Here is a 72,089-nt window from a genome sequence, read left to right as displayed (position 1 = left end):
AGTGCACCATCGACCAGAATGCCACTGTGTGTCCGAAATGGCTCAACAAGGTGGGGAAAATAATTTTATTTTATTGGATTTCCCATCCCATAAACTCAAATCACGTCACCATGCATTTCTTGTAGCTCTAACAGTCCCTGTGAAACTGTGTATATGCATGAATAAGTGCTATGGGAGTGTAATTTCAAGGTGGTTGCTTATTTTAGTAACTTAATTAGGTAGCCAAGGGTTTCCCCCATTCCCTGTCATATTTAAATCATAAAAAATCTAAAATCTGTAGAAGAGTGTGGCTTTTAGCAGCCTCACTGCTGGCAATATTTCCTGAAATGCTCCTGTAAATCCATGTTCGATGAAGCAACTTCCAGAAAAGTGTTGAAAGATTTGTTTGCAAGAAGAGATGGCCTCCTAACTTGAACCCTTCAATGAAATTTAACCATCCCTCAACATTTCCAACATTTCCTCTCCCAACCCTTTTAGTGAATGAAAAAATATTTTTGGGAAATACTGTCCCAGCTCCAGTTCAAACACACGTTGCAGGGAGATGAACCACTTCACCAGTTAAGTATTTATTTCTGTCAGGGTTGGCTAATATCTGGAACCCCCTCTCACAAATTCTATTTGGCATAGAAGCACCCTTTATTTAAAAAACAAGCATTATTTTCTGACCATGGTTCTACCGGGCTCCTGTATGCAGTAATACTGTAATTCTAAAAGGTTTTGTAATATCTGTACCCCTCTCCCCCAAATTCTATTTTGCACCTAGCACCACTTTTCAAAAAAAGAACAAGCATTATTTTCTGAAAATGATTTTACTGTTCTTCTGTTTGCCTGCTGCAGTTATACTGTGAAGCTTAAAGTTTTTTGTGACACCTCCCTCCTGATCAAACAAGTTTGTGCTGTTAAAGTTTGTGGGTCGTAAATCCTTTGACCCACTGAGCCTGCTGCAACGGCCCTGTAATAAATTTAATTTATTGCCACTCCGACAAACTTCCAGTGGCGCCCATACGCTTCCACTCACATGCTGCCACTCTTCTCAGTTGCCAGATAATAGCATAGTTCACACGTAGTGTAAAATGGCTGTGTCAACGTGGTGTCTTCAATAACGCAGCTCGACACCAGTGCTTCTATTCTAACACTCTTTATTTAGAAACATAACAAAGAGAAAAGAAAAACCTACAGAATCTAGCTGCATGCTTGCAGCTTTCTGTCTCTAACAAAAACGAAACTACCTTGCTCACATTCTCAGACAGACTGCTCTCCAGAGAGAGCTCAGCCCCCACAGAGCACAGATCAAAGGAAAAATGCCCGGTCATGTGGGCAGTGCACCCAGTGAATAAGAACGCTCCTGGAGTGTTAACTCTTGACTGTCCAGAATGACAACATGTGCAAATATGTTTTTTTAAACTGAATCATACAATGAAGAATAAAAATGGTTTAGAGTACTGGAAAATAGCTGATGGGAAAACATATTGGACTGAGGACTTGAGAGCTGTGGTTCTCAATCATGTCCACTTTGAAACTTTGGCCAAACCAACAGAAGGTTCCACTTGAGTCACTATGGCCCTCAAATGAAAAACGGTTAGCTACCTCTGATGTATACAGTGATCATGACGCTATATCAAGTCCAAGAGGGGAGGCCTATGCTTTGAGGATTTATCAAACCAAACTGAAACAGAGCTGAGCAACAGGGGAAGGGAAGTGGAAGAATCTTGGGTTTTGATCAAATAGGGAAACATTCTCATGAGAGGTTTTGCTGCAATCAAGCAGTATATAAATGTGGGCAAAAATAATTAATTAAGTAATACATTGCTCTCATCCTTAACACATCAGTCTTAACACGTTTTCCTTGATGCCCCTTTATGCTCAGCCCCTGCCTACTTCCAGGTGTGTGGAAAGTTGCCAGCCTGGATTCTTCAAGGTAGTTAAGGAAGGAATGCTGCTCTGCTGCTATGACTGCGTTCCCTGTGCGGAAGGAACAATGGCCACTCAGGAAGGTGGGTGACACCAGGAGAAAGACCTGCGCTTGGGGAAGAGGACAAAGGACCTTTCTGGTGTCCAGGGTGTATTAAAGGGGAGTTTTAGAACTGATGCACTGCTACAACACAGCTGGGCATCTTCCCCATTGGGTGTTCATACATGCTGTATTGACACATTGAATGACAATTAGAAGCCTACACAGAGAGGGAGAAAATCCTGAGATGTGGGAAATTGACAGTACTTTGACTGTTAGTCAAACTTGGCACAAGATGCTCTGGGATGATTATCAGGCACAAATGCTTCATACAGTTGATTCCAACATTGGGTGTCATATTAGAAGCTTTTGGTCTCATAACCTTTATCCTAACATTGACATTCTTTTATTCCTATCAGAAATATTATTGAGGGCCTCCTGCATTGCAGTTCCTAGCATATGGAATCCTCTCCCCAGTGTTTTTACCACCAAGTGAAGACATACCAGTTGCCCCAGGTTTTGTTGTCCCGTAATATTATTAATATAGAAAATTGCTCTCCCTGGTTATATGCAATGATTTTTATGTTTTCTTTTAGGGGGGACCACTTTGGTATTACTTTTTGTTAATGAAAAACAGTACAATAAAGTTGATAGTCCTCGTGTTCTTTCCAGATGCAGAGCTTTGCACCAGGTGTCCAGAAGATCAGCATCCAAACAAGGACAGAGATCAATGTTTCTACAAGATCATCACCTTCCTGGCTTATGAAGAACCTATGGGGATCTTCCTAGCTTCCTTTGCCCTATTCTTATCCTTAACTACATGTGTTGTGCTAGGAATATTCATTATATTCCGAGAAACTCCCATAGTCAAGGCCAACAACCGGAACCTCTCCTATATCCTCCTCATCTCCCTCCTGCTTTCTTTTTTGACCTCCTTGCTCTTCATTGGAAGGCCAAGGAAAGTGACCTGTCTTCTCCGACAAATGGCCTTCAGCATCCTCTTCTCGGTTGCCATCTCTTCTTTGTTGGCAAAAACCATCACTGTGGTGCTAGCCTTCCTGGCCACAAAGCCAGGAAATAGGGTGAAGAGATGGCTGGGGAAGAGTCTGGCCAACTCCATTGTCATTTCCTGTTCCAGTGTCCAAGTTGTCATCTGCACCATCTGGCTGGGAATCTCTCCACCCTTCCCAGAGTCTGACATGCATTCCCATTCCAGAGAGGTCATCCTACATTGCAACGAAGGGTCTCTTGCCATGTTTTATGGTGTCCTTGGCTACATGGGCTTCCTGGCCTCCATCTGCTTCATGGTGGCTTTCCTGGCCAGGAACCTGCCTGGGGCCTTCAATGAAGCCAAGCTGATCACCTTCAGCATGCTCGTCTTCTGCAGTGTTTGGGTCTCCTTTGTGCCCACCTACCTGAGCACCAAGGGGAAATACATGGTGGCCGTGCAGATCTTCTCTATCTTGGCCTCCAGTGCTGGGCTTCTGGGCTGCATCTTCATTCCCAAATGCTACATTATTATACTGAGGCCAGATCTGAACATGAGAGAGCACTTGACAAGAAAAAACCTAAACAGGACATTTGATTCTTAGCTGTAAGGATGTCATAGAATCAAGTAAAAAGTTCTACAAGAAAAGTTAGTACATGGAAGGACATTACTGGAAGTTTTGGCTTTGGAAGGACAGTGACATTGATTTTAGGTAGTCAGGAAGGAGATGGGTGGTTTTTGGAGAAGTAAAGTTGTCAGATTCAGACATAAAGAAAGGGGAACAGTTGGATGCATGTGATTGTGGCGTTCGTACGGAGCCCCCGGTTGTCTCATGGACTATTGACCTGTGCACCACTAATCCACTGCCACCAACCAGGTCCTCCCTGGTAAATTCACTTCAGTCTCAGTCAGCTTTTCAATTAATAAAGAAGAGTGTATTTTATTTCAGACACAAACAAAACTTTTACAGCATTCCAAACGTTGTTGCTCTTTACTTTCTTAGTCTTCTTTTCCTCTCTCTATCTCTTCTACCTCCCCACACTCAAGAACCCACTGCCCTAACTGTCTGTCTATTACTAACTGCCTTTCCCAACCAGCCAACCCACGAAATCCAACCAACTACCTACCCACAACTCCCAACAAACTCCTTCCAGAACTCCTCCCAGACCTAGTTTTATAGACCCACTGACTCCACCCCCCTGGGTCCTGTCTGTGCCACCTATTTAACTATTTCCCCTCCAGCACTCTCTCATATACCGTATGTTAACGTCACAGTGATGACCTCATGTAGATAGAGCTTTTTTCAGTTGGAACTCAGAAGAACTCAATTCCGGCACCTCTCAGGTGGGCGCCATTGCCATTCTGAGAGAAAGAAGGGTGAGTTCCAGCACCTCTCTTTCTAGAAAAATAGCACTGTATGTAGGCATGCCCTGGTATTTTTGCTCACCAAAGGGAATGTGAACAATTTGACATCAGAAACCATCCTTGGCAAAAGCAAATGGAAAGTATAGAAGCTGGTGTTTCTGTGCGAAGAGGTTGTCTCCTCCTCAGAAATTGCTACATCTGGGCAGTATCAGCCTCTCTGGAAATGTATTTGCCACTTTGCATGTTTCAGTTTATACTGATCTCTGTTGCTCTTGCCTTCAGATTTGAATCTGGCAAATGTAGAATCCATATGCCTCAGTGAAAGAATACTACTTTTCATGCAGCTAGTGCACACCTGGGTTCAACTTGCAGAAAGCAATTTTTAAGCCTCCTTTTCTGATGGATTCAAAACGTGTCCAAATAATTAAACTTTACTTTTAATGGACTTTCTTGATATTGTATGTGGGCTGGAACTGGTCTGTGACCGTAATAATAAATTCATTCATTCATTTGAGTGTCTTCTTCTTAAAAATCATACTCTTAAATAGTTCCTGTGTTTAAAAATACAAATTTAAATGAAAATGGATTAGGACCTCTTCCAAAACATCTTTGAGCAGAGGTGGCAGCACGGGAAGTGCAGCCTCTCTAGTCTCAAAGCCACTGTCAGCTCCCATCTTGGGCTCCAGTGCTGGGCTTTTAGGCTGCATCTTCATGCCCAAGTGCAACATTATTGTGCTGAGGTCTGATCTGAATACAAAGGCATATTTAACAATAAACAACCAAAAAAACCCCACACCACTTGGAGCTTTAAAGCACACACGTGTGCCCAGATAGCATGGGGCGAGAGGTAAGCATGGCTAAGCCACTGGAGATGTCCAAAGGTTGTTTTTCAAAAAGCTGCTTGCATTGACTTCCAGACTCCCTTTCCAGAGTGCAGACTTGGAGTGTGACCTTCCCCACGTCATGCTTCACTTTCAGCCATGTTTGGAATTCAAAATTAATTCAGCAGTCTCTTCCCACCACACTTGCTTTCACCAGCTACACCTCTTGCTCTTCCTCCCCCTTCTCTTCTGGCCCAAGCCTTGAGGAGCTGCTTTTTGAGCGGAGTTCACACAGAGAAGAGCTGCTCTGGTTAGAGAGAATAAGGGACTGAAGTCATGGAGGCATACTCTTGTCTGCTTAGAAGACATACTGAGTTGGAATGAACTTTCTTCCAACTTGGCTGTGAGAGGGAAACACTCCCTCTAGGAAAATTTCAAATGTAAGGCAGTTGGGGTGGGCCTGGCCTGAGCAAAAATGACTTGGGGTTCAAGCAGCGGCACCAACTTGGGCCCTATACTGTGGGTGTCCAGCACGTGTACAATGCCACAACATCATTGGCCGGGGAGGGCAGGGTATAAATAAAATTAATTATGAATATGATTATGATGACATCGTACAGGCTTTATCGCAGACACAGGTCCTAGCCCAGTTGTTACGGGGGCATCAGAGTGCCAGATGTTAAGTGGCGGTGGACAGCAGTTGACGGCCGTGGACGGTGCGTGGCGACAGCTGTAAGGGATGGAGGTTGAGCATCCACCGGGGGGGGGTGTGGTCGTCTGGGCTCCCAGGGTCTCCTAAAGTTGGTGTCCCTAAATTCAAGTGAGGAGGGTTTGGCATCACAGAATTGGGAGCTAGACCTGGGAGTTTTCACAAACATGTTTTTCTCCCAACTACTACCGCTGCACATGACTATTATTTAACTGTTTAGGATGTTGTAGAGCTGCTGCTTCTTTCCTTTGTAATGATCAAAATCATAGTGATTTTCTTTCATCTTCTCAACTGAGCTCCAGAGACTTCACAGATCGCAGTTGAGTACACTGAAGTAAACATGAGAATCAAGAGCAATATGAGGCAACATCTTGCATTTGGAAAAGACTGGGATATAAATGCCTTTTGTTCCAATGAGAATTTGGGTAGGAATTTAGGTTAGGTGAGTTGGATGATGAAGGTGTGAGGTTGACTTCCATCCTCTTCAAAACTGAATTTGTAGTTGGACTCCATCCACATTAGGAAAGTAAAAAGAGTTTGGCTTCATCAAATAATTCTCTGAGATGAGCAGTCACAAGGAAGGGAGCTGTTCCAGAATGGGATTGCTACTGCTGTTGTTGTTGCTGCTGCTGCTTCTGCCTTATGTGGAATGTGGAGTGAAGGTGAAATGCCCCTTGACTCTGGAGAGAGATGAACTAGACCCATTCAGTTATTCCAGACCAGGAGACCACCTCATGAGCGGGCTCATCTCTGCCACGATAGCTACCTTTTTTCCACACACTTTCAAGGAGTCTCCCTCTACCAGCTTTAGACAGTAAGTCATTTCATGGAATGGGGTTAGAGATGTTCCTTTAGCTACCAAATTCATGAGTCCCAATTCCCAGGCTAAAGGGGTTCATTCTTGGTTTTGCAAGTGGAAAGGGCCAGGGCACCTTCTGCATTGCAGGACCAGGCATCGGGCTCCCCACGCCCCAGCCCATATAAATAAGAGACCAGCAAGACTGGTTTGGGGTCAAAACATGCCACAACTTTATTGAATACAGATGAAAGAGATTTGGCTTGGGCATGGGGCAATCTAAATACTTCCGGCCTGCCTGTCAGAAGTGATGTGTGGTCAATCCAGGTGGGGGTTCCTAAGACTTATATCAAAGAGATGTTCCAAATGAACCTTCCAATCTTATGACACTACAAAGTAAAAATAGGAAACCATGAAAATGGGGAAACTACAGAAAGGTCACCTTCATTTCTCTGGCAGACTTGCCCACCTCTGCTGCTTTTGCTAAGCAGAGATCTGTCCATAGATGGGCTCCTGTGGAAGGGGAAGGAGCTGAGTTTCCTCCTCCACCACCACCAGAATTTTGTGAGGAAGCTGAAGTTGTAGTTCTGGAAACAGTTTGAGGAAAGGGTCAGAAAGCTCTTGGATTTCAAGGGGGATGTTGAAGGACCTCGGTCCCTACCTCCAAAAATGAATGGTGGAGCAGGATCAGTCAGAGGGCTAATGCTGTCAGACTTCTGCTAAAGTTCAGCCTGTATATAAAACTGTATATAGAAATATACAATTTGTCCAAAAAATCTTCCAGGAACTTCCTTTCAGTGAAGAAAACCTGGGTGCATCTTAAACAACAATATGAATGCTAAGAAGACTAGGCAGCTGTGAAAGCACATCACGGCACAAGTGGCTTTTCTCTTTTGCTTTTAAAAACGTTTTTGCTTTTTAAAAACTATTTTTGTTCTATTATTATCCTGGAAATTCTAGGGTGGGGTTAGTTGTGTCTAAAGCTGTGATGAACCCTAGGATTTACCACATAAGCGGTTGTTATCACTGATTTCAAATCAAGTGAAGAGAACCACACACTCAGAAGACCCCCCAGAGAACATCAAGAGCACAAGACACTGTGATTCAAATGAAGTCACTCTAATTCATGAAAGAAGGGGGGGCAGGGAGACAACAGTAAATGTGTCCTGTCATTTAATGAACCTTTAAAATATTGTATCTGCTCTTGTTCTTTAAATGAGGATCAGCTGTTGAGTTTTGGGATTTGGCTTCCATTAAATCTTTCTATCAGCCATTGTTCATTGCAGGGCTGGGCATGACTAATTCCATCACTAGAATGACCATCTGCATCTGTTCTGTTTTCCAAAAGATAAAAACTGTTGGTTGAAAAGATTATCCAGCCACCCACACGTCATAAAACTGAAGTGTTTGGAACCCCTGGGATCTTGCGTGAAACACTGTTATCTTTAAAAACTTGTCAAAAAGTCAGAACTGAATGTGATATATTGGTAGAATGCTGGATAATGATTGTGTGCTATGTACATTTTTGCAGGAAAGCAGGAACAAGTTACTGGCTGTTCCTGTCCTTTTTGTTTGCCATTCGGCAGATCAACCAGAATCCCAGGCTCTTGCCCAACATCACGCTAGGTTACAGCATCCATGATAACTTTTTTCATGGAAGGGTGACGTATGAAGCTTTGGCAGACCTGCTCTCTTCTGGGCAGGTGAATGTCCCAAACTTCAGCTGTGGGGAACAGCATCAGCCGCTCGCTGTTCTTGAAGGGGCTGACTCTGACTCTCAAAACTCCATCCTGATTTCCAGCATGTTGGGCATCTATAAAATCCCACAGGTAAGAATGGAGAGGGGTCTAGCCTGTTTTCATACCACCTTTACTTTCCTTCCGTGTGTGTCAAATAGTGATTCTATGCATTTCACGCCCATTGTGCTGGTAGCCATGCTACTAGAAATTGGAGTAAGTGGAAACATTTTTTTGTGAGCAAAACACTGGTATTTTGTTTATTAATTCAAAACATTTACAACCCACCTTAGAGTTTAAAGATCTTGTTGTGGTGTACAGCAAAAACAGTAACACATCAATGATGCAAGATATGCAAAAGAAAATGAGGAAAACAGTAGTATATTAACAAATTTGAAAAACTGCTTTAAAATATTTCTAGAGGCGGAAACAGATTCCAATGTTATGCGTCAAGGAAAGCCCAGGGGAAAATATTTATCTGAACAATAAAATTATTTGTTATTCGTTTGATCCAAATATTTCAGCTTTGATCCAAAATAAAAACAATCTAACAATCTTCCTCTTCTTGCCAGGTCAGTTATGCTTTTGTTTCCCAAGATCTGAATGACAAGGGGGAGTTTCCCTTTTTCTACAGGATGGTCCCCCAAGAAGATGCCCTGTACCCCGGAATTGTCAAGCTGCTCCTTCACTTCAACTGGACATTCATTGGTCTTCTGACTCAAGACACCGACAATGGAGAGAGATTCGTGAAGACCTTGACGCCTCTGCTTATAAAGAGCGGCATTTGCGTTGCCTTCTCACAAGGCTTCATCCTAAAACTATGCATTAACACATTGACATTCAGTAGTTCTCAATTCATTGAGTGGGGACAAGTCAATGTATTTCTTTACTATGTAGAAAACATTTATTTAGCAGCGGTGCTGACAATTGTGAAAGAGTTGATCCCCGTTTTTAAAAAATCCACTGCAGGAAAAGTCTTGATCACAACAGCGATGTGGGACATCTCCTTGAACTTAATATTCAGTGGTTTAGATTACCAACACATCCCAGGTATTTTTTCTTTTTTTGTGGGGAAAAATAATTGGGCACAACATAATGACTTTAGTCGCTATTTCTTTATCAAGAAGTTTTGGGAGGATAGCTTTCATTGTTCCTATGTAAAGCATGCATTGTCAGTGAAAGGCTGGACAAGATGCAGAGAGAGAGAAGATCTGGAGATGCTTCATCAAGACGATCTGGAAAGAATCCTCTCTTCAGACAGTCACAGGATTTACAACACTGTCCATGCTGTGGCGCATTCCTTAAATGCTGCATATTCCTCCAGATCTAAGTGGAGGTTGAAGGACAGTCTGGAAGTTCAAAGGCTACAGCCATGGCAGGTATTTCCTTTCCGATCACTGACATCTCTGCCAAATATGGTGGTCCAGAATTATCATCTTTGAGAAGGTCTGAGAACTTGGGGAATGTAGTGGGTTAAGTTTATCAAACTGCTTTTTGAAGTGCCCTGAATTGGATCCTCTATGTGCCCCCCATACACAAAAGTCCCTCAGAGGACACTGCCCCTATGGTAATGGACTCCAATCCCTCCACTTTGGCTGCAGTGTCCCATTTGGAGCACGACCCCTAACCCCCAATGTAAGAATTCCCTTTGGCAAGAGAGGTGGTGTTGCAGGCTCCCTCTCACCACATGGCAGCGGTTTTCAACCAGTGAGCTGTGGCTCCCTTGGGTGCCTTGGAGGGTTGGGGAGCTGCGGGCAGCACCAGTCGTTTTATTAAGGAAGCAGAGCAGAAAACAAGGAGAGACTTCTGAGAGATGCTCCACTTTAGCAAACAGTTGCTCAGACTGTCTTGCACATCCCATTTCCCCACATTCCCTCTGTGTCAGGCACCTCCCTCTGTCTATGGGGAGCCCCTAGGGATCCTTTCTGTTTCTGCCTGGCTCCCTGCTCTGTGATATGCTTCAGACACCTTGTTTTGGGACGGGGGGTGGGGTGGGCTGATGGACTCTGTGGTGAAGCTGCCATGTCTGATTCCTGTCTCTGCTCTGTGCTGGGGTGCCTGCTTGTTCCCCCCATTTCCTCATCCTCCAAGCTCCTAGTCTCAAGGTAAAGGTAAAGGACCCCTGACAGTTAAGTCCAGTCATGAATGACTCTGGGGTTGCGGCGCTGATCTTGCTTTACTGGCCAAGGGAGCCGACATTTATCCACAGACAGTTTTTCCGGGTCATGTGGCCAGCATGACTAATCCACTTCTGGCAAACCAGAGCAGCGCATGGAAACACCATTTACCTTCCCGCCAGAGCAGTACCTATTTATCTACTTGCACTTTGATGTGTTTTCGAACTGCGTCCCTAAACAAATATAACCTGCATAAATTTCCATGTAAAAAGCTGAAGGTAAAAGACATCTGGACAGTTAAGTCTAGTCAAAGGCGACTATATGGTTGTGGTGCTCCTTTCGCTTTCGGGCCGAGGGAGCAGGCGTTTGTCCACAGACAGCTTTCCAGGTCATGTGGCCAGCAGGACTAAACCGCTTCTGGTGCAACGGGACACCGTGATGGAAACCAGAGCACACGGAAACACTGTTTATTTTCCCGTCGCAGTGGTACCTATTTATCTACTTGCGCCAGCGTGCTTTTGAACTGCTAGGTTGGCAGGAGCTGGGACAGAGCAGTGGGGATTTGAACTGCCCCACCTTCCATTCGGTAAGCCTAAGAGGCTCAGTGGTTTAGACCACAGTGCCACCCGCATCCCTATAAATTTCAGTGTAGCCCACACTCAAAGTTACTTGAGTCTGCACCCAGATCAAAGTCAGAGGAGAGCCAGGAATTGAAAGTTGGATAGCCATTGTTGTTTTCCATATTCCAAACACTGCCCTTTTCTCTGCCATTCTAGCTCCACCCTTTCCTGGGAAATGCCCAGTTTTACAATTCTTCCATGGATGGAGTGTATTTGGATGAGAACGGGGAAGTGGGAGCCGACTGGAACATCATGAACTGGGTGCTGTTTCCCAATCGGACCTACCTTAGAATGAGATTTGGGAGCATCAAGAGACAGGGATCCTCAGACCTAAAGTGCACCGTTGATGCAGATGTGTTGCCCAAAAGGCTCAACAAGGTGGGAGATACCATCTATTGCATTTTATCTAATCTCTAATCATGGTCTCCTGCTTTGTGTGGGGCTGCCTTCAAATGCCTGTCAACATCAGCTTTGAACATTTTGACAACCTAGCATGGAATCTCTGTCAAGCTGTGCATAAGTAGGATTCAACTGTTCTGGAGTGCAATTTCCAGGCGGTTGCTTATTGTAGTAATTAGATGAGGTGGCCAAGGTTTTTCCCAGCCATTACCATATTTAAATTGTCACGAACCCACATGCATTCATACTCACACTAAAGAGAGCTTTAGCCTGTCAGCATCAACAGTTTGACAATCTAGCACACACTAAAGAGAGGATTAGGGTCTTTCGCTGGAGCCCAGACATGGGCTTGTTATGAATACATGTCCACCTTTATCCTAAAGCCCACAAGAAGTTCTCGCACCAAAGGAATAAACAAAGTTGGGTTTATTATATGGAACAGAAGTGAGAGATATTCAGTTCTGTTCCACATATGTGGATATTTTTGAATGATTCAGGCAGCAAAAATACACTTTAAGCAGGCAGCAACTCATAAAAAAGATAAACACCTCGATCTAAAGGGCAACAGAAATACCTAACGATTTTGAAAAAGCCTGTAGGAAAGTGAGCTTGCCCATTTCCTCACAGAAACCCACAAGGAACAATGGAACTGGAAGAGTATAACTGTCCTCAAGCATCTGTATTTTGGTCCTTGAGAATGCTGGATAAGTTCTGTTGGAGATTGTAGTGCCAACTGACTACTAACAGAGCCAACTGCCTACTGGGAAATTTGGGGGTTTCAATAGTAGTCTTCTTCATAGAGAAGGGAAAGGGCTTTGAAGTGAAGAAGTCCTGCGCATTTCTCACCTTGCCCATCCTAGTGAGAAAATAACTAAAACTGGGCATCCTGTTTGCGTTCCATCCTGGTGTGCATGAAAGACTGTGATAGTGAGCCATTTCCCACATTTCTTCATCTATCCCACTTGGCTGCCCTGACACTGTGCAGCCTGGCTGCTTCACTTCACACCAGCTGCAGCTTCCAGATTTTCTTCATGAGTAGCCCCACAATAGCAGAACCAGAAGGTTAGCAGAGCATGGATAACTGAAGGCAGCCTAATCCTAACCAGGAACATCCTAGGCCAGCCAACCAGCCAAAGCTAGAAATGCACATTCAGTACCACTTGGGCCACCTGGACCTCAAACAACTACGCAATTGCTATGGTCTTTTCAGCCTTATGCTTAGTTGCAAGGTCCACATGAAAATCCTGGGCCTTCCCAAGCCTCTGTCTCATTTCCATAGGGAAAAATAAATAGGCCTAACACAATTTCTTTGCTGCTTGCTGTGGTAGACCTTGCCTCCTTCCAAGTGTGTGGAAAGTTGCAGCCCTGGATTGGTCAAACGTGTTCAGGAAGGAATGCCACTCTGCTGCTATGATTGTGTTCCCTGTGCAGAAGGGACCATCTCCACTCAGGAAGGTGGGTGACACCAGCAGAAAGGGCTGCCCTTGAGGAAGAGAAAATCACTTCATTCCAATATACAGGGGGAAATTTAGAACTGATGATAACTCCAATACAGATTGGAGAAGTGGGCCCACATTAACTAAATGAATTTCAATGGAGGGAATAGAGATCCATTAATCAGCAGTCTTATCTCTCGAGCGTTACTTGATGTATGTGCTTCAGCTTCATTCCAATCGTATATTTCCAATTATAATTCCGAGCGGAAGCTAACCAGCACGTGCTGATTGGAATCGGCGTCAGGAAGAGCTGACCTCATCGAGGGCTCGTGCCAAGTGACCGGCACCCCCATCTCTCGGATCCGGGGGTGCATCGTGGACACCGCTGGCAAGGCAGCCCCCCCCCATATCCTTGGGGGGGGGGGGTAGGAAGACTGCATACTTCCCATAGCAGTCTCTTAATTACCTCGTATGGGTCAGAGAGATGTTATTGTCGGCCATCTTCCAATGCGCCACCTGGTGGCCCCCCCATTAACAAAATAAATTTCAATAAGAGGGGGAAATACAAGGTTCTGCACTTTGGCATGAATAACCAGCTGTAAGATGGGGAACACCTGGCTTGCCATTAGTACACGTGAAAAGGATCTAGGGGTTTTAGTAGATTACTAGCTTAACAGGAATCAACAGTGTGATGCATAAGCAAAAACAGCTCATGTTTTTCTAGGCTGCATCAACAGAAGTCTAGTGTCCCCCCCCCCCCATCATCTCTTTGACCGAATGAAACCGCCTCTCAATCCAAACCTTTTAAATCCTGGTAGCTGAGTTTATTTTTGCAGCTTCTTATATCATCATCTCTAGCACATGCCTGTAGTTTACTCCAATTAAAAAAGCCAATTAGCAGGATAACCTGTGCTTCCAGGGACAGGATCGGGGGGTCACGGCAGCTGGGTTGCCCCATAAACCAGTGCCTTTGCCTGTCTTTGCATTCCATGGAGAAACGAGTGCCAGACTGCCAGGCAAACTACTGGTGAGAGCCAGGTTACTCTTCCAACCAAAGAAGAATGCAGAAAATGCAATTCAGCCATCATTCTCTGATTATCTCCATTTGTCTTTCTCTGTGGTGTTGGGAGAGACATCCATCCCCTGGCGCACAAGAAACAGGAAGCCTGTTATAGCCATCTTCAAATATCTAAAGGACTGTCACATTGTTTTCTCCTGTTCCAGTGCGTAGGACCCGAACCAATGTCTTCAAGTTACAAGAAAGGAGATTCTGACTAAAGATCAGGAAAAACTCCCTCTGAAAATGATGGACTCTCCTTCCTTGGTGGTTATTAAGCAGATGTTGGATGGCCTCTGCCCTGGATGCTTTAGTTAAGATTCCTGCATTGCAAGGGGGTGGATTAGATGACCCTTAGGCCATGCTCCCCCCATTGTTTTCCCCACCAATGGATGGCATACAAGTTGCCTCAAGTAGTCCATTATCACTGACATTATTAATATTGATTTCTGATTTCCTGAGTCATATACAATTATTTTAATTGGATATATTTATATGTTCTTCTAGTGGGAACTGCTTTGGTATCACTGTCTGCAAATGCAGTACAGAGGATATATGGTTGATGTTATGCTTGTTCTTTCCAGATGCTGAACATTGTACCAGGTGTCCAGAAGATCAACATCCGAACAAGGCCAGAGATCAATGTCTCCCCAAGACTATCACCTTCCTGACTTATGAAGAATATTTGGGGGTTCTCCTGGCTTCCTTGACCATCTTTTTATCCCTAACTGCAGGCTTTGTGTTAGGAATCCTCATTAAGTACAAGGAAACTCCCATAGTCAAAGCCAATAACAGGGACCTCTCTTATATCCTCCTTGTTTCCCTCTTGCTTTCCTTTCTGTCCTCCTTCCTTTTTATTGGCCAGCCAAGGAAAGCCACCTGCCTTCTCCGACAAATGGCCTTCAGCATCATCTTTTCAGTTGCTGTCTCTTCTGTGTTGGCAAAAACCATCACTGTGGTGCTGGCCTTCCTGGCCACAAAACCAGGAAACACGATGAGGAGATGGCTGGGGAAGAGTCTGGCCAACTCCATTGTCATTTCCTGTTCCATTGTCCAAGTTGTCATCTGCACCATCTGGCTGGGAATCTCTCCACCATTCCCAGAGTCTGACATGAGCTCCCAGGCTGGAGAGATCATCCTACAATGCAATGAAGGGTCTATTGCCATGTTTTATGCAGCTCTTGGCTACATGGGCTTCCTGGCCTCCATCTGCTTCACAGTGGCTTTCTTAGCTAGGAAGCTGCCTGGGGCCTTCAATGAAGCCAAGCTGATCACCTTCAGCATGCTGGTCTTCTGCAGTGTTTGGTTGTCCTTTGTGCCCACCTACCTGAGCACCAAAGGGAAATACATGATGGCTGTGCAGGTCTTCTCTATCTTGGCTTCCAGTGCTGGGCTTCTGGCCTGCATTTTCTTTCCCAAGTGCTACATAATTGTACTCAGGCCTGATCTGAACACAAAGGAGCATCTGACAACAAAAGCTGGTTCTTAAATTACTGATTTTTGACAACTGTTGTCCAGTACAGCAATGATGAAAAAGACATTCCTGCTTTGCAAATGTAGCTTCTTAGATTTAAAGGCATGGCTCCTTTTCTGATCGTTAGTTTTCAAACCTTTAAGAAGTGTCTAAATATTTAAATTTTATTTTTAATTGTGCTATTTTAACTTGGAAAGTTGAGTGCCTTCCTCTTAAAATTCATACTCTTTGGCATATTTATTTAATATGAAAATTGATTAGGACTGCTAAAACAAATAGAATAAAAAAGTGAAATTCAGTAGTGAAATCTTTTGATTCAAGAACAGTTAACAGAGGGCACAGATACATTATTTACAGATATATATATATATGTATATATATATATATATATATCACAATAGGAGGGCTATTGGAGTGGGGAATAAACATGGTAGGAATAATTTATTCCCTATTGCAAAACTCCATTTAAAACATGTTGAACTTTGAGGTTTGGTTTCCTCTTCATTTTAGATAGAATTAATATCTGTATTTTCCTTCACAAACGTTATGGTAACAGACTTCTGTTTCAGTGTATCTGAAGAAGTGTGCATACACACATAAGCTTATACCAAGAACAAACGTAGTTGGTCTCTAAGGTGCTAATGGACAATTTTTTAATTTTTTAATGTAAAATTGAGTTATAATGGCTGGATTTTAATTAGAACATGAGAAGAAAATAACATTAAATCAAGCAGCACTGTAAAGTTTCTTGGGATAAGGATCACCTCAGATGCAGAAAAATAAACTGAATTTTCTTGTGAGAAATTCATGCATGAGATATTATTCACAGAACAATCAGTTACATTCCGAGCTGCAACATGACAAGGACGGAAACGGGGGTCCTTTTGGGGGGGGCAACATAGAAATCTAATCAACGATAAAAGTAAAACTAATAATTGTCTTAACAATTCTGATGTGCTCCAAGGTGTTCGAGGGCAGAGAAAAATGTCTAATAGTAGGCAAATACACAGCAAAAGGCACAAACAGAATAGGATAATGGGATAATTTGAAAAATCTGTTTCAAAGCACAGTGCAGTGTGTGAGGGGAAAATCGGAACTATGAATGCAGAGAAAATGGTTCTCTCTTCAAATAACCCTTTTGAGAGTGAGAAGAGCAAAGCACATCGGTTTTAATAGGCTTGCTGCAGTGTGGTGTAGTTGTTAGGAGCGGTGGTCTCATAATCTGGTGAACCGGGTTCGCGTCTCTGCTCCTCCACATGCAGCTGCTGGGTGACCTTGGGCTAGTCACACTTCTCTGAAGTCTCTCAGCCCCACTCACCTCACAGAGTGTTTGTTGTGGGGGAGGAAGGGAAAGGAGAACGTTGGCCGCTTTGAGACTCCTTCGGGTAGTGATAAAGCGGGATATCAAATCCAAACTCTTCTTCTCTTCTTAATGCAGCACATAAAAGGAAAGGCCTTTTAGAAGAAGGGGTGAAAGTCTGACTACCAACAGTCTAACTACCACACAAATATGTTGGGAGTCATTCTGCACTGAAACAGTAAAGATGTTTATTCCTTTAAGAACAGTTTTTGTGAGCTCTGGGCTGATTGGCTACAGCTGGCCATGACTACAAAAGGAGAAAAGCTGCAGTTGGAACTTTGCCTCCAGGAAAAACACCCACAAGCTTTGCTGTTTGTTGTTTTGAAATATAACCCTTATTTGATTTGGTTTTACACCGGTCTCATGGTGTCACAGTCTTCTGTTCATCTGCCACCAGTGGAAAATCCCCCTCTAACAAAATAAGTGTCACTGGTTCTTTGAAACCCAAATATGGATTTGCAGCCATGCCTCCATTAAACATTATGTGACAGAAAATAAGATTGTGTAAACGTATTCGTTGTGAACCTCTGGAAAATATGAGGAAGCATAAAGACTAGTATGGTTGGTCAATAAAATAGAGGGATGAGCCTGTGATAAAACAATGTAAAATGTTATGCCCAAAGGACGTATAGCCATTGCAGAGCTATTATGAATTCATTTTCAACATTCATGATTTATGTGACAGGAAGAAAAATTTAAATTTAAGAAGCTACATTTGCAAGGCAAGTATGTATTTTCATCATTGCTGTGCTGGACAACAAGAGTAATTTAAGAATCAGCTTTTGTTGTCAGATGCTCCTTTGTGTTCAGATCAGGCCTCAATATAATAATGTAGCATTTGGGAAAGAAAATGCAGCCTAGAAGCCCAGAACTGGAAGCCAAGATAGAGAAGACCTGCAGGGCTACCATGTATTTCCCCTTTGTGCTCAGATAGGAGGGCACAAAGGAGACCCAAACGCTGCAGAAGACCAGCATGCTGAAGGTGATCAGCTTGGCTTCATTGAAGGCCCCAGGCAGCTTCCTAGCTAAGAAAGCCACTGTGAAGCAGATGGAGGCCAGGAAGCCCATCTGCTTCACAGCTTGGCTCCCCAGCCTGGGAGCTCATGTCAGACTCTGGGAAAGGTGGAGAGATTCCCAGCAAGATGGTGCAGATGACAACTTGGATACTGGAACAGGAAATGACAATGGAGTTGGCCAGACTCTTCCCCAGCCATCTCCTCATCGTGTTTCCTGGTTTTGTGGCCAGGAAGGCCAGCACCACAGTGATGGTTTTTGCCAACACAGAAGAGATGGCAACTGAGAAGATGATGCTGAATGCTATCTGACGAAGAAGACAGGTCACTTTCCTTGGACTGCTAATAAAGAGGAAGGAGGACAGAAAGGAAAGCAGGAGGGAGTTGAGGAGGATATAGGAGAGGTTTCGGTTGTTGGCTTTGACTATGGGAGCTTCTCGGAATATAATGAATACTCCAAGCACAACACATGTTGTTAAGGATAAGAATAGGGCAAAGGAAGCTAGGAAGATCCCTAAAGGTTCTTCATATGCCAGGAAGTTGATAGTCTTGTGGAGACATTGATCTCTGTCCTTGTTTGGATGCTGATCTTCTGGACACCTGGTGCAATGCTCTGCATCTGGAAAGAACACAAGGAATATCAACTTTACTGTACTGCTTTTCATTAACAAAAAGTAATACCAAAGTGGTCCCCACTGAAAGAAAGCATAACTATATTCAATAAAAATCATTGCATATAACCAGGGAGAGCATTTATTGTTATTAATAATATTACGGGACAATGAAAATCTGAGGCAACTGGTATTTCTTCAATTGGTGGTAAAAACAATGGGGAGAGGATTCCACATACTAAGGGAACCACAATGCAGGAGGACCTCACTAATATTTCTGACAGGAATAAAATAATGATAAACCATGGCGACCCATTTCCTCAAAGGATGTCAATGTTAGGATTAGGGTCCTAAAACATTTGTGTCTGATAACCATCCCAGAGTTCATGGTGCCTCTTGTGCTAAATTTGACTAACAGCAAAAGTGCTGTCAAATTCCCACATCTCAGGATTTTCTCCCACTCTGTGTAGGCTTCTAATTGTCACTGAATGTGTCAACATAGCATGTATGAACACTCAGTGGGGGAAACACCCAGTTGTGTTGTAGCAGTGCATCAGTTCTAGAACCCCCCTTTAATAAACTCCAGACACCAGAAAGGTCCTTTGTCCTCATCCCCAAGGGCAGGTCTTTCTGCTGGTGTCACCCACCTTCCTGAGTGACCATCGTTCCTTCCGCACAGGGAACGCAGTCATAGCAGCAGAGCAGCATTCCTTTCTGAACTACCTTGAAGAATCCAGGCTGGCAACTTTCCACACACCTGGAAGTAGGCAGGGGCTGAGCATAAAGGGGCATCAAGGGAAACGTGTTAAGGCTGATGTGTTAAAGGTGATAACAATGTATTACTTAATTAATTATCTTTGACCACATTTATATACTGCTTGATTGCAGCAAAACCTCTCATGAGAATGTTTCCCTGTTTGATCAAAACCCCAGTTCCTTCCACTTCCCTTCCCCTCTTGCTCAGCTCTGTTTCAGTTTTGCCTCTTGTACATGATAAAGTGTCATGATCACTGTATTAATCAGAGGTAGCTGAACTGTTTTCACTTGAGGGCCATAGTGACCCAAATGGAACCTTCTGTTGGTTTGGCCAAAGTTTCAAAGTGGGCATGATTGAGAACCATAGCTTTCAAACCCACTGCCACCCAGTAGGTTGTCCCATCAGCTATTTTCCACTACATTATATTTCATAATAAGATTTAGTTAAATAAACCATATTTACACAAACATATTTGATCAGGATGGAGGCATCACAAAGCCTTTTAGCATCACAGCATTATTGCAGAAGACATACAGGAGCACCGTAAAACCATTTTAGGAAATAATTAGGAAATAACCATTAGGAAATAATGTTTTTTTTAAAAAAAGGGGTGGTAGGTGCCACATAGAATTTGAGGGAAGGAGGTCCAGATAGTAGCTGCCCCTGGTAGAAAAAAATAATTAACTGGTAATGTGGTTCCTCTCCCTACAACCTGTGTTTGAACCGGAACTGGGACAGTATTTTCTAAAAATATTTTTTCATTCATTAAAAGGGTTAGAAAAGGATCTAAGTGCAAAAGTTGAGGGATGGTTAAATTTCCTTGAAAGCGTTCAGATTAGGAGGCCATCTCTTCTAGCAAACAAATCTTTCAACATTTTTCTGGAAGTTGTTCCATAGAACATGGATTTACAGGAGCATTTCAGGAAATATTGCCAGCACTGAGGCTGCTATAAGCCACATTCTCCTACAGAATTTAGATTTCTTATGTTCTAAATATGGCAGGGGATGGGGAAAACCAGTGGTCACCTCTTCTAGTTACCAAAATAAGCAACCACCTTGAAATTGCAATCCCATAGTAGCTGATTCACACATATACAGAATTTCACAGGGACCCACAGCGATCTTCAAGAAATGCAGACAGCATTTGAAGGCAGTGCAACACAAAACATGGTGACATGATTTGAACCTATCTGATGGGAAATCTAATAAAATAAATTATTTCCCCCACCTGGTTGTGCCATGTGGCATTCTGGTCGATGTTGCACTTTAGGTCCAGGGATCTCTGTCTCTTGATGCTCCCAATCCTCTCTCTAAGGATGGACTGATTGGGAAACACCACCCAGTTCACAATGTCCATGTCAGCTGCCAGGTCCCCCTTCTCATCCAAATACACTCTGTCCATTGAAGAATTGTAAAATTGGGCGTCTCCCAGGAAAGAGTGGAGCTAGAATGGCAGAGAAAAGGGCCACATATAGAACAGGGGAAACAACACTGACTATTCAACTCTGAACATTTCATGCTTGGATGTGTTCTCATTTGGGATTGGCAACAGAGTGTCAGGGATTGGTTGGGCAGTCTGAGGAATTGTGGGAGGCACCAGGCAGTGAACCCTCAAGGGAATCCCTATGGGAAGGCTCAGAACCAGGGCATTGGTGATGGGATACTGAAGAAGATTTTGATGAGGGGCTGGAATGTGAAGGGGCAACAGGTTTTAGTGAGCAGGGGGAGTTGGTGACGGGAGCAGTTCAAACACTGAGACTGAAGCAGAAGAGAGGGGTCCAGAGGCTGCTGGAGAACCCAAGGGAATGATAGGGACAGAGGTTTGGGAATGATAGGGACAGAGGTGTCTAAATTGTACAGAAACTGATTTATGTCTGCAACTACAGCAGCTACTCTCCTAAAAAAGAAATGAAGCAGAAGTCCCTGCAAAGGAAGAATGGATACAAAATATAATGGAATATGCAGAAATGGCGAAAGTTATCAGACGAATGAGAAATCATGATAACAAACTTTTTATAAAAGAGATTTGAAATGGTTTACTGAATATTTTCAGATTAATTGCAAACATCTAAAAACATTGACAGGATTATTGTAATAACCTGCAGATTCATAAGAATATATATTTAAAGTAGATAATTAAATGAGCAAATTAAATGAATTTGGATATGCAGATGATATAAAAAAAGTAAATTTAAGGAACCGCAGAAAGAGGGGGAAGGAAGTAAAACTTTGCAATATTAAAATGATTGTAAAACTAATGAAATGTATATATTAGAAAAGTATAAACAAAACTATAAAAAAGAAGAAAAGACCATTTGGGAAGTGTTGCTGAGTTGTATGCTGTTTTCTGGAATAACTAATAAAATGTATACATTTTAAAAGTATAAATAAAAACTTTAAAAAAGATAAAAGACTGAATAGGAAGTGTTGCTGAGTCATATGCTGTTTTCCTGAATAAATAGTTAACAACTGACTGCCTCTTTGTTCTGAGCTGCATGTGACTCCAGTCTGGCACCAAAAGATGTATAATGAAGGTGCCAGACAAACCTCCCTGGAGACAGCATTCTCCAAACTGGGAGCTACTGCAGAAAATGCACATTCTTTTGTTGCCACCCTCCAGACTCCTCATGAAGGAGGCACATGAAGAAAGTCCTCAGACGATGACTGCAGTTATTATTTGCTCTGTCTAAAAAAAAATTTCAAGATACAGTATATAAAAATTTACTTTATTGTATATTAATGGGATCAGAAAACAAAGATTCCACAAATATGACAAATGTCCCCATATATATATTGTAATGAGAAGACGAGTTACTCAGGCACTTAATACAGGCTACAGCAACACACTTCAAGGCAAAGAGGAGGTTCAGCCAGTGATGGGAACTGTTACCAGAGAAACTACCATCTGAGAGGAGGTAAATGGATCCAATTCAGGGCACTTCACAAAGGGGTTTTCAAAACTTCACCTCCCCAATACATTCCCAGACAATCTCCAAGGCAACCATTCAGGAATTGTACAATTGATTGTTGTGTTTGGCAGTGATGTCTGTGATGGGAAAGGAAATACCTGCCATGGCTGTAGACTTTGAAATTCCAGACTGTCCTTCAACCTCCACTTAGATCTGGAGGAATACACAGCATTTAAAGAACGGGCCACAGCTTGGACAGTGTGGTAAATCCTGTAGCTGTTTAGAGAGAATAGTCTTTCCAGATATTCTTGGGGCAGCATCTCCAGTTCCTTTCTTTCTCTGCATCTTGTCCAGCTTTTCACTGACAATGTATGCTCTGTATAGGAACAAGTAAAAGCTTCCTCCCAAAACTGCTGAAGTGCAAAGTAAAAGGCATCAATATTATCATATTTTGCCCATTTATTTGTCCCAATAGAGAATGAAAGAATACTGTGGAAATGACTGTGGGTTAATTCTACACGCAAATCCCACATAGATGTTGTGATCAAGACTTCCCCTGCAGTGGATTTGTCCTGCAATTCAAATATTATTTCTGCAAGTTTTATTCCCATCAAGAAATAAGTAGTTTCTACATAATAAAAAAATACATGGACTTGTCCCCACCTTTCTAATTGAAGAATTTTGAGTCTCAAACTTAATCCATTCAATTGTGGAATGCTTACTGAGATGGCAACACACATTCCACTCTCTAATAGCAGGGGTGGCAATGTCTTCATGAACTTCTCTCCATTTTCAGTGTCTGGAGCAATGAGACCAATGAACGTCCATCTGAAGTGATGGAGCAGCTAGACAATCGCTGGGTAAACGGCCTCTTCTTTGGGGACCGTCCGATAGAAAAAGGGGAACTGCCTCTTGTCATTCAGAACATGGGAGCCAAAGGCGTAGTTGACCTGGCAAGAAAAGAAGGACTGTTGTCTTGCAATGTTTGGGATCAAAGCCGAAATAATTCTTACCCCCAATAACATATATCTGTTTTGTAAAGACACACTTTTTTTGCCCAAACGTTCCTTGGCACATAAAACTCGATCCCATTTTTATGTTTATGTATTCCCTCAGTTCCTGTTTTCATCTTTTTAAATATGCTTCTATCCTTCTAATTTAATCGTATTATACGGTACATATGTTTCAACAATTTTGTTACTGTTTTATATTGTGGACTGCTAAAATGTTTTTTATTTATTGAGTGAGTTATAAATATTTTCATTTAATAAACAAAATATCACGGTTTCTCTCAGGGGAAACTTAGCTGCTTTATCCCATTTTTATTGGCATGGCCACTAGTACAAGTGAAATTCCCTTCCTTCCCATTTTATATGCACAGGCACACACACACACACACACACACACACACACACACACACCAACATTTGACACAAATGGAAGGGAGGAAGGACAGGTAATATCCAAAAGAGCACAGCAATTCATCTGACCATTCCTTATCTCCTTTCTTCAATCCCTTGACCTCCTATGTCTTCCTCATTCTGAGTTGACACTACCCAACACTTACATGGCTGAGAACCTCAGTCAGATGATCCCACCATCTCCATTCCTACCTGTGGCATTTTATAGATGTCCAACATGCTTGAAATCTGGATGGAGTTCTCAGAGTCAGAGTCAGCCCCTTCAAGAACAGCAATCAAGTTATTCTGTCCTCCGCAGTTGTAGTTTGGAACGTTCGCCTGTCTAGAAGAGACCAGGTCTACCAAAGCTTCATACGTCACCCTTCCATGAAAAAAGTTCTCATAGATATTGTAGCCCAGAGTGGTGTTGGGCAAGAGCCTGGGATTCTGGTTAATCTCTTGAATGGCAAAGAAGAAGGACAGGAGCAGCCAGTACCTTGTTCTTCCTTTCCTGCAAAAATGCACATATCAGATCCTATCCTCCAGCATTCAGTGAATATATCACTTCCAACTCTTGCTTTTTTTGGACAAGCTTCTAAGGATAATATAAAGTCCTGGATCCAATTTCTAGAATTTAATCATGCTAACACTGATCCAGATTCAGAGGTTTTCAGCCAATCCCCACTTTATGATGCTTGAGTGGTGGGAAAGCCTAGTTCAATCATACCCATTATCCCTTGGAAAACAAAACTAAAGTAGAGGGAATTTTTCATGATGGAATCAGACATGCAGAGACTTTCAAAGAACCATAGGAGATAAAAGGTTTTTAGGAAAAAAGGATACCTTCTATCATATGTGGTGGTCTTGTGGGGTGGTAAAAGCTTACTGTGAAATGATACATAATGAGTTAAAGAAAATGTTTAAAAAGAACCTTTGTTAAAAAACCAGAAGCTTTTCTGTTAGGTATAATAGGTGAAGAGATACTGTAAGAAGATAAAAGACTCTTTATGTCTGCAATGACGGCAGCAAGAATGCTTCTAGCCCATAGATGGAAGGAGGGAGACGTGCTGACCAGAGAAGAATGCCATACTAAATTGATGGAGTACGCAGAAATGGCGAGACTGACAGGAAAGATCAGAAAGCAGGAAGATCAAGTATTTCTTAAAAGAATGGAATACATTTTCAATAAAATTAAAAGACCACTGCAAGCAGTTAAAATCATTGGCAGGGATACAATGACACTGGTACTGTGAAACGAACTTTGGTAACTATGGATACATAACAGATAGATAATGGTAAAAGATACAGAAAGAGATAAAAGAATACATTTACTTTGACTATGGAACCCATGGAAGGAGGGACGTAGGTTTGAAAGAACCTTTTATTTTAATGTTTTGAAATGTTGTAAGTTAAAATGTATAAAATTATGTAAAAGCAATAAAAATCACAACTAACCCCACCCTAGAATTTCCAGGTTACTAAAACAAAAACATCAAGTTTTAAAAAGCAAAAATGAAAAGAAAAGTCACTAATCCATAATCTACATTTTCTATCCTTCCATATTATCCATAGTGGTTGTTACAAGTCTGATTAAAATCCTGCTCCAATGCAAAAAAACCTTTTATTATTAACAAGGGAAGGTATATCTCTTCTCCAGTGCAAGATTTGCATGTTTATTGCATTTCTATACTACTTCTCTGTCAAAGCAACCATCATTAAAACACTAAAAGAAATTCTTGACAGAAGAGGCTTATCCATACTTATATTTGCCCCACACTTTCTAGGCACACGTCTGTCCTTTGAAGCAGGAGGAGGCCTGCATTGAATGACTGCAGAAATATCTAGTCACCTGAGATTTATGGTTGACTGGATTCACCTTGAATTGTGTATTGTGACCTGTCTACCCCACCATCAGATAACTCTAACACCCCCAAAAATTGTTTTGAGTCTCAAACTTCCATATGGGTCCTGAAAGGGTGCGGAGAAAAAATCCTTTCCCTCCGAATCATGGATGATGGAATTGGATCATGGAAAGGTTACAATACATCCGAAACCAAACAACAACAACAACAACAGCAACAACAATTTATACCACGCCCTGGCTGGGTTTCCCTAGCCACTCTGGGCAGCTCCCAACAGAATATTATTATTATTATTAATAAAAGAGCAATAAAACATCAAACATTAAAAACTTCCCGATACAGGGCTGCTTTCAGATGTCTTCTAAAAGTCATATGGCTGTTTATTTCCTTGACATCTGATGGGAGGGCTTTCTACAGGGTGGACGCCACTACTGAGAAGGCCGTTGGAGCTGGAAATCAGTGTCCAGGCTGAACAATGAGGGTGGAGATGTACCTTCAAGTATACTGGGCTGAGGCCATTTATTCATCATAGGGACCCCTCAGGTTACTACGGTCCCATCGACGACAGACGTGAAACCTGTTGCTTAGGACCAAGGCAATAGACTGCGCTCATAGAGAAGTTACATGACACCCCAAAAATATTTAGATTCACTGGGCCTTTATATCGAAAATGCATTTCAGGGCCCACATGTAAGGTTAGGAGGAAGCCCAAACCCATTACTTCAGATCAGTTATGATGAGTCACTTAAATGCAGCACAACCCACCAAAACCAACCTTTATGTTAAACGAGATCTTGAATAAAAATGAGGGTGCAGGGAGTGCATGAAAGATCAGTGAAAATCAAAACCCATTCAATGTGTTCAGGATTAATGCAATGGTCACACAGAAGGTCACTACCAGCACTAAAAACAAGGTGATTGGGCCCCTATATGGAAAGGGAAGTAGAAGGGGCCACACAGAAGGCCAGGGAAACTCTGAACTTTATGATCAAGAACAATGAGAGGATGACATAGATGTATCACACAACCTACCCCAAATACAATCTTCACATTCATTGGGCTGTTAAACAAAATAGGATTTCAGGGGTCACATGCAATGTTGGGGAAAACGTTAATCCATTACTTAGGATTGCAGGGTTATCATAGAATAATAGAATTATAGAATTGGAAGGGACCCCAAGGGGCATCTAGTCCATCCCCCTGCAATGCAGGAATTTTAGCTAAATCAACCACGACAGATGGCCACCCAACCTCTGCTTATAAACACCCAAGGAAGGAGAGTCCACAACCTCCTGAGGGAGACCGTTCCAGTTGCTTAGAGTGGCCACAATCTGACCCCCCAAATGTTTGTTGTGAGACTCTGACATAGTCAATTTGGGGAATCCTATAGATAAACATGATCCAGAGTGTGGGCAGGGCTTCCAGTGAAAATGAAGACCGGAACCAGTCACTCTCATTTGTGGTGTAGGGTGTGTATTCTGTACTTCTTACCAGCTGAAACTGTTTGGGCCAATTTGCAAGAAAGGTCTTAGGGGAAAAGTCATGACTTCTGTGCCACAGGCCCTGGAAGCTGGGCTTGTAGGAGAGAAAACTTAGATAAAGGCTCGAGGGGAATCAGAAGGAGAATAAAGAAAATTTCTTGAAACAATAGACTTTGTTATTGCATCAACAGAGAAGAGAGATATGTAGATGTTCTAACAAATTTGACTCACTCAGAAACAACTGAAGAGGTATATTAAAAACTCAATGGCTGGCCCTCAGGTGCTGTTACAATCTCATGATTAATCCGAGCCCTGAAAATTGGACAAGAAAAGTGGTCCATAGCACAGGGTATATTTTATGCAAGAAACTTTTCAAGCACAGTGTAATAAATAACTTTAGCCTTTATTGTAATGTTTGGCTGATTTGTCTCAATCCCTGGTGATTTGGCAAGAATAAGAATAATTATAAGGGGGAGATGCATCACCTGAGTCTCTGTGTGGCTCAAGGCACAGGTGCAGACCTGGAGGAAAACATGAGAACAAGAACGCACAGAAATGGCACCTTGGTTTTTACATGGGTCAGCTTGGGGGGGGGGGGGTCAAAGGTCAGCTTGACCTTTAAATGACATACTCTTTTAATGTTCCATAAATGGCAGCAAAGTAGTGTGAACCTTGTTTTCCATATCAGAATCATAGTGCTTTATTCTCCCCAGAACTCAAGTGGTATTGTTAATAATTGTCCAAACCTCTGAATAAATAGCAGCACAGTGTCATTCATTGCACTGTGCTGGGGCCCTGGGGAGAGAAATCTGGTGCACAAAAGATCCTGCATCAGAGAAATGCTGACTCAAGATTTAGCCAGTAGTTCACTTCAAACTAAATAACTTTAACAACAACAAGAAAATACATGCCTTCCAAAATATCAGCCAAAGAGCACTTGCAACTAACACCCCAGTTGCAACACCAACACCCACGTCCTGAACATTCACCCTCCCTTCCCTACAAGCGCAGTTACTCAATGGATCTGGTTCTGCTTACCATAGAATAGATATAATTCAAATACATTCTGAATTACACTTGCTGCCTTTATATCAGGCACTTACACTGAGCACAGAGGGGTAAAATGTATGCTGGAATTTGTGTTTAGATCACCGAGGAAGAGCCATCTTAGCTGCAGCCTGTTCTATGTGTGCTGGCCCGGGGGGGGGGGGTTTGGTTTACAGTGCGGCGAGGTCTGAGTCCGGTCCTCAGTCGAGGGTCTGGAGGCTGTCCGTCAAGGGCAAAGCGGGGTCCAAGGCAAGGAGCTGGGCGTGGTCAGGAACTCCGGAAGAGCAGGTCAGGGTGCTGGCAGGAACAGGTTTCCAGCGATGTTGCTCCCGCAACCTGGGACTGGGCTGACTGGCCTTTATCTCCTCTGGGGCCTAGGGCGGTCCCGGCCCACAGGTAATGCGCCTCTCCTGGCCTTAAGGCGAGCACTCCTCCTGGGAGAAACCAGTTCCCTCCGCCTCTCTGCCCTGAGCGTCTGCAGCTCAGGAGAGGATGGAGGGTTACTGGACCCAGAGGCAGCCTCACCTTCCCCTGACAGGGCTGGGAGAGGAGCACCTGTAGGCAATGGGTCCTCAGTCACCTCCAGAGCCAGAGTGGATTCATCTGGTGTCTGCTTCTGAGGATCCGGCACAGGTGCGGGCCCTTCAGATTCAAGCCCCTGCCCTGGCTCAGCTGGCCCTGGAGGCAGGGACTCCTGTGCAGGCTGGGATTCCTCCGGTTCAGCCTCTGAATCAGATTCCCAGGCCATCACACTTTGGTAGAAATAATGCCAGAATCCCCCTAATTATGTAATCTTTTTGTAAACGAGCTGTATATAAATTTTGTGAAATAATCACTGTAGTTCCAAAGTCGTGAATTTAACCAGAAAACAAACATCATTGTTCTGTTTGGAGACAAGATGTGGCACACAAACACCATTTAGATGGCAATGCCCATCAACTTGGGTGGGGTCCCTCAAATATTTTTATACACACAGTCGAGGCTTGCACACTAGGGAGGTCACAGTAATAATGCAGTAAAAACAATGCAGGAGACATCAGGTATGTGTTATAACTGTTGGGAATCAAGCCTTTATCGGGAGAAGCTGCCAACTCTCCCAGGCACCCGGCTTGATCTCCGGTGACCTTCCTGGCTGCATTCCCCAGCAAACGCAGGCTAGGTCTCTATAGGCGACCCTTCCCAGCGTGTGAAGAGCACACCCACTCTTTCCTGCTCCCCCGGCACGGATAAGAGATAGTCAGAAACGTCTATTTACATGGTTTTATTTCTGACTCTTCAGCATTACAGAAAACATGTCTGCTCTCTTCAAACATCGGCAAACAAGTGAGTAAGACTTCCTGTACAATCACAAGAGGAAGGTCTCATATTACACTCTGAGCAAATTCCGGTGAACTGCCCTGTGAACTGACTGGAACGCTGTTTCCCACAGTCAGCTCCATCACATGATATCAACAAGCTAGATGTCTGCAGCTGCGATGAGCTCATATGCTGACATCAACATCATCCTGATCTTTTCCATGTTCACTTTGAACTCGAGCCTCTGGAGGCAACTCAGTGTTGTTTCAATGTCTCTCTTCCACTTGTTTCTCACCAGTGTTCATACAAGAATGTCGTCTAAATAAGGATGGACCCATATTCCTTGGGTGTTCACTTTGTGAATACTCTCAGTGCAGAAATGAGGCCCAAAGGCAACACTCGGTACTGCAGGTGGAGGTATCCATAGCAGAACCTGAGGTCCTGCTATGTCTAGTCAGTGGAGAGGAGCCATTCAAGCATAAGGGCTGTTGTTCAGTAGCCTTTGGGGAGACCTTTTGTTCATTTCTTGAGTGGGTCACTCATTGCAGGCGACTCCATAACTGTACATTATTTAGATGATTATTTATTTATAGGATCACAGAATTGCTAGTGCCAACAGTTAACCGACACCTTCTCTGCCCTAACAAATTATTTGGGTGCCCCATTGACCCTGGAAAAGTCTGAAGGGCCAGCCACTAAACTAACCTTTTTAGGAATAGAATTCTATACAGTTGCCCAGTGCTCCAGGTTGCCAGTAGACAAGCTTTCTGATTTATGTACACTTCATCAGCTCAATGAGCTCATTGGTCATTATGTTTTTGCACTTACGGTCATCTCCCTGGATAGGGCATTTGTGCAATGCCTTTGAGATGCCGTGAAGGGTGTAAGAAGCCATTTCTATCATGTCCAGGTTAGAAGCTGGTATGCGAGCTGACATGGAAATGTGAATGGCCTTCCTATCTGACTTCATATCTGGAGGCAGGACTTGTTATTGGAACCACAGCTCTAGGTCATGTCTGATGTCTACTGGCCATTGGGGGGCCAGATGACTCAAAAGTTGTATTTTCAATACAACCTTTTGGTTCCTGGCACCCAGGAATCTTCACTTGGTCGCAAGTGGCCAGTAGCTAAGTGCAAAATGTGCCTGGAGGCTGGCTAATTTTGAACATCGTAACACAAAACAAAGCTTGGACCATGGGACATCCAGAAAGTATGAAGCAATAAGAGCATGAATCACTCCCATGACCCTGAGCCCCCTCTTTCACTTCATGGAGCACACTTGGCTCCTTGGTATACTCCAGAGCTTAGGGTGAGGAAACCAAACTGAGAGACAGCTCAAATGTGAGAGCACGGAGACACCAGTCAAATTCAACTGAACATGGGTGGAAGGAGGAGGCACCTGTGTAATTGGTTTTGGAAACCACATGTAGGGAAAGTTATGCTGTGCTCATCTCCTGCTTGTGGGCATCCCTTTGGGGCCACTCGTTGGCCATTGTGATTACAGGATGCTGGACTTGAAGGGCTTTTGGCCTGATCAGCTCTAGGGCTCTTAAGCAGGAAATAAAGATCAGTTGAACTCATCTTTCTCCCTCCTTGATCCATGTCAGTCTATTCAGTAAACATGTTTTTCTCTTGCTCTGCATCTGCTCTTATAAAGTTTCAGAGGAATCCTCTCTTCCCTTTAGACTTCTCTGAACCACTGTGATCGCTTCTGATTATTTACAGAGTCCAAGGGATCCTAACACCCTCTGTCCTCAATTATTGCATTTGGGAACCATCAGGTAAACATCACAATTAAGGGCAGCTGGTGGTTTATTTATTCCACTGTGTCTGTTCCACTTGTCCCATGTGCCACAGAGTCCTTGGGGCCAATATATAGGGCAGGTGAAGAGGGGAGCTAAGTTTGTGCGAAGCTTAATCAGAACATAGGAAGCTGCCTTTTTGATCTGTACTATTTGCTGACTGGTAGCAGCTTTCCAGGAAGGGGACATCCTCAGCCATACCTGAAGAGGTGAGTCAGGATTGCACTTCACACCTTCTGGGGGGCAAAACAGATGCTTGTCCATTGAATCCTTGGCCCTTCCCCTCAGTCCCCCTTTGACCCTGAGGCCAGAGCCAGACACTTCCCTTTATTTGTAAATTAGCTGCAGCTTCAGATTTCCTAGAATGTGGAGCTTCTTCTGAACCGTGGCAAGTGTGGAAAGGAACAGTCACAAGCAAAGGGTAGCTGAGAGACCCAGAATGATAACACTGTTTCTGGTGATGTCTCTCGTAACCTACGGGATGCAGCAGAGTGAAAAGTGCCTACCGATTGTGATCAGCGATGCTCTTTCTGCTGTGAATTTTTACCAGCCAGCAGACCACCTTATTGGTGGAATCATATCTCCAAGATTCTTTGAAAATCAACATTCCTTCACCTTTTCCAGCAACCCCTTCAACAGAATTGAGCAGTAAGTAATGATGTATTGATGGGGTGTGTTTTTGCTTCCTAGCTACTCTCCAGTTTGCTTGATGTACCTGAGTTAACCCTGTTTTCTGGTAGCCCTGATAAATCACTGGCCCCTCTATTTTGTTGAGGAAACACCTCATTCAGTGGGATTCAATACAGTTGGGAAATCTGGCTAGCAATATGTTACACCAATGCAACAAACACCCTCTTTGCTTATAAACCTATAATATGTAACTAGCTGAAGCTGTCGTGGGTCTTTCCTGGGAGTCAAAACAAGAATGTCTGTTGCTTTACTTTACTTTATTTAAATATTTTCTTATGTTTTTTTGCTTGGTGAAAAACAGTGTTTCAAAGCATTTTATAATGCAATTTAAGTAACTGGTTGTAGTTTTGATGTGTGCTGCTCTCCAAAGAATAACTTGTTCTCTGAAGTGTATGAAATGCTGTTAGATGTGTTTGAGCTGCAGGTCTTCTGTAGTAAGTGACGTTGGAGCTGCACGATTATTTCACCCATGCACAACAAAATCAATGGAGCTGCAAATTGGAAATGTCTACTGTGCTTAGTCACATGCAAAGCAGCCTGTGGGCTCAATTTGGCTCCAGAACCATTTTCTCTGGTGCCCAGCACAGCCCAACATAGCTAATACTTCTTGGCTGCTCTGTGGGGCTGCTCTCCCCATAACCCCACTAGAAATATGCAAACCATTATTTGGGAACGTGTTTTGTGAGGCATTGCCTGGGAGGTTGTTTGATACAGTGACAGTTGCTAACCATTGGACCTGGGGTTGGGGGTTGGGGGGGCAAGGTCACCAGACAAGGGGCAGATTTGTGTTCTGGTTTTGCCTCCTTTCTCCTCCTGGAGAGCCGGTGTGGTGTAGTGGTTAAGAGCAGTGGACTCGTAATCTGGTGAACCGAGTTTGATTCCCTGCTCCTCTACATGCAGCTGCTGGGTGATCTTGGGCTAGTCACACTTCTTTGAAGTCTCTCAGCCCCACTCACCTCACAGAGTGTTTGTTGTGGGGGAGGAAGGGAAAGGAGAATGTTAGCCGCTTTGAGACTCCTTAGGGTAGTGATAAAGCGGAATATGAAATTCTTCTTCTCCTTGCAAAGATACTGCATATAAAGATACTGGTACACCTCTGCCTTACTTTCCCCTGTCATCTGGCCTCCTTTCCTGTTTGCTTTGATTAATACAGAAAAAAGAATGTGACTTTCATTTTCACGGAAATGAGGGTAACTGTGTGACACACTATTTTTGCAGCTGGGTGGATGGGAGGAGCGCACATGTTCTTTCATTCGCCCTTGCTGTTCAGGATATCAATGACAATCCCAGGCTCTTACCAAATATCACCCTCGGCTACAGCATATATGATACCTGTTTTCAGGGAGGAATGACTTCTGATGCCCTGATAGACCTGTTTGCTGGTGGGGAAATCAGTATTCCAAACTACAGGTGTGGAAGACAGAAAAAGCTGTTGGCTGTTCTTGAAGGGGGTGAATCCGACATCTCCACACACATTGCAAGCATGTTGGGCATCTACAAGATCCCACAGGTAAGAACTGGGTTCAGGTCCAACACACCAGGCAACATGTGCCACCTAGTCAGACAGCAGGGAAAACTTAGGATGTTGTAACTGATTTTACACCAGTGTTCTGCCCAGACACTGAGGTCCAGTGCCGAGGGCCTTCTGGTGGTTCCCGCACTGCAAGAAGTGAAGTTACAGGCAACCAGGCAGAGAGCCTTCTCAGTAGTGGCACCCACCCTGTGGAATGCCCTTCCATCAGATGTCAAAGAAATTAACAACTATCTGACTTTTAGAAGACATCTGAAAGCAGCCCTGTTTAGGGAAACTTTTAATATTTGATAAATTATTGTATTGGAAGCTGCCCAGAGCGGCTGGGGAAACCCAGCCAGATGGGCGGGGTATAAATAAATATAATAATAATAATAATAATAATAATAATAATAATAATAATAATTCTGACTTTACATTGTACACAGCTTTGAAAAATTGTCTTTCATGAAGTGGAGAGCTGTATTTAGAGACGTAAGTTAAGAATTATAGAAAATGATTAAATTTAAAAGGAAATATTATTAAATTTATTTTTAAAAACTTTGTGAGGTTTGCTCCAATTCAATTTGCCCTCCTCTTTCACATAGAAGTATCCACTCTTAGTCCTGAAATACAAACCACCAGTCTCTTTTTCTTTCCTCACCAGCTCAGTTATGGCTTTGTTCTTAATGATAAAGCCCAGTTCCCTTTTGTCTACTGGATGACTCCAAAGCAAGACACTCAGTACCATGGGGTGGTCCAACTCCTCCTTCATTTCCGGTGGACGTGGGTCGGCCTCTTTGCTCCAGACAATGACAACGGAGAAAGGTCCCTGAGTACCTTGATGCCTCTGATGATCAAAAAGGAAATTTGTATTGCCTTCACAGAAAGAGTTGTACATAAGACTTGGCTCTGGATACCCCACGAACTACCTGCCATGTGGAGAGAAGTCAATGTATTTGTTTACTCTACAGACTCTCAATATGGACTATTTATCATCATAGAAGTGGAATCTTTACTTCAAAGGCTACAAAGTGAGGGGAAAGTCTGGATAATCACAGGTCTTCAGAACAAATTCTCATTATGTGATACTGACTGTTTCCCATTTGTGCATGGCTCTTTGTCCTTTGTAATGAAGACCAAAAAAAGGACGAACAAGGACTATTATGGGCCAGTGATCTCACTTAGTCTAAACTGCTCAGAAGAACTATTTGATTGTTCATATTCAATGCAGGACTTGTCTGTGAGGGGTTTGACAAAATGCAGGGAGCAGGAGAGTCTGAAGTTGCTGCCCCAAGAAGACATTGAGAGAATCCAGTCGCAAGACAGCTACGTCAATTACTTGAGTATCCAAACTGTGGCTCAGGTCTTAAATGCAGCATATTCATCCAGATCAAAGCGGATTTCAATTGTGGGAGGAGAAGGAGGCAAGTTGGAACTTCAAAGGCTAGGGGCATGGCAGGTACCGTATTTTTCTGTGTATAAGACTCCCCCATGTATAAGACGTCCCTATTTTTGGGGACTCTGATTTAAGCAAGTGGGGGGAAAGATATCTGTGTATAAGGCGAGTCCCGATTTTGAACATTATTTTAGAGTAGAAAAACATAGTCTTATACACGAAAAGTATGGTATGTCCGTTCTCTCTTGCAAACTGTAGTCCATTGTCTCTGCTCTGGAATTACCATGCTAGGATCACAGGAATCTGCCTTGCACTGAGCCAGACCATTGGTCTAGTTAGCTTAGTATTGTCTACCTTGACAGAACAGCAGTGGTTCTCCACAGTTTTTGGAAGGGAAACTTTCCAAGCTCTGCCCAGAGATCCAACTGGGGATTGAATCTAGGACCTTCTGGGTGCAAGGAAAATGTTCTACCAACTGGGCCTCTTCCCCCATCATTCTGCATTCAGAGTCAAACATTGCAGCAATGACTTGTGTTGATTTATTTCTACAAATTCTTAAACCACCTTTCTTCATCTCATCACATCACATCAATGTGATCCCAGGGTGGCTTCCATAAGAATGCAATGAACATAAATAGGAAAGAATGATAAAATAATCCAATCACATTGTTTTCACCTGCTGGCAGAAATCCATCCAGGGTCCCCATTGTGGTTTTATATTCTCTTAATGCTGGAGTTTCCTCTGTCATTCCAGCTTCATCCTTTCTTGAAAGAAGTCCGCTTCTATACTAATAGTTCAGCTGATGGACAGTACTTGGATGAGGATGGGGCAGTGGCCGCTGACTTTAATATCGTGAATTGGGTACAGTTTCCTAACAACTCTCTTGGTAGAGTGAAGATTGGGAGAATAGAGAGAAAGGCATCCTCAGATATGAGGTTCACCATTAATCCAGAAGCAATTGTATGGCCCAATCTATTTAAGAAGGTAGGAGAAATTATATTTGTTATTTGATTCCCTATTACATCTGCTATGCTCTAACAACATTTTGAATAGTACATATAAGGCTTGGACTGCAATCTTATGGTCACTTCGCTGGAGCTAAGTCCTGCTGAGATTAACGGGACCTGCTTTTGAGTAAACATGGATAAAATTTCATCCAAAGGCAAAATGCTACTGACACTTTCTCCTTGGTGCTCAATCTCTTTATGTCTAGACGGCGCCTCGTTCAAGATGCACAGAAAGCTGTCTCCCTGGATATGCCAAAAAGGTTCAGGAAGGGAAGCCGCCGTGCTGCTATGATTGTGCTCCCTGCTCAGAAGGGACAATCTCCACTCAGGAAGGTAGGGGAGGATATCAGAGGAAAGGACCTTTGATAGGAGGGCTAATTTCTGAGCCACTCCAAACATGATGCTGCTAATGGCACCTCATGAATGAAATACCCTCTCTTTTCCCCAACAAAACCATGTTCTTTCCTGATTTCTCCCATATGCCCACCTTTCCTCAGAATTAAAACAACGTAAGAACATTGTAGGTGTGTGACTGATATTAAGTTACTGAAGTGTGTTTTACTCTGCAGATGCTGATGAATGCACCAATTGTCAGGAAGATCAGCATCCAAGTGAGGACCGAGATCGATGTGTCCCCAAAGTGATCACCTTCCTGTCCTATGAGGAATATTTGGGGAGCCTTCTAGCTTCCCTTTCTCTCTTCTTATCCTTAACCACAGGCTTTGTGTCAGGAATCTTCATTAAATACAAAGAAACTCCCATAGTCAAAGCCAACAACAGGGACCTCTCCTACATCCTCCTCATCTCTCTCCTGCTTTCCTTTTTGTCCTCCTTCCTCTTCATTGGAAGGCCAAGGAAATCCACCTGCCTTCTTCGACAAACAGCTTTCAGTAACATCTTCTCAGTTGCCATCTCTTCTGTGTTGGCAAAAACCATCACTGTGGTGCTGGCCTTCCTGGCCACAAAACCAGGAAACAGGGTGAAGAGATGGCTGGGGAAGAGTCTGGCCAACTCCATTGTAATTGCCTGTTCCATTGTCCAAGTTGCCATCTGCATCATCTGGCTGGGAATCTCTCCACCATTCCCAGAGTCTGACATGCACTCTCATCCTGGAGAGATCATCCTACAATGCAATGAAGGGTCTGTTGCCATGTTTTATGCTGCCCTAGGATACATGGGCTTCCTGGCCTCCATCTGCTTCACAGTTGCTTTTCTGGCCAGGAAGCTGCCTGGGGCCTTCAATGAAGCCAAGCTGATCACCTTCAGCATGCTGGTCTTCTGCAGTGTTTGGGTCTCCTTTGTGCCCTCCTACCTGAGCACCAAGGGGAAATACATGGTTGCTGTGCAGATCTTCTCTATCTTGGCTTCCAGTGCTGGGCTTCTGGGCTGCATCTTCTTTCCCAAGTGCTACATAATTGTACTCAGGCCTGATCTGAACACAAAGGAGCATCTGACAACAAAAGCTGGTTCTTAAATTACTCATTTTTGACAACTGTTATCCAGCACAGCAATGATGAAAAAGACATACTTGCCTTGCAAATGTTGGTTTAGATTTAAAGGCATGCTTATGGCTCCATTTCTGATGGGCTACTGGGCTGCATCTTCATTCCCAAGTGCTACATTATTATACTGAGGCCAGATCTGAACATGAGAGAGCATCTGACAAGAAAAAACTAAACATGACCTTTGACACTTAACTCTAAGGATATCATAGAATCAAGGAAATAGTTAAAAAGTCTGATGGGAATCTACACATTTATGAAGAGTTTGTAGAAGAGAAATATTTTCCGCTAATGAGTCTTGGTGAGATGCAAAACTGCAACAAGAGAAGTTAGTACATGGAAGAACATTATTGGAAATTTTGGTTTTGTACAGGACAGGACAGTGACATTGATTTTAGGTAGTCAGGGAGGAGATGGGTGGTTTTTGGAGAAGTAAAGTTGTCAGACTGAGACATGAAGAAAGGGGAACTTTACCTCATGTAAGCAGGGCTTTTTTCATCTGGAACTCACAGGAACTCAGTTCTGGCACCTCTCAGGTGGGCGCCATTGCCATTCTAAGAGAAAGAAGGGTGAGTTCCAGCACCTCTCTTTCTAGAAAAATAGCACTGCATGTAGACATGTCCAGGTATTTATGCTCACCAAAGGGGATGTGAACAATTTGACATCAGAAACAATGCTTGGCAAAAGCAAAGGGAAAGTATAGGAGCTGGTGTTTTTATGCCAAGAGGTTGTCTCCTCCTCCAAAATAGCTACATCTGGACAGAGCCAGCCTCTCTGAAAATGTATTTGCTGTTTTGCATGTGTCAGTTTATATTATCTCTGTTGCTCTTACCTTCAGATTTCTTGTTTATATTAGGGATTCAGATTCCTGAAATAAAATCTCCTTTTATCACCTATTTCTGGTGTCTTCCTGTATGCTCCTAATAGCTGGCAAACCCCTCACCAGTCTACAACCAGTTTAGAATTTTTATGATCAGTGGAAGAAACTGTCTGCAGCCAGAAATCTCAGTTTGATTATGTGCGAACACAAATGACACTTCTTTTTTGCTAGTATGTATGTATGCATGCAAGGGATGCGGGTGGCGCTGTGGGTTAAACCACAGAGCCTAGGACTTGCCGCCCAGAAGGTTGGTGGTTCAAATCCCCGCGAGGGGATGAGCTCCCATTGCTCGGTCTCTGCTCCTGCCAACCTAGCAGTTCGAAAGAATGTCAAAGTGCAAGTAGATAAATAGGTACCACTCCGGCGGGAAGGTAAACGACGTTTCCGTGCGCTGCTTTGGTTCGCCAGAAGCGGCTTAGTCATGATGGCCACATGACCCGGAAGCTGTGTGCCGGCTCCCTCGGCCAATAAAGCGAGATGAGCGCCGCAACCCCAGAGTCGATCATGACTGGACCTAATGGTCAGGGGTCCCTTTACCTTTACCTTATGTATGCATGCAGACACCGACACAGTCAAAGCATCAAATTCCCCCTTTGAACTGAATGCTTTTTTTTAATGCTTTTTTTTTGCAATTTTCTTCAGTGGCAATGGTTTTAAGTTCTTCCATTAAATAAAAAATTGTATAGACCAGGCATGTCCAACTTCAAGTAGGCTGTGATCTACTATCCATTATCAAAAACTGGCAGTGATCTACCACACTCTCCCATTGTCATTCTTCAACTTAAAAATATTATATTTGCCTGAGGTTATGACAAAAATAATAACGAATGATAGTCACTTCCATAAAACCTGAAAAGTTCATCAGAAATCAATATATTTTAAAAAAATACATAATCAGAACATGATGCACCGATTGTTGTTTACAAAAGCTCATGCCATAATAAATGTGTTAAGTCTTTAAAGAACCCCAGGACTCTTGCTATTTTTCTAATGAGTCAGGGGCACATGTCAACCACAATGGTTTCCCCCATAGTTTGAAACAGAAATTGGGCAAACTGAGCTGCAGTTGACAGCCTTCAAGCACCATCTTAAGAACTGGATGAAACCTGTAGAAGCCCTTTCCCCTAGATCCAACCTACCGCTTCCATTTGAGTAAACCTAAACCAGCCCTTTCCTTCTCTGAGGAGCTAGTCTCTCTCTGTCTCTCACGGCATGCTGGGAATTGTAGTCCTGCCTGGCCTCTCCTTCTGCATATGCCTCCGCCCTCCTCCTCACCGCTTCTGCCTCCTGCCTTGCGCCAGCTCGCTTCTCCTTCTCCTTCTGCCATTGTTGCAGAGACTAAACTTTTACCACGTATAATTATCAAAATCATAGTAATTTATTCTTCAGAAAACCCAAGAGATAATTCTGGACATGACCTAAGCATCAGAATTAACAAGAGCAAGGTGTTATTCATTGTACTCTGCCTGAAAAACAATTTGGTGCAGATAATATTTCCTGTGTTGGAGTCAGACGGAGATGAGATTCAGAGCAGGTAAAGGATGGGATGGGAGCAGGAGAAGGCTACATGACATTTAATTCTGCCTTAGCTGAACTCCACCCAGACTGGGAGAGCCACTGCAGCTTGAGTCTTGCAAGAGCTTTTGACTTCTGCTGTGTTGGCTCTGGAGGTGAGATGTAGAAGGCAGAGGCAGAATGAGATCCCTGCTGCTTCTGTTGCTGCTTCTGCTGCAAATATGCCCCATGGAGTCTATGGGAACCTGAAGGCCAAATGCCCCTTGAATCTGATCAGGGATCAGAATAAAGCACGCAGTTGCAACCGGCCTGGAAACTTCCTTATTAGTGGGATCATACCTTCAAAATACATTATTGAGCAACTTCCATATGTTTCCAACCTCTGCTTACAAAACATCCAAGGAAGGAGGGTCCACAACCTCCTGAGGGAAACGGTTCGAGTTGCTTAGAGTGAAACAGTTGCTTAGAGTGGCCGCAATCTGACCCCCCAAATGTTTGTTGTGAGATCCTAAAATATTCAGGTTGGGGAATCCTATAGATAAACATGATCCAAAGTGTGGACAGGGCTTCCAGTGAAAATGAACACAGGAACCAATCACTTCTCATTTGTGGTGTAGGGTGTATATTCTGTACTTCTTACCAGCTGAAGCTGTAAGAAAGGTCTTCCAACTGACCAGGAAGCTGCCTGGGGCCTCCAGTGAAGCCAAACCGATCACCTTCAGCATGCTGGTCTTCTGCAGTGTTTGGGTCCTTTAGTCACATCCCTTGGAATATTCCCTTTCCAGTTCTCTTCCCAAGATGACCCCTACTCTCACCAGTCATCAAATGTGCTTCTCTCTTGACCCACTTGCAGGAGGGTACCCCAAATAGTGTGATGTTGTTTCTACCCTTCATAATGCAGGTTTCCCCCACCTGTTATCTGTGGACTAAATGTCTCTGTGTGTTTATTTTAACAGTTTTGCTCTGCTCCTTATGTGCCAGAGGGCAGCTGGAGCTGATCTTGGATGGATTCCCTTCCACTGTGACAAGTTGTGCCATATCTAAGAAGTCAGGAGACAGAGCTTCATCTACGGAGAATCTGAGCCAGCCCAGATGAAGGGGGAAGAATCCCTCCACTCATCATGGTAATGGAAAAGCAGTAGCAGGAAACTGAGCCAGAGTCAATTAGGAGCTCATGCTGGAGATAGTCTGTATTTTTTTAAAAGGAGCTGACAGTGGCCTTGAGAGTAGAGAGGCTGCACTTCCCATGTTACCTCTGCTCAATTATGTTTTAGAATATATGGCAAAGCCTGCAAAATAGATGCAAAGCAAATGGGATGAGTGGATGTACCATGAGCATTTATCTCAAGTCACTATCAAAGGGCTTTTGGCTCTCTGGTAAAAATAATCTTCCTTTCTTCTGCCTCAAAGAATCATAGAATCATAGAGTTGGAAGAGACCACAAGGGCCATCGAGTCCAACCCCCTGCCAAGCAGGAAACACCATCAGAGCACTCCTGACATATGGTTGTCAAGCCTCTGCTTAAAGACCTCCAAGATCTCTTAAAGACCTCCAAAGCTTGCTGAGATAGTTCCCAATAGAAATGAAGGGGGAAAACCTAGCACTCTTTCTTGTGGGATGTAATCCATTGTAGCAGTCAAATACAACATTCCTTGTTTCCCTAGAGTGGGCACAGGCAGGGAGATGTTACTCCAGTCAGTATAACCTCCTGTTCCACTGGTCTGGAGCATCCTCCCCCTGCATGTGACCTGGGAGATGGGCGTGGCCCTGTCTGACTCCATGAGCCGAATCATGCAGCCATTTTGCCTCTCTCTCGCTGCCATGCTCCTCTCCTGCAGCCATTTTGTTCTCTTAATGTATTTTTGCTGTCTGCTGGCTCTCAGCCAGCATCACATAAACTCAATCTCCATATGAGAGGAACTCACAGTTTGTTATGTAACTACTAGCTAAAGCCTGCCTTTCAGGGATCAAGCTAAACTGAAAGTGAGTAATCTTGTTACTTTTAAGGAAAGACTCATGTGTCTTTATTCTTTTAAGAGGGATAAAATGAGACACCAGGAATAATCCATCATGGCAAGGCAGATTGGATTACTTAACTGAAGGGATTCAAATGAATCTGCAAACTAGCTTCCTGCTATATTGAGCGGAATCTGCTCTCCTACAACATGAGTGAAGGAAGGATAATACTTAATCAATATATCCTTTCCTAATATCCATAACATTCTCGCATTTCTCAAGTCTTGAGGCACCTTGAAGAGCAACAGATATATTAGGGCACAATTTTCTCAGTATTTTTAACATAATATTTGTGAAGGAAAATACAGATATTAATTCTGTCTACAATGGAGAGCATTCCATACCTCAAAGTTTAACATGTTTTAAATGGCTCTTTGCAATAAGGAATAAATTATTTCTACCATGTTTATTCACCACTCCTAAGAATCCTCCCACTGTGGTCTATATATCTATATATGTGTAAATAATGTATCAGTGCCCTCTGTTAACTGTTCTTGAATCAAAAGATTTCACTACTGAATTCCACTTTTTTACTCTACTTGTTTTAGCAGTCCTAATCAATTTTCCTAATAAAGCAATATTTTGAAATGCAGGAGCTGCCAAGAGTATGAATTTTAAGAGGAAGACACTCAAATTTCCAAGTTAAAATACCACAATTAAAAATAAAATGTAAACATTTAGACACTTCTTAAAGGTTTGAAACGTAACCATAAGAAATGGAACCATAAACGTGGTGTTAAAATCTAAGAAGCTACATTTGCAAGGCAAGTATGTGTTTTTCATCATTGCTGTGCTGGACAACAGTTGTCGAAAATGAGTAATTTAAGAACCAGCTTTTGTTGTCAGATGCTCCTTTGTGTTCAGATCAGGCCTGAGTACAATTATGTAGCACTTGGGAAAGAAGATGCAGCCCAGAAGCCCAGCACTGGAAGCCAAGATAGAGAAGATCTGCACGGCTACCATGTATTTCCCCTTGGTGCTCAGATAGGAGGGCACAAAGGATACCCAAACACTGCAGAAGACCAGCATGCTGAAGGTGATCAGCTTGGCTTCATTGAAGGCCCCAGGCAGCTTCCTAGCTAGGAAAGCCACTGTGAAGCAGATGGTAGACAAGAAGCCCATGTAGCCAAGGGCAGCATAAAACAGGGCCACAGACCCTTCATTGCACTGTAGGATGATCTCTCCAGCCTGGGAGCTCATGTCAGACTCTGGGAAGGGTGGAGAGATTCCCAGCCAGATGATGCAGATGACAACTTGGACACTGGAACAGGAAATGACAATGGAGTTGGCCAGACTCTTCCCCAGCCATCTCTTCACCCTGTTTCCTGGTTTTGTGGCCAGGAAGGCCAGCACCACAGTGATGGTTTTTGCCAACACAGAAGAGATGGCAACTGAAAAGATGATGCTGAAGGCCATTTGTCGGAGAAGGCAGGTGGCTTTCCTTGGCTGGCCAATAAAAAGGAAGGAGGACAAAAAGCAAAGCATGAGGGAAACAAGGAGGATATAAGAGAGGTCTCTGTTATTGGCTTTGACTATGGGAGTTTCATTATACTTAATGAAGATTCCTAACACAAAGCCTGCAGTTAGGGATAAAACGATAGTCAAGGAAGCCAGGAGAACCCCCAAATATTCTTCATAAGTCAGGAAGGTGATAGTCTTGGGGAGACATTGATCTCTGGCCTTGTTCGGATGTTGATCTTCTGGACACCTGGTGCAATGTTCAGCATCTGGAAAGAACAAGCATAACATCAACCATATATCCTCTGTACTGCATTTGCAGACAGTGATACCAAAGCTGTTCCCACTAGAAGAACATATAAATATATCCAATAAAAATAATTGTATATCAGGAATCAATATTAATAATGTCAATGATAATGGACTACTTGAGGCAACAGGTATGCCTTTCATTGGTGGGGAAAACAATGGGGGGAGCATGGCCTAAGGGTAATCTAATCCACCCCCTTGCAATGCAGGAATCTTAACTAAAGCATCCAGGGCAGAGGCCATCCAACATCTGCTTAATAACCACCAAGGAAGGAGAGTCCATCATTTTCAGAGGGAGCTTTTCCTGATCTTTAGTCAGAATCTCCTTTCTTGTAACTTGACGACACTGGTTCGGGTCCTACGCACTGGAACAGGAGAAAACAATCTGACAGCCCTTTAGATATTTGAAGGTGGCTATAACAGGCTTCCTGTTTCTTGTGCGCCAGGGGATGGATGTCTCTCCCAACACCACAGAGAAAGACAAATGGAGATAATCAGAGAATGATGGCTGAATTGCATTTTCTGCATTCCTCTTCGGTTGGAAGAGTAACCTGGCTCTCACCCACAGTTTGCCTGGCAGTCTGGCACTCGCTTCCCCATGGAATGCAAGGACAGTCAAAGGCACTGGGTTTATGGGGCAACCCAGCTGCCGTGACCCCCCGATCCTGTTCCTGGAAGCACAGGTTATCCTGCTAATTGGCTTTTTTAATTGGAGTAAACTACAGGCATGTGCTAGAGATGATGAGATAAGAAGCTGCAAAAATAAACTCAGCTACCAGGATTTAAAAGGTTTGGATTGAGAGGTGGTTTCATTTGGTCAAAGAGATGATGTGGGGGAGAGGACACTAGACTTCTGTTGATGCAGCCTAGAAAAACATGAGCTGTTTTTGCTTATGCATCACACTGTTGACTCCTGTTAAGCTAGTGATCTACTAAAACCCCTAGATGCTTTTCCCGCAAGCCAGGCATTCCCCATCTTACAGCTGGTTATTCATGCCAAAGTCCAGAACTTTATATTCCCTCCATTGAAATTCAATTAGTTAATGTGGGCCCACTTCTCCAATCTGTATTGGAGTTATCATCAGTTCTAAATTTCCCCCTGTATATTGGAATGAAGTGATTTTCTCTTCCTCAAGGGCAGTCCTTTCTGCTGGCATTACCCACCTTCCTGAGTGGAGATGGTCCCTTCTGCACAGGGAACGCAATCATAGCAGCAGAGTGGCATTCCTTCCTGAACACGTTTGACCAATCCAGGGCTGCAACTTTCCACACACTTGGAAGGAGGCAAGGTCTACCACAGCAAGCAGCAAAGAAATTGTGTTAGTCCTATTTATTTTTCCCTATGGAAATGAGACAGAGGCTTGGGAAGGCCCAGGATTCTCACGTGGACCTTGCAACTAAGCATAAGGCTGAAAAGACCATAGCAATTGCGTAGTTGTTTGAGGTCCAGGTGGCCCAAGTGGTACTGAATGTGCATTTCTAGCTTTGGCCGGTTGGCTGGCCTAGGATGTTCCTGGTTAGGATTAGGCTGCTCTCAGTTATCCATGCTCTGCTAACCTTCTGGTTCTACTATTGTGGGGCTACTCATGAAGAAAATCTGGAAGCTGCAGCTGGTGTGAAGTGAAGCAGCCAGGCTGCACAGTGTCAGGGCAGCCAAGTGGGATAGATGAAGAAATGTGGGAAATGGCTCACTATCGCAGTCTTTCATGCACACCAGGATGGAACGCAAACAGGATGCCCAGTTTTAGTTATCTTATCACTAGGATGGGCAAGGTGAGAAATGGGCAGGACTTCTTCCCTTCAAAGCCCTTTCCCTTCTCTATGAAGAAGACTACTATTAAAAATGCCAATATTCCCAGTAGGCAGTTGGCTCTGTTAATAGTCAGATGGCACTGCAATCTCCAACAGAACTTATCCAGAATTCTCAACATACCAACATACAGATGCTTGAGGACAGTTATACTCTTCCAGTTCCATTGTTCCTTGCTCTTTAGTGTGGGCAAGCTCACTTTCCTACAGGCTTTTTCAAAATCACTTGGTATTTCTGTTGCCATTTAGATCAAGGTGTTTATCTTTTCTGTGAGTTGCTGCCTGCTTAAAGTGTAATTTTGCTGCCTGAATCATTCAAAAATATCCACATATGTGGACAGAAGTGAATATCTCTCACTTCTGTTCCATATAATAAACCCAACTTTGTTTATTCCTTTGCTGCAAGAACTTCTTGTGGGCTTTAGGATAAAGGTGGACATGTATTCATAACACGCCCATGTCAGGACTCCAGTGAAAGACCCTAATCCTCTCTTTAGTGTGTCCTAGACTGTCAAAATATTGAATGTTGATGCTGACAGGCTAAACCTCTCTTTAGTGTGAGTATGAATGCATGTGGGTTCATGACAATTTAAATATGGTAATGGCTGGGAAAAACCTTGGCCACCTCATCTAATTACTACAATAAGCAACCCCCCGGAAATTGCACTCCAGAACAGTTGACTCCTACATATGCGCAGCTTGACAGAGATTCCATGCTAGGTTGTTAAAATGTTCAAAGCTGATGTTGACAGGCATTTGACGGCAGCCCCACACGAAGCAGGAGGCCATGATTAGAGATTAGATAAAACGCAATAGACGGTATCTCACACCTTGTTGAGCCTTTTGGGCAACACATCTGCACCAATGGTGCACTTTAGGTCCGAGGATCCCTGTCTCTTGATGCTCCCAAATCTCACTCTAAGGTAGGTCCGATTGGGAAACAGCACCCAGTTCACGATGTTCCAGTCGGCTCCCACTTCCCCGTTCTCATCCAAATACACTCCATCCATGGAAGAATTGTAAAACTGGGCATTTCCCAGGAAAGGGTGGAGCTAGAATGGCAGAGAAAAGGGCAGTGTTTGGAATATGGGAAACAACAATGGCTATCCAACTCTGACCTTTCAATTCCTGGCTCTCCTCTGACTTTGATCTGGGGGCAGACTCAAGTGGCTTTGAGTGTGGGCTACACTGAAATTTATAGGGATGCGGGTGGCGCTGTGGTCTAAACCACTGAGCCTCTTAGGCTTACCGATTGGAAGGTGGGGCGGTTCAAATCCCCACTGCTCTATCCCAGCTCCTGCCAACCTAGCAGTTCGAAAGCACACTGGTGGGGAGGAAGGGTATTGCTGGGGTCTGCAAGGTGGCCCAGGAAAGGGGGGACAATGGTGCAATAGGGCAGGTGTAAGGCTGGTTCTTCCAGGTCACCCTTGAAGAAAATGTAAATAGGCATTGTGGCTCTTCAGGGGGGAGTTGTGGAGGGTCGTGGGGGCTGACGGCTGCTGTGGCTCCTGGGATCTGGGCTGCTGCCACTGTGGTTCCTACTGCCTGCTGGGGGTAGGGAGGAAGGGAAGGAAGAGAGAAAGAGAGCAAGGGGAGAGGGGAAGAAGAGGAGGAGTTTGGATTTGATATCCCGCTTTATCACTACCCGAAGGAGTCTCAAAGCGGCCAACGTTCTCCTTTCCCTTCCTCCCCCACAACAAACACTCTGTGAGGTGAGTGGGGCTGAGAGACTTCAGAGAAGTGTGACTAGCCCAAGGTCACCCAGCAGCTGCATGTGGAGGAGTGGAGATGCGAACCCGGTTCCCCAGATTACGAGTCCACCGCTCTTAACCACTACACCATGCTGAGGAAGGAAGAGGAAGAGGAAGGAAAAGGAGATGAAGAAAGCAGTGGCACACAGTGCAGGAAGCCAACCCACTTTCCCTTGAGGAACAGGCAGGTCTTGGCCTGGGGAAGCGGCGCCACTCACAGGCAAGCGGGAGGGAGGGAGGGAAGCTGGTGTTGCCCGCAGCTCCCCTGACAACCATCCAAGGCACCCAAGGGAGCCACACCTCACTGGTTGAAAACCGCTGCCATATGGGGAGAGGGAGCCTGCAACACCATCTCTCTTGCCAAAGGGAATTCTTACATTGGGGGTTAGGGATCTTGTCCAAATGGGACACTGCAGCCAAAGGGGAAGGATTGGCATCCATTACCAGAGGGGCAGTGTCCTCTGAGGGACTTTTGTGTATGGGGGGCACAAAGAGGATACAATTCAGGGCACTTCAAAAATTTCACCCACTACATTCCCCAAGTTCTCAGACCTTCCCCAATTCAATAATTCTGGACCGTCATATTTGGCAGAGATGTCAGTGATGGGAAAGGAAATACCTGCCATGGCTGTAGCCTTTGAACTTCCAGACTGTCCTTCAACCTCCACTTAGATCTGGAGGAATATGCAGCATTTAAGGAATGCGCCACAGCATGGACTGCGTTGTAAATCCTGTGACTGTCTGAAGAGAGGATTCTTTCCTGATCGTCTTGAGGAAGCATCTTCAGATCTTCTCTCTCTCTGCATCTTGTCCGGCCTTTCACTGACAATGCATCCTTTGCATAGGAACAATGAAAGCTTTCCTCCCAAAACTTCTTGATAAAGAAATAGCGACTAAAGTCATCATGTTGTGCCCAATTATTTTTCCCCACAAAAAAAGAAAAAATACCTGGGATGTGTTGGTAATCTAAACCACTGAATATTAAGTTCAAGGAGATGTCCCACATCGCTGTTGTGATCAAGACTTTTCCTGCAGTGGATTTTTTAAAAACGGGGATCAACTCTTTCACAATTGTCAGCACCGCTGCTAAATAAATGTTTTCTACATAGTAAAGAAATACATTGACTTGTCCCCACTCAATGAATTGAGAACTACTGAATGTCAATTTGTTAATGCCTAGTTTTAGGATGAAGCCTTGTGAGAAGGCAACGCAAATGCCGCTCTTTATAAGCAGAGGCGTCAAGGTCTTCACGAATCTCTCTCCGTTGTCGGTGTCTTGAGTCAGAAGACCAATGAATGTCCAGTTGAAGTGAAGGAGCAGCTTGACAATTCCGGGGTACAGGGCATCTTCTTGGGGGACCATCCTGTAGAAAAAGGGAAACTCCCCCTTGTCATTCAGATCTCGGGAAACAAAAGCATAATTGACCTGGCAAGAAGAGGAAGATTGTTAGATTGTTTTTTTGGGGGGGGGGGGGATCAAAGCTGCAATATTTGGATCAAATGAATAACAAATAATTTTATTGTGAAGATAAATATTTCCCCCTGGGCTTTCCTTGACACATAACATTGGACTCTGCTTCTGTCTCTAGAAATATTTTAAAGCAGTTTTTTAATTTGTTATTATACTACTGTTTTCCTGATTTTCTTTTGTATCATTGATGTGTTACTGTTTTTGCTGTACACCACAACAAGATTTTTAAACTCTAAGGTGGGTTGTAAATGTTTTGAATTAATAAACAAAATACCAGTGTTTTGCTCACAAAAAAATGTTTCCACTTACTCCAACATAATGGGTGTGAAGTGCATAGAATCAGCATTCGACACACATGGAAGGAAAGAAAGAAAAGGTGGTGTGAAAACAGGCTAGACCCCTCTCCATTCTTACCTGTGGGATTTTATAGATGCCCAACATGGTGGAAATCAGGATGGAGTTTTGAGAGTCAGAGTCAGCCCCTTCAAGAACAGCGAGCGGCTGATGCTGTTCCCCACAGCTGAAGTTTGGGACATTCACCTGCCCAGAAGAGAGCAGGTCAGCCAAAGCTTCATACGTCACCCTTTCATGAAAAAAATTATCATGGATGCTGTAACCTAGCGTGATGTTGGGCAAGAGCCTGGGATTCTGGTTAATCTCTTGAATGGCAAACAAAAAGGACAGGAACAGCCAGTAACTTGTTCCTGCTTTCCTGCAAAAATGTACATAGCACACAATCATTATCTAGCATTCTACCAATATATCACATTCAGTTCTGACTTTTTGACAAGTTTTTAAAGATAACAGTGTTTCACGCAAGATCCCAGGGGTTCCAAACACTTCAGTTTTATGACGTGTGGGTGGCTGGATAATCTTTTCAACCAACAGTTTTTATCTTTTGGAAAACAGAACAGATGCAGATGGTCATTCTAGTGATGGAATTAGTCATGCCCAGCCCTGCAATGAACAATGGCTGATAGAAAGATTTAATGGAAGCCAAATCCCAAAACTCAACAGCTGATCCTCATTTAAAGAACAAGAGCAGATACAATATTTTAAAGGCTCATTAAATGACAGGACACATTTACTGTTGTCTCCCTGCCCCCCCCCTTTCATGAATTAGAGTGACTTCATTTGAATCACAGTGTCTTGTGCTCTTGATGTTCTCTGGGGGGTCCTCTGAGTGTGTGGTTCTCTTCACTTGATTTGAAATCAGTGATAACAACCGCTTATGTGGTAAATCCTAGGGTTCATCACAGCTTTAGACACAACTAACCCCACCCTAGAATTTCCAGGATAATAATAGAACAAAAATAGTTTTTAAAAAGCAAAAATGTTTTTAAAAGCAAAAGAGAAAAGTCACTTGTGCCGTGATGTGCTTTCACAGCAGCCTAGTCTTCTTATTGTTGTTTAAGATGCACCCAGGTTTTCTTCACTGAAAGGAAGTTCCTGGAAGTTTGCAACATTCTTTTGGACAAATTGTATATTTCTATATACAGTTTTATATACAGGCTGAACTTTAGTAGAAGTCTGACAGCATTAGCCCTCTGACTGATCCTGCTCCACCATTCATTTTTGGAGGTAGGGACCCAGGTCCTTCAACATCCCCTTTGAAATCCAAGAGCTTTCTGACCCTTTCCTCAAACTGTTTCCAGAACTACAACTTCAGCTTCCTGACAGAAATTCTGGTGGTGGAGGAGGAGGAAACTCAGCTCCTTCCCCTTCCACAGGAGCCCATCTATGGACAGATCTCTGCTTAGCAAAAGCAGCAGAGGTGGGCAAGTCTGCCAGAGAAATGAAGGTGACCTTTCTGTAGCTTCCCCATTTTCATGGTTTCCTATTTTTACTTTGTAGTGTCATAAGATTGGAGGGTTCCTTTGGAACATCTCTTTGATGTAAGTCTTAGGAACCCCCACCTGGATTGACCACGCATCACTTCTGACAGGCAGGCCGGAAGTATTTAGATTGCCCCATGCCCAAGCCAAATCTCTTTCATCTGTATTCAATAAAGTTGTGGCATGTTTTGACCCCAAGCCAGTCTTGCTGGTCTCTTATTTATATGGGCTGGGGCATGGGGAGCCCGATGCCTGGTCCTGCAATGCAGAAGGTGCCCTGGCCCTTTCCACTTGCAAAACCAAGAATGAACCCCTTTAGCCTGGGAATGGGACTCATGAATTTGGTAGCTAAAGGAACATCTCTAACCCCATTCCATGAAATGACTTACTGTCTAAAGCTGGTAGAGGGAGACTCCTTGAAGGTCTGTGGGAAAAATGTAGCTATCGTGGCAGAGATGAGCCCACTCATGAGGTGGTCTCCTGGTCTGGAATAACTGAATGGGTCTAGTTCATCTCTCTCCAGAGTCAAGGGGCATTTCACCTTCACTCCACATTCCACATAAGGCAGAAGCAGCAGCAGCAACAACAACAGCAGTAGCAATCCCATTCTGGAACAGCTCCCTTCCTTGTGACTGCTCATCTCAGAGAATTATTTGATGAAGCCAAACTCTTTTTACTTTCCTAATGTGGATGGAGTCCAACTACAAATTCAGTTTTGAAGGGGATGGAAGTCAACCTCACACCTTCATCATCCAACTCACCTAACCTAAATTCCTACCCAAATTCTCATTGGAACAAAAGGCATTTATATCCCAGTCTTTTCCAAATGCAAGATGTTGCCTCATATTGCTCTTGATTCTCATGTTTACTTCAGTGTACTCAACTGCGATCTGTGAAGTCTCTGGAGCTCAGTTGAGAAGATGAAAGAAAATCACTATGATTTTGATCATTACAAAGGAAAGAAGCAGCAGCTCTACAACATCCTAAACAGTTAAATAATATTCATGTGCAGCGGTAGTAGTTGGGAGAAAAACATGTTTGTGAAAACTCCCAGGTCTAGCTCCCAATTCTGTGATGCCAAACCCTCCTCACTTGAATTTAGGGACACCAACTTTAGGAGACCCTGGGAGCCCAGACAACCACATCCCCTCCCCCGGTGGATGCTCAACCTCCATCCCTTACAGCTGTCGCCACGCACCGTCCACGGCCGTCCACTGCTGTCCACCGCCACTTAACATCTGGCACTCTGATGCCCCTGTAACAACTGGGCTAGGACCTGTGTCTGCGCTAAAGCCTGTACGATGTCATCATAATCATAATCATAATTAATTTTATTTATACCCCGCCCTCCCCGGCCAATGATGTTGTGGCATTGTACACGTGCTGGACACCCACAGTATAGGGCCCAAGTTGGTGCCGCTGCTTGAACCCCAAGTCACTTTTGCTCAGGCCAGGCCCACCCCAACTGCCTTACATTTGAAATTTTCCTAGAGGGAGTGTTTCCCTCTCACAGCCAAGTTGGAAGAAAGTTCATTCCAACTCAGTATGTCTTCTAAGCAGACAAGAGTATGCTGCCATGACTTCAGTCCCTTATTCTCTCTAATCAGAGCAGCTCTTCTCTATAAACTCCAGTCAAGAAGCAGCTCCTCAAGGCTTAGACCAGATGAGAAGGGGGAGGAAGAGCAAGAGGTGTAGCTGGTGAAAGCAAGTGTGGTGGGAAGAGACTGCTGAATTAATTTTGGATTCCAAACATGGCTGAAAGTGAAGCATGACGTGGGGAAGGTCACACTCCAAGTCTGCACTCTGGAAAGGGAGTCTGGAAGTCAATGCATGCAACTTTTTGAAAAACAACCTTTGGACATATCCAGTGGCTTAGCCATGCTTACCTCTCGCCGCATGCTATCTGGGCACACGTGTGTGCTTTAAAGCTCCAAGTGGTGTTTTGTTTTTTTGGCTGTTTATTGTTAAATATGCCTTTGTATTCAGATCAGACCTCAGCACAATAATGTTGCACTTGGGCATGAAGATGCAGCCTAAAAGCCCAGCACTGGAGCCCAAGATGGGAGCTGACAGTGGCTTTGAGACTAGAGAGGCTGCACTTCCCGTGCTGCTACCTCTGCTCAAAGATGTTTTGGAAGAGGTCCTAATCCATTTTCATTCAAATTTGTATTTTTAAATACAGGAACTATTTAAGAGTATGATTTTTAAGAAGAAGACACTCAAATGAATGAATGAATTTATTATTACGGTCACAGACCAGTTCCAGCCCACATACAATATCAAGAAAGTCCATTAAAAGTAAAGTTTAATCATTTGGACACGTTTTGAATCCATCAGAAAAGGAGGCTTAAAAATTGCTTTCTGCAAGTTGAACCCAGGTGTGCACTAGCTGCATGAAAAGTAGTATTCTTTCACTGAGGCATATGGATTCTACATTTGCCAGATTCAAATCTGAAGGCAAGAGCAACAGAGATCAATATAAACTGAAACATGCAAAGTGGCAAATACATTTCCAGAGAGGCTGATTCTGTCCAGATGTAGCAATTTCTGAGGAGGAGACAACCTCTTCGCACAGAAACACCAGCTTCTATACTTTCCATTTGCTTTTGCCAAGGATGGTTTCTGATGTCAAATTGTTCACATTCCCTTTGGTGAGCAAAAATACCAGGACATGCCTACATACAGTGCTATTTTTCTAGAAAGAGAGGTGCTGGAACTCACCCTTCTTTCTCTCAGAATGGCAATGGCGCCCACCTGAGAGGTGCCAGAACTGAGTCCCTGTGAGTTCCAGCTGGAAAAAAGCCCTATCTACACGAGGTCATCACTGTGACGTTAACATACGGTATATGAGAGAGTGCTGGAGGGGAAATAGTTAAATAGGTGGCACAGACAGGACCCAGGGGGGTGGAGTCAGTGGGTCTATAAAACTAGGTCTGGGAGGAGTTCTGGAAGGAGTTTGTTGGGAGTTGTGGGTAGGTAGTTGGTTGGATTTCGTGGGTTGGCTGGTTGGGAAAGGCAGTTAGTAATAGACAGACAGTTAGGGCAGTGGGTTCTTGAGTGTGGGGAGGTAGAAGAGATAGAGAGAGGAAAATAAGACTAAGAAAGTAAAGAGCAACGACGTTTGGAATGCTGTAAAAGTTTTGTTTGTGTCTGAAATAAAATACACTCTTCTTTAATAATTGAAAAGCTGACTGAGACTGAAGTGATTTTACCAGGGAGGACCTGGTTGGTGGCAGCGGATTAGTGGTGCACAGGTCAATAGTCCATGAGACAACCGGGGGCTCCGTACGAACGCCACAATCACATGCATCCAACTGTTCCCCTTTCTTTATGTCTGAGTCTGACAACTTTACTTCTCCAAAAACCACCCATCTCCTTCCTGACTACCTAAAATCAATGTCACTGTCCTGTCCAAAGCCAAAACTTCCAGTAATGTCCTTCCTTGTACTAACTTTTCTTGTAGAACTTTTTACTTGATTCTATGATATCCTTACAGCTAAGAATCAAATGTCCTGTTTAGGTTTTTTCTTGTCAAGTGCTCTCTCAGGTTCAGATCTGGCCTCAGTATAATAATGTAGCACTTGGGAATGAAGATGCAGCCCAGAAGCCCAGCACTGGAGGCCAAGATAGAGAAGATCTGCACGGCCACCATGTACTTCCCCTTGGTGCTCAGATAGGAGGGCACAAAGGAGACCCAAACACTGCAGAAGACCAGCATGCTGAAGGTGATCAGCTTGGCTTCATTGAAGGCTCCAGGCAGGTTCCTGGCCAGGAAAGCCACTATGAAGCAGATGGAGGCCAGGAAGCCCATGTAGCCAAGGGCAGCATAAAATATGGCAAGAGACCCTTCGTTGCAATGTAGGATGATCTCTCTGGGTTGGGAATGCATGTCAGACTCCGGGAATGGTGGAGAGATTCCCAGCCAGATGGTGCAGATGACAACTTGGACAATGGAACAGGCAATTACAATGGAGTTGGCCAGACTCTTCCCCAGCCATCTCCTCATCGTGTTCCCTGGTTTTGTGGCCAGGAAGGCCAGCACCACAGTGATGGTTTTTGCCAACACAGAAGAGATGGCAACTGAGAAGATGATGCTGAAGGCCATTTGTCGAATAAGGCAGGTCACTTTCCTTGGTCTTCCAATGAAGAGGAAGGAGGACAAAAAGGAAAGCAGGAGGGAGCTGAGGAGGATAAAGGAGAGGTTCCGGTTGTTGGCTTTGACTGTGGGAGTTTCCCAGAATATAATGAATATTCCTAGCACAACACATGTAGTTAAGGATAAGAATAGGGCAAAGGAAGCTAGGAAGATCCCCATAGGTTCTTCATAAGCCAGGAAGGTGATGATCTTGTAGAAACATTGATCTCTGTCCTTGTTTGGATGCTGATCTTCTGGACACCTGGTGCAAAGCTCTGCATCTGGAAAGAACACGAGGACTATCAACTTTATTGTACTGTTTTTCATTAACAAAAAGTAATACCAAAGTGGTCCCCCCTAAAAGAAAACATAAAAATCATTGCATATAACCAGGGAGAGCAATTTTCTATATTAATAATATTACGGGACAACAAAACCTGGGGCAACTGGTATGTCTTCACTTGGTGGTAAAAACACTGGGGAGAGGATTCCATATGCTAGGAACTGCAGTGCAGGAGGCCCTCAATAATATTTCTGATAGGAATAAAAGAATGTCAATGTTAGGATAAAGGTTATGAGACCAAAAGCTTCTAATATGACACTCAATGTTGGAATCAATTGTATGAAGCATTTGTGCCTGATAATCATCCCAGAGCATCTTGTGCCAAGTTTGACTAACAGTCAAAGTACTGTCAATTTCCCACATCTCAGGATTTTCTCCCTCTCTGTGTAGGCTTCTAATTGTCATTCAATGTGTCAATATAGCATGTATGAATACCCAGTGGGGGAAATGCCCAGTTGTGTTGTAGCAGTGCATCAGTTCTAGAACTCCCCTTTAATAAACCCCGGACACCAGAAAGGTCCTTTGTCCTCTTCCCCAAGGGCAGGTCTTTCTGCTGGTGTCACCCACCTTCCTGAGTGGCCATCGTTCCTTCCGCACAGGGAACGCAGTCATAGCAGCAGAGCAGCATTCCTTCCTTAACTACCTTGAAGAATCCAGGCTGGCAACTTTCCACACACCTGGAAGTAGGCAGGGGCTGAGCATAAAGGGGCATCAAGGAAAACGTGTTAAGACTGATGTGTTAAGGATGAGAGCAATGTATTACTTAATTAATTATCTTTGCCCACATTTATATACTGCTTGATTGCAGCAAAACCTCTCATGAGAATGTTTCCCTATTTGATCAAAACCCAAGATTCTTCCACTTCCCTTCCCCTGTTGCTCAGCTCTGTTTCAGTTTGGTTTGATAAATCCTCAAAGCATAGGCCTCCCCTCTTGGACTTGATATAGCGTCATGATCACTGTATACATCAGAGGTAGCTAACCGTTTTTCATTTGAGGGCCATAGTGACTCAAGTGGAACCTTCTGTTGGTTTGGCCAAAGTTTCAAAGTGGACATGATTGAGAACCACAGCTCTCAAGTCCTCAGTCCAATATGTTTTCCCATCAGCTATTTTCCAGTACTCTAAACCATTTTTATTCTTCATTGTATGATTCAGTTTAAAAAAACATATTTGCACATGTTGTCATTCTGGACAGTCAAGAGTTAACACTCCAGGAGCGTTCTTATTCACTGGGTGCACTGCCCACATGACCGGGCTTTTTTCCTTTGATCTGTGCTCTGTGGGGGCTGAGCTCTCTCTGGAGAGCAGTCTCTCTGAGAATGTGAGCAAGGTAGTTTTGTTTTTGTTAGAGACAGAAAGCTGCAAGCATGCAGCTAGATTCTGTAGGTTTTTCTTTTCTGTTTGTTATGTTTCTAAATAAAGAGTGTTAGAATAGAAGCACTGGTGTCGAGCTGCGTTATTGAAGACACCACGTTGACACAGCCATTTTACACTACGTGTGAACTATGCTATTATCTGGCAACTGAGAAGAGTGGCAGCATGTGAGTGGAAGCGTATGGGCGCCACTGGAAGTTTGTCGGAGTGGCAATAAATTAAATTTATTACAGGGCCGTTGCAGCAGGCTCAGTGGGTCAAAGGATTTACGACCCACAAACTTTAACAGCACAAACTTGTTTGATCAGGAGGGAGGTGTCACAAAAAACTTTAAGCTTCACAGTATAACTGCAGCAGGCAAACAGAAGAACAGTAAAATCATTTTCAGAAAATAATGCTTGTTCTTTTTTTGAAAAGTGGTGCTAGGTGCAAAATAGAATTTGGGGGAGAGGGGTACAGATATTACAAAACCTTTTAGAATTACAGTATTACTGCATACAGGAGCACAGTAGAACCATGGTCAGAAAATAATGCTTGTTTTTTAAATAAAGGGTGCTTCTATGCCAAATAGAATTTGTGAGAGGGGGTTCCAGATATTAGCCAACCCTGACAGAAATAAATACTTAACTGGTGAAGTGGTTCATCTCCCTGCAACGTGTGTTTGAACTGGAGCTGGGACAGTATTTCCCAAAAATATTTTTTCATTCACTAAAAGGGTTGGGAGAGGAAATGTTGGAAATGTTGAGGGATGGTTAAATTTCATTGAAGGGTTCAAGTTAGGAGGCCATCTCTTCTTGCAAACAAATCTTTCAACACTTTTCTGGAAGTTGCTTCATCAAACATGGATTTACAGGAGCATTTCAGGAAATATTGCCAGCAGTGAGGCTGCTAAAAGCCACACTCTCCTACAGATTTTAGATTTTTTATGATTTAAATATGACAGGGAATGGGGGAAACCCTTGGCTACCTAATTAAGTTACTAAAATAAGCAACCACCTTGAAATTACACTCCCATAGCAGCTTATTCATGCATATACACAGTTTCACAGGGACTGTTAGAGCTACAAGAAATGCATGGTGACGTGATTTGAGTTTATGGGATGGGAAATCCAATAAAATAAAATTTTTTTCCCCACCTTGTTGAGCCATTTCGGACACACAGTGGCATTCTGGTCGATGGTGCACTTTAGGTCTAGGGGTCTCTGTCTATTGATGCTCCCAATCCTCTCTCTAAGGATGGACTGATTGGGAAACACCACCCAGTTCACAATGTCCAAGTCAGCTGCCAGTTCCCCATTCTCATCCAAATACACACCATCAATTGAAGAATTGTAAAATTGGGCTTCTCCCAGGAAAGAGTGGAGCTAGAATGGCAGAGAAAAGGGAATAGGGGAAATATATAGAATAGGGGAAAAACACTGACTATTCAACTCTGCACATTTCATGCTTGGATCTGCTCTCATTTGGGATTGGCTACAGAGTGTCAGGGACTGGTTGGGCAGTCTGAGGAATTGTGGGAGGCACCAGGCAGCGAACCCTCAAGGGAATCCCCATGGGAGGAAGACTCAGAGCCAGGGGATTGGTGATGGGAGACTGAGGAGAAGTCAGAGGAAGAAGATTGCGATAAGGGGCTAGATGCTGAAGGGGCAACAGGGTTTAGTGAGCAGGGAGAGTCAGTGACGGGGAGCAGTTCAGACTCTGAGGCTGAAGCAGAGGAGAGGGGTCAAGATGCTGCTGGAGAATCCATAGACTCTCCCTCTCCTACTGAGACAAGCTCCCCTTGTCCCTGGTCTCAAAAAACTTGCAGGATAATGTGAAGGGCAGAACAGAGACGAGAGGTGCACAAATGCAGTTTGAGATGCTTGGGAAACATCCAAGAGCGTTGGGGCCTTAGAATGGGTTGCAGGGCCGCTCAGTCCTGGCAACTGCTCTATAGGGGCAAGACCTTTTGGAATTATAAGGGCAGAACTACCCAAATTGTAGAGAAATTTATTTATGTTTGCAACTACAGCAGCAAGAATGCAACTTGCCTAAAAATGGAAAGAAGCAGAAAACCCAGCAAAGGAAGAATGGACACAAAAACTTATGGAATATGCAGAAATGGCAAAACCTATCAGAAGAATAAGAAATCAAGATAACAAACCTTTTTATAAAAGAATGGAAAAGGTTTATTGAATATTTACAGATATATTGCAAACAGATAAAAACATTGGCAGGGTTGTTGTAATAACCTGCAGTTTCATAAGAATATATATTTAAAGTAGACAATTAAATGAGCAAATTAAATGAATTTGGATATGCAGAAGATATTGAAAAGCAAATTTAAGGAACCGCAGAAAGAGGGAGAAGGAAGTCTAACTTTGAAATGTTAAAATGATTGTAAATAAAAGTATAAATAAAAGCTTAAAAAAAGACTGATTGGGAAGTGTTGCTGAGTTAATGCCAGTTATCTTGAATAAATAGTTAACAACTGCCTGCCTCTTTGTTCTGAGCTGCATGTGACTCCAGTCTGGCACCAAAAGATTAAGGTGCCAGACAAACCTCCCTGGAGACAGCATTCTCCAAACGGGGAGCCACTGCAGAAAAGGCACATTCTCGTGTTGCCACCCTCCAGACTCCTCATGAAGGAGACGTATGAAGAAGGGCCTCAGATGATGATTGAAGGTATTATCTGCTCCATATTAAAATATTCAAGATTCTATATAAAATGGAAAATTTGGTTCATTGCATATTAATGGAAACAGAATATAAATACACCAGAAATATGACAAATGTACATATATATTAAACTCTGTTGTAAGAAGAACATGAGTCGCTCAGGCATTTAATACAGGCTCCATCAACACACACAATCTTTGGACAAAGGATAGAGCTCAGTGGAGCTCAGTAGGTGCCAAAGTATCACCCTAAACAGGAGGGAAGAAGGCTTTGGGAGAGAGAGCCGGTGCAATGCCATCTTCCCTGCCCAAGGGAATTCTTATGGAGGGGCTGGGGGTCAAATGGGCCACTTCAAGGCAAAGAAGAGGTTTAGCCAGTGGTGGGAACTGTTCCCAGAGAGACTATCATCTGAGAGGAGATAAATGGATCAAATTCAGGGCACTTCACAAAGGGGTTTGCAAAATTTCACCTCCCCACTACATTCCCCAAGTTCTCAGACAATCTCCAAGACAGCCATTCAGGAATTGTAGAATTGATTGTGATGTTTGGCTGAGATGTATGAGATGGGAAAGGAAATACCTGCCATGGCTGTAGCCTTTGAAGTTCCAGATTGTCCTTCAACCTCCATTTAGATCTGGAGGAATATGCAGCATTTAAGGAACGGGCCACAGCTTGGACAGTGTTGTAAATCCTGTAGCTGTGTAGAGATAAGAGTCTTTCCAGATGGTCTTGGGGCAGCATCTCCAGTTCCTCCCTTTCTCTGCATCTTGTCCAGCTTTTCACTGACAATGTATGCAATATATTGGAACAAGTAAAAGCTTCCTCCCAAAATTGCTTAATTGCAAAGAAAAACTCATCAAAATCACCATATTTTGCCCATTTTTTTGTCCCAATAGAGAAAGAAAGAATACTCTGGAACTGCTGGAAATTTAAACCAATCTTGATTAAGTTAATGAAGTCTACACTGAAATCCCACAAAGATGTTGTGATCAAAACTTTCCCTGCAGTGGGTTTGACCATCATGTCAAACATCATTTCTGCAATTTGCATTCCCACCAAGAAATAAGTTGTTTCTACATAATAAAGAAATACATGGACTTGTCCCCACTTTTCTAATGCAGGAACATTGAACGTCAAATGGAATCTATTCAAGTCTGGAATTCTTTGTGAGATGGCAACACAAATGCCACTCTCTATGAGCACCGGTGTCAATGTCTTCATGAACCTGTCTCCATTGTCGGTGTCTGGAGCAATGAGACCAATGAACGTCCATCTGAAGTGATGGAGCAGCTTGACAATCGCTGGGTAAACGGCCTCTTCTTTGGGGACCGTCCGATAGAAAAAGGGGAACTGCCTCTTGTCATTCAGAACATGGGAGCCAAAAGCATAGCTGACCTGGCAAGAAAAGAAGGACTGTTGGCTTGCAATGTTTGGGATCAAAGCTGAAATCATTCTTACCCCAAATAACATATATTTTCTTTATAAAGACACGTTGCTTTTTTTTGCCCAGACTTTCCTTGGCACATAAGATTGCATCCCATCTTTATCTTTATGAAGTCCTTCAGTTCCTGTTTTCATCTTTTAAAATAAGCTTTTATCCTTCTAATTTACTGGTATTCTACTGTACATCTGTTTCAACAATTTTGTTATTGTTTTATGTTGTGCACTACTAAAAGGTTTTTTAACTGAGTGGGATATAAATGTTTTCAGTTAATAAACAAAATATCACGGTTTCTCTCAGGGGAAACTTCCCCACTTTATCCCATTTTTAGTGGCATGGCCACTAGTACGAGTGAAGTTCCCTTCCTTCCCGTTTTATATGCACAGGCATACAAACACACAAACACAGGAATCAGCATTTGAAACAACAGGAAAGGAGGAAGGACAGGTAATATCAACAAGAGCACAGCAATTCTTCTGATCATTCCTTATCACCTTTCTTCAATCCCTTGATGTCCCCATTCTGAGTTGACACTACCCAAAATTTTCATGCCTGAGAAGCTCAGCCAGTTAATTCCTCCATCTCCATTCCTACCTGTGGCATTTTATAGATGCCCAACATGCTTGAAATCTGGATGGAGTTCTCAGAGTCAGAGTCAGCCCCTTCAAGAACAGCAATCAAATTATTCTGTCCTCCGCAGTTGTAGTTTGGAACATTTGCCTGTCTAGAAGAGACCAGGTCTACCAAAGCTTTATACGTCACCCTTGCACGAAAAAAGTTCTCATAGATATTGTAGCCCAGAGTGATGTTGGGCAAGAGCCTGGGATCCTGGCTGATCTCTTGAATGGCAAAGAAGAAGGACAGGAGCAGCCAGTACCTTGTATCACTTCCAACTTTTGCTTTTTTTGACAAGCTTCTAAGGATAATATAAAGTCCTGGATTCAATTTCTAGACTTTAATCAATCTAACACTGATCCAAATTCAGCCAATCCCCAAATAATAATGCATGAGTGTTGGGAAAGCCTTGTTTAATCGATACCCCTTATCCCTTGGAAAACAAAACTAAAGCAGAAGTAATTTTTCATGATGGAATTAGACGTGCACAGACTTCCAAAGAATAATAGGAGATAAAAGGTTTTCAGACGCTCATTAAATGACACGGGGAATCTATTGCTCCCTCTTTCTCTCTCATTCTCTCCCCGCCGCCGCCCCCTGTCCCTGCAAAGTCTGTTTTGTGTTTTTTTTAAAAAATGTATTGATTTGTTTTAAAAAAGAAATGGAAACATTAAAAATGAAGTGAAATGAAGAAGTAAAATTTTAAACCCTAAACCCATCAAATGTCAACTATCTGAAGTTTAGAAGACATCTGAAGGCAGCCGTATTTAGGGAAGTTTTAATGACTGATGTTTTAATGTATTTTAAATCTTTGTTGGAAGCCGCCCAGAGTGGCTGGGGAAACTCAGCCAGATGGGCGGCGTATGTATGTATGTATGTATGTATAAATAAATAAATAAATAAATGAGCATCACAGCCTGGAAGGACCAAATACGCAGATACACTACAGCTCCAAAAGGATGATAAGTAAAAATCAATATTGCTTGGAGCAACAGTAACCCCATCCCCATAAATGGACTTACATGATAAAGCTGGTAGAGGGAGACACATTGAAGTGCTGTGGATTAAGTGCAGCACCTGTGGCAGAGATCACTCCACTAATGATGTGGTCTCCTGGCCTGTAATAATTGAATGGCTCCATCCAGTCGCTCTCCAAAGTCAAGGGGCATTTTGCCTTCACTCCACAGTCTGTATGAGGCAGGAAGAGCAGGAGAAGCAGTACCATTCTGTGCCTGCTTGGAACACCTTCCTTTCCTGTCACTGCTCCTCTGAACTAGAAAATAATTAGATAATGTTGATGGGATGCCCCAAAGTGACTAGCAGTTCAAGTGAGGAGGGTCTGGCATCTCAGAGTTGGTATCTAGAAGATACTAGACTTGGTATCTAGAAGAGATAGAGGTCAGCCTTACAACCTTGTATTGCAACTCACCTCTCCTAAATCTGAACCCAAATTCTCAGTGGTACACAAGGTCTTTATGCACCAGTCTCTGGTGAAATATATTAATAACCTCATGTTGTTGTCAATTCTGATATCTCCTTGAGTGGACTCCAAGGTGATCTTTGGACAGATCTCTGGAGATTTGTTGAGAAGAAGATGAAAGAAAAACCCCTCTATGATTTTGATAATTATAAAGGGAACAAGCATGGTCTCTTAAATGTCCTGAACTCTTTACGTGGCTTCATGCGCAGGTGCAGGCTGCAGAAAAACATGTTTGCAAAATCTCCGTCTATCCTATACTTGTTCAATTCCACCCTTGCTTTTTCACATTTGCTTGGAAACCTTAGCTTGTGCTATTAGACAACATTGAGATATCTATGGAGTAATTCGGTTGAATAAAAATTGATTTCATATGCAGATGATATTCTTCTGATTATTTCTAAACCTCATTTTACAATTCCCATGTTTGTGCAGATGATAGATGTCTCTGTTAAAATATCACAATACTCTATTAACTGGTGCCTATAGGTGAAAATTTACTTACCCAGTCATTTAAGGACTATCAGTTCCACATTTGTTACAAATCTATTAAATATTTAAGTATGGTAATACTAAGAGATATAACTCACTTTGTAACATGTAGTATGCGGGAGAGCGAGAGCGTGCGAGATTTTTTCAGACATTATTAGTTGGGTGCCATTAAGCCTTTGGGCAAGAACATAAATTATAGATCATAAACAGTTGATAAAGTCACATTCCCATATATCTTTTTAGGTTATCTGATATTTAAAGGTTCTTGGGGACCTTTCCAGTTGTTGTGGTAAATTATACTTCTTACCAGCTGAAACTGTTTGGGCCAATTTGGAAGAAAGGTCTTAGGGGGAACGCCATGACTATTGTGCCACAGAACCTGGAAGTTGGGATTATAGGAGAGAAAACTTAGATAAAAGCTCAAGGGGAATCAGAAGGAGAATAAAGAAAAGTCCTTGAAACAATAGACTTGGTTATTGCATCAACAGCGAAGAAAGATCTGTTGACACACTAACAAAAGTTGGCTCACCCAGAAACAGCTGAAGAGTGCTATATTGAGTGGAATCTGCTCTCCTACCACACTCACTAGCATGAGTGAAGCAAGGATAATACTTAATCAATATATCCATAACATTCTCATATTTCTCACTAGCGCAAAAGGAACTAAGTCTTGAGGCACCGTGAAGAGCAACAGATTTATTAGGGCACAATTTTCTCAGTATTTTTAACATAATGTTTGTGAAGGAAAATATAGATATTGCCGTATTTTTCGCTCTATAACACGCACCAGACCATAACACGCACATAGTTTTTAGAGGAGGAAAACAAGAAAAAGAATATCCTAAACGAAACAGTGGATGTATGATTTTTGTGGTTCATGCTGTGGCCACAGACATGTGATCTGACAGTGAGTTTGGAGTAGCCCAATGCAAAAATCCTGAGGATCCATGTGGATCCGTGCTTTGTAACCACGTTTTAAGTGGGGAGGGAAGGAAAAGCACTCAAGGGACAAGGAGCACGCATGGGGTGTGTGGAGAAGGATGCTGCTAATAATGCTATTTAGCGAGCTGAGTGGGGAGGAGAGAGGGACAGAGAGCCTGCTTGCTTTAAAGGAGCCAACCAGACAGGAGCCGCTTACACTCGTGTTAGCGGCTTCTCTCCTCTCCCGCTTTGCTCCTTTAAAGCAAGCAGGCTCTCTGTCCCTCTCTCCTCCCCACTCAGCAGCTCTTCTCCCGCTTTGCTGTTTCAAAGCGAGCCACGGAGGAGGGAAGGAAGGGGAACCATGGATCCTCTGCTCACAACTGCAGCAGATCCCCCCTGCCACCCGTAGGCATTCGCTCCATAACACGCACAGACATTTCCCCTTACTTTCTAGGAGGAAAAAAGTGAGTGTTATGGTGCAAAAAATACGGTAATTCTATCTACAGTGGAGAGCAATCCATACCTCAAAGTTTTAAATGGCTCTTTGCAATAAGGAATAAATTATTCCTACCAGGTTTATTCACCACTCCTAAGAATCCTCCCACTGTGGTCTATATATCTATATATCTGTAAATAATGTTTCCATGCCCTCTGTTAACTGTTCCTGAAACAAAAGATTTCACTACTGAATTCCACTTTTTTACTCTATTTGTTTTCGCAGTCCTAATCAATTTTCCTATTAAAGCAATATTTTGAAATGCAGGAAGTGCCAAAGAACCTGAATTTTAAGAGACATTCAGCTTTCCAAGTTAAAATAGCACAATTAAAAATAAAATTTAAACATTCAGACACTTCTTAAAGGTTTGAAACGTAACCATCAGAAATGGAGCCATAAACATGCCTTTAAATCTAAAGCTACATTTGCAAGGCAAGTATGTCTTTTTCATCATTGCTGTGCTGGAAAACAGTTGTCAAAAATGAGTAAATTAAGAACCAGCTTTTGTTGTCAGATGCTCCTTTGTGTTCAGATCAGGCCTGAGTACAATTATGTAGCACTTGGGAAAGAAGATGCAGCCCAGAAGCCCAGCACTGGAGGCCAAGATAGAGAAGATCTGCACGGCAACCATGTATTTCCCCTTTGTGCTCAGGTAGGTGGGCACAAAGGAGACCCAAACACTGCAGAAGACCAGCATGCTGAAGGTGATCAGCTTGGCTTCATTGAAGGCCCCAGGCAGCTTCCTAGCTAAGAAAGCCACTGTGAAGCAGATGGTAGACAAGAAGCCCATGTAGCCAAGGGCAGCATAAAACATGGCAATAGACCCTTCATTGCATTGCAGGATGATCTCTCTGGGCTGGGAATGAATGTCAGACTCTGGGAAGGGTGGAGAGATTCCCAGCCAGATGATGCAGATGGCAACTTGGACAATGGAACAGGAAATGACAATGGAGTTGGCCAGACTCTTCCCCAGCCATCTCTTCACCCTGTTTCCTGGTTTTGTGGCCAGGAAGGCCAGCACCACAGTGATGGTTTTTGCCAACAAAGAAGAGATGCCTACTGAAAAGATGCTGCTGAAGGCCACTTGTTGGAGAAGGCAGGTGGCTTTCCTTGGCCTTCCAATGAAGAGGAAGGAGGACAAAAAGGAAAGCAAGAGGGAAACAAGGAGGATATAAGAGAGGTTCCGGTTGTTGGCTTTGACTATGGGAGTTTCCCGGAATATAATGAATATTCCTAGCACAACACATGTAGTTAAGGATAAGAATAGGGCAAAGGAAGCTAGGAAGATCCCCATTGGTTCTTTATAAGCCAGGAAGGTGATGATTTTGTAGAAACATTGATCTCTGGCCTTGTTTGGATGCTGATCTTCTGGACACCTGGTGCAACGCTCTGCATCTGGAAAGAACACAAGGAATAACAACTTTATGGCTTTCTGTACTGCTTTTCATTAACAAAAAGTAATACCAAAGTGGTCTCCACTAAAAGAAAACATAACTATATTCAATAAAAATCATTGCATATAACCAGGGAGAATCTTCAATTGGTGGTAAAAACACTGGGGAGAGGATTCCACATACTAAGGGAATCACAATGCAGGAGGCCCTCAATAATATTTGTGACAGGAATAAAAGAATTCTAAGCCACCGTGACGCCTTTCCTGAAAAGGTGTCAATGTTAGGATAAGGGTCCTGAGGCCAAAAGCTTCTAATATGACACTCAAAAGGGACCTTGTTGGACTCAACTGTATGAAACATTTGTGCCGATAACCATCCCAGAGTTCATGGTGCCTCTTGTGCTAAATTTGACTAACAGCAAAAGTGCTGTCAAATTCCCACATCTCAGGATTTTCTCCCACTCTGTGTAGGCTTCTAATTGTCACTGAATGTGTCAACATAGCATGTATGAACACCCAATGGGGAAAATGCCCAGTTGTGTTGTAGCAGTGCGTCAGTTCTAAAACTCCACTTTAATAAATCCCGGACACCCGAAAGGTCCTTTGTCCTCTTCCCCAAGGGCAGGTCTTTCTTCTGGTGTCACCCACCTTCCTGAGTGGCCATTGTTCCTTCCGCACAGGGAACACAGTCATAGCAGCAGAGCAGCATTCCTTCCTGAACTACCTTGAAGAATCCAGGCTGGCAACTTTCCACACACCTGGAAGTAGGCAGGGGCTGAGCATAAAGGGGCATCAAGGAAAATGTGTTAAGGCTGATGTGTTAAGGATGATAACAATGTATTACTTAGTTAATTATCTTTGGCCAAATTTATATACTGCTTGATTGCAGCAAAACCTCTCATGAGAATGTTTCCCTATTTGATCAAAACCCAAGATTCTTCCACTTTCCTTCCCCTGTTGCTCAGCTGTTTTTCAGTGTGGTTTGTTAAAGCATAGACTTGTACTTGATATAGTGTCATGATCACTGTATTAATCAGAGGAAGCTAAACTTTATTCATCTGAGGTCCATAGTGACCCAAGTGGAATCTTCTGCTGGTTTGGCCAAAGTATCAATGTGGGCTTGATTGAGAACCACAGCTCTCAAGTCTGCCATCCAGTAGGTTTTCCCATCACCTCTTTTCCAGTACTTTCTATTTCATTGTAAGTTTCAGTTTTTAAAAAACGTATTTGCACAAACATATTTGACCAGGAGGAAGGGGTTACAAAACCTTTTAGCATCACAGCATTACAGCCACAGACATACAGGAACGCTGTAAAACCATATTCAGAAAATAATGCTTGTTTTTTTTAAAAGGGGTGCTAGGTGCCACATGTTGGGTGAGGAACTAACTGCAAAATTGAGGGGTTGTTAAATTTCCTTGAAGGGTTCAAGTTAGGAGTCCATCTCTTTTTGCAAACAAATCTATTGCACACTTTTCTGGAAGTTGTTCCATAGAACATGGATTTACAGGAGCATTTCAGGAAATATTGCCAGCACTGAGGCTGCTAAAAGCCACATTCTCTTACAGATTTTAAGTTTTAAATGGTTTAAATATGACAGGGGAAGGGGAAAACCAGTGGCCACATCATCTAGCTACTAAAACACCCACCTTGAAATTACAATCCCATAGCAGCTGATTCATGCATATACAGAGTTTCACAGGGACCCACAGTTAGATTTTCAAGGAATGCAGGAGGCATTTGAAGGCAGTGCGACACAAAACATGATTTGAACTTATCGGATGGGAAATCTAATAAAACATATTATTTTCCCCACCTTGTTGAGCCATTTGGGACACACAGTGGCATTCTGGTCGATGGTGCACTTTAGGTCTAGGGATTTCTGCCTATTGATGCTCCCAATCCTGTCTCTAAGGAGGGACCGATTTGGAAACACCATCCAGTTCACAATGCCCAAGTCAGCTGCCAGTTCCCCGTTCTCATCCAAATACACCCCGTCCATTGAAGAATTGTAAAACTGGGCATGTCCCAGGAAAGAGTGGAGCTAGAATGGCAGAGAAAAGGGCTGCATATACAATAGGAGAAACAACACTGACTATTCAACTCTGCACATTTCATGCTTGGATCTGCTCTCATTTGGGATTGGCTACAGAGTGTCAGGGACTGGTTGGGCAGTTTGGTGGGAAGCACCAGCCAGGGAACCCCCAGGGGATGAAGGCTCAGAGCCAGGGCATTGGTGGTGGGACACTGAGGTGAGCTCAGAGGAAGAAGATTGCAATGAGGGGCTGGATGCTGAAGGGGCAACAGGGTTTAGTGAGCAGGGAGAGTCAGTGACTGGGAGCACAGGAGAGGGGTCAAGAGGCTGCTGGAGAATCCAAGGACTCTTTCTCTCCTGCTGAGACAGGCTCCCCTCCTCCCTGGTGTCCAAGAACATGTACGATAATGAAAAGGGCAGAACAGAGACCAGAGGTGCCTTAGAAAGGGCAGAAGGCAGGTCCCTTCAGTTCTGGCAACTGCCCTATAGGGGCCAGACTGATTGGGAGGTGTTGCTGAGTTTTCTTGAATAAACTTCCTGCCTCTGCATATTAATGGAATTAGAATATAAATAAGCCAGAAATATGACAAATGTATACATGTATTAAACTCTATCGTAATGAGAACATGAGTTGCTCAGGCACTTAATACAGGCTCCATCAACACACACAATCTTTGGACAAAGGATAGAGCTCAGTGGAGCTCAGTTGGTGCCAAAATATCACAATAAACAGGAGGGAAGAAGGCTTTGGGAGAGAGAGCCTGTGCAATGCCATCTTCCCTGCCCAAGGGAATACTTATGGAGGGGCTGGGGGTCAATGGGCCACTGCAAGGCAAAGAAGAGATTAGGCCAGTGGTAGGAACTGATACCAGAGAGACTATAATCTGATGGGGGATAGAAAGGATCCAATTCAGGGCACTTCACAAAGGGGTTTTCAAAACTTCCCCTCCCCAATACATCCCCCAAGTTCTCAGACAATCTCCAAGGCAACCATTCAGGAACTGATTGTCATGTTTGGCAGAGATGTCATTGATAAGAAAGGAAATACCTGCCATGGCTGTAGCCTTTGAAATTCCAGATTGTCCTTCAACCTCCATTTAGATCTGGAGGAATATGCAGCATTTAAGGAATGGGCCACAGCTTGGACAGTGTTGTAAATCCTGTAGCTGTTTAGAGATAAGAGTCTTTCCAGATATTCTTGGGGCAGCATCTCCAGTTCCTCTCTTTCTCTGCATCTTGTCCATCTTTTCACTGACAATGTATGCTCTAAATAGGAACAATTAAAAGCTTCCTCCCAAAACTGCTTCATTGCAAAGAAAAAGGCATCAAAATCACCATATTTTGCCCAATTCTTTGCCCCAATAGAGAAAGAAAGAATACTGTGGAAATGTTTGAAATCTAACCCACTGTTGATTAACTCAATTAAGTCCACACTCAAATCCCACATAGATGTTGTGATCAAGACTTTCCCTACAGTGGGTTTGACCAGCTTGTCAAATATCATTTCAGTGACTTTTATTCCCATCCAGAAATAAATAGATTCTACATAATAAAGAAATACATGGACTTGTCCCCACTTTTCTAATTGAGGAACTTTGACTGTCAAATTTAATCTATTTAGTTGTGGAATGCTTAGTGAGATGGCAACACAAATTCCACTCTCTAATAGCAGGGGATGCAATGTCTTCATGAACATCTCTCCGTTTTCAGTGTCTGGAGCAATGAGACCAATGAACGTCCATCTGAAGTGATGGAGCAGCTTGACAATTGCTGGGTAAACGGCCTCTTCTTTGGGGACCGTCCGATAGAAAAAGGGGAACTGCATCTTGTCATTCAGAACATGGGAGCCAAAAGCATAGCTGACCTGGCAAGAAAAGAAGGACTGTTGGCTTGCAATGTTTGGGATCAAAGCCGAAATAATTCTTACCCCCAATAACATATATCTGTTTTGTAAAGACACACTTTTTTTTGCCCAAACTTTCCTTGGCACATAAAACTCGATCCCATTTTTATGTATTCCCTCAGTTCCTGTTTTCATCTTTTAAAATATGCTTTTATCCTTCTAATTTACTGGTAGTATACTGTACATCTGTTTCAACAATTTTGTTACTGTTTTATGTTGTGCAATGCTAAAATGTTTTTTATTTATCGAATGTGTTATAAATGTTTTAAATTGAAAAACAAAATATCACAGTTTCACTCAGGGAAATCTTTTCGACTTTATCCCATTTTTAGTGGCATGGTTAGTGGTAAGAGGGCAGTTCCCTTCCTTCCCATTTTATATGAACAGGCATACAAATACACACAGGAATCAGCATTTGACACAAACGAAAGCGAGGAAGTACAGGTAGTATCAAAAAGAGAACAGCAATTCATCTGACCATTCCTTATCTCCGTTCTTCAATGCCTTGACATCCAATGTCTTCCTCATTCTGAGTTGACACGACCCAAAATTTTCATAGCTGAGAAGCTCAGTCAGATAATCCCTCCATCTCCATTCCTACCTGTGGCATTTTATAGATGCTCAACATGCTTGAAATCTGGATGGAGTTCTCAGAGTCAGAGTCAGTTCCTTCAAGAACAGCAATCAAGTTATTCTGTCCTCCACAGTTGTAGTTTGGAACATTTGCCTGTCTAGAAGAGACCAGGTCTACCAAAGCTTCATACGTCACCCTTCCATGAAAAAAGTTCTCATAGATATTGTAGCCCAGAGTGATGTTGGGCAAGAGCCTGGGATCCTGGTTGATCTCTTGAATGGCAAAGAAGAAGGACAGGGGCAGCCAGTACCTTGTTGCTGCTTTCCTGAAAAAATGTACATATCACATCATATCCTCCAGCATTCAGTAACTATATCACTTCCAACTCTTGCTTCTTCTTTTTTTTGAAATTGGATTCAATTTCTAGAATTTAGTCCTCCTAACACTGATCCAAATTCAGAAGTTTGACAGCCAATCCCCACTTGATGATGCCTGACTGGTGGGAAAGCCTTGTTCAATCAATACCCATTATCCCTTGGAAAACAAAACTAAAATAGAGTGAATTTTTCATGATGGAATTGGACGTGCACAGACTTTAAAATAACAATAAGAGACAAAAGGTTTTTAAAGGCTCATAAAATGACACGGAACATCTATTGCTCTCTCTCTCCCTCCCCAGTCTTTTATTTTTATAATTATTTTTATTGATTTGTTTTTCGTGTTAGGATGGTTACAGCCTTAAAGTGGGCTAGCCAGCTAGATGTAGCCTGGAATGTAACACCCAGATATTTAAAAAAAGGGCACTGTTCAATCACATGTTCATCTAAAGACCATCTAAAGGTGTGGCGAGCTCTAGTGAACACCACAATTTTTGTTTTGTCATGGTTTATCTTTAGTGAATTATGGGAACAGTAGGCTGCGATCCCCTCCAGCATGCTGCGTAAGCCTCTTCGGGTGAGTGCCATTAAAACCATGTCATCGGCATATAGCAAAATATTCAGGCGTTTACCTTCAAGGGCTGGAGCCGATGACTTGTACTTTGCCATGTACTGAACAATGTCGTTTATATAAAAGTTAAAAAGAAATGGGGCTAGCAGGCATCCCTGTTTGACCCCTTTCCCCAATGGCAGTGGGTCCGTAAGAGTTCCCGATGACCCAGTTCTGATTTTGACTGTAATGTCTGTATGTAACTCTCTGAGAATTTTTAAAAGTCGTCTGTCAATGTCCGTTTCATATAATTTTTTCCATAGTCTATCTCTACAGATTGAGTCGAAGGCAGATGTCAAGTCAACGAAGGCCACAAAGAGTCTGCTCTTATACGCTTTTGCATATTTAGCTACCAGGGTCTGTAGTACCATGCAGTGACCTATCGTATTGTGGCCCTTTCTAAATCCTGCCTGTTCCTGGTTGAACAGGTTAGAATGGTCCGCCCAATCTACCAGCTTGTTTAATAAGTACCGGGTATAAAGTTTGTATGCGATGTCCAGAAGGCTTATAGGGCGGTAGTTTGCTGGATCTTGAATGTCTCCCTTCTTATAGATAGGGACTACCACACTTAGTTTCCAGTTTGCTGGGATTTTACATGTGTTGTTTATTGCCGTAAAAAGTTTGGCCAAAAAGATGGCCCACCATTGGGCATTTGATTTAAAAACCTCAGGGGGGATCATGTCCTCACCAGGAGCTTTGCCATTTTTTAAAGTTTTAATTAGCTGTAGGCACTCTGATTCCGTAACAGGATCCCAACTAGCTAGATGCTCATTCTTCAATGGGAGGAACGGACTCAAATTAGCAGTATTTGAGAGTGTGTATAGCTTGAGAAAGTGTTGATACCACACATCGGATGGAATACTGCTGTTTACAATTTTTCCTTTGGATGAGACTCCCTGTGCTACTATTGCCCAGAATTTTCTATCGTCTCGCGATTTAATCACCTTATCAAGTGCCTCCCATTGTTCCTTCCTGTAAAGGGATTTCTTGAGTTTTAAGGTGTTTTTATAGTGAGAGCGCCATCTGTGGAAATTTACCATAGATGACAAAGTCCTCTCCTGTTTTACCTTATTTTGTTGTTTC

The 72,089-nt window shown here is 43.2% G+C and overlaps 3 protein-coding genes across 3 annotated transcripts; 2 read left to right on the top strand and 1 right to left on the bottom strand.

Moving 5' to 3' along the window:
• Positions 1 to 12,860: 12,860 nt before the first annotated feature.
• On the top strand, positions 12,861 to 15,589 carry LOC308471926 (vomeronasal type-2 receptor 26-like; the record flags this gene model as incomplete). Its single annotated transcript, XM_080996238.1, has 2 exons — positions 12,861 to 12,957; positions 14,580 to 15,589. Coding segments are annotated over 2 exons (1,002 nt in total), but the record flags the coding sequence as incomplete, so codon positions are not given.
• A 15,899-nt stretch (positions 15,590 to 31,488) lies between these two features.
• On the top strand, positions 31,489 to 37,088 carry LOC308471835 (vomeronasal type-2 receptor 26-like; the record flags this gene model as incomplete). The annotated part of the gene is made up of 6 exons (XM_080996112.1): positions 31,489 to 31,655; positions 32,916 to 33,207; positions 33,875 to 34,669; positions 35,361 to 35,591; positions 35,821 to 35,947; positions 36,184 to 37,088. 6 exons carry the CDS (start codon positions 31,489 to 31,491, stop codon positions 37,086 to 37,088), a joined length of 2,517 nt encoding a protein of 838 aa, XP_080852238.1.
• Positions 37,089 to 42,326: 5,238 nt separating this feature from the next.
• On the bottom strand, positions 42,327 to 47,860 carry LOC308471834 (vomeronasal type-2 receptor 26-like; the record flags this gene model as incomplete). Its single annotated transcript, XM_080996111.1, has 4 exons — positions 42,327 to 43,254; positions 44,459 to 44,585; positions 45,934 to 46,155; positions 47,474 to 47,860. The coding sequence occupies 4 exons, from the start codon at positions 47,858 to 47,860 to the stop codon at positions 42,350 to 42,352; spliced, it is 1,641 nt and encodes a 546-aa protein (XP_080852237.1). The 3' UTR covers positions 42,327 to 42,349.
• Between the last annotated feature and the right edge of the window lie 24,229 nt (positions 47,861 to 72,089).

Source organism: Podarcis pityusensis (assembly GCF_964106645.2).
Source record: "Podarcis pityusensis genome assembly, chromosome: 2".
In the NCBI taxonomy this organism is placed as follows: Eukaryota; Metazoa; Chordata; class Lepidosauria; order Squamata; family Lacertidae; genus Podarcis; species Podarcis pityusensis.
The sequence above is the reverse complement of the archived record's forward strand: the minus strand, read 5'-3'. Positions and strand labels throughout refer to the sequence as shown.